The sequence below is a fragment of the Pelecanus crispus genome, chromosome 1, assembly GCF_030463565.1.
Source record: "Pelecanus crispus isolate bPelCri1 chromosome 1, bPelCri1.pri, whole genome shotgun sequence".
NCBI lineage: Eukaryota > Metazoa > Chordata > Aves > Pelecaniformes > Pelecanidae > Pelecanus > Pelecanus crispus.
In genome coordinates, this window is record NC_134643.1 from 154,038,487 (window position 1) to 154,110,575 (window position 72,089).

General features: G+C 44.7%; 2 protein-coding genes across 2 annotated transcripts in view; both read right to left on the bottom strand.

Annotated features, from left to right (window-relative positions):
• Positions 1-1,377: 1,377 nt before the first annotated feature.
• On the bottom strand, positions 1,378-32,373 carry LONRF2 (LON peptidase N-terminal domain and ring finger 2). The gene is made up of 12 exons (XM_075719916.1): positions 31,608-32,373; positions 16,970-17,088; positions 13,547-13,669; positions 12,351-12,512; positions 11,663-11,888; positions 9,550-9,646; positions 9,086-9,200; positions 8,228-8,349; positions 7,250-7,408; positions 4,031-4,193; positions 1,924-2,073; positions 1,378-1,563 (listed from the first exon to the last, which is right to left on the bottom strand). The coding sequence occupies exons 1-12, from the start codon at positions 32,371-32,373 to the stop codon at positions 1,405-1,407; spliced, it is 2,361 nt and encodes a 786-aa protein (XP_075576031.1). The 3' UTR covers positions 1,378-1,404.
• Positions 32,374-58,979: 26,606 nt separating this feature from the next.
• CHST10 (carbohydrate sulfotransferase 10) overlaps positions 58,980-72,089 on the bottom strand; it is an 18,235-nt gene continuing 5,125 nt past the window's right edge. The window contains exons 2-6 of the mRNA XM_075716843.1: positions 71,936-72,070; positions 69,049-69,146; positions 66,179-66,413; positions 63,433-63,538; positions 58,980-61,539 (exon numbers count right to left, since the gene is read on the bottom strand). Of these exons, the coding sequence (XP_075572958.1) occupies positions 61,002-61,539; positions 63,433-63,538; positions 66,179-66,413; positions 69,049-69,146; positions 71,936-72,035 (1,077 nt within the window). The 5' untranslated portion in view covers positions 72,036-72,070 and the 3' untranslated portion in view covers positions 58,980-61,001. The remainder of the gene's footprint in view (positions 61,540-63,432; positions 63,539-66,178; positions 66,414-69,048; positions 69,147-71,935; positions 72,071-72,089) is intronic.

A 72,089-nucleotide genomic window follows, 5' to 3' on the forward strand; every position in this document is an offset into this window, starting at 1 on the left:
CAGACTTCTGCACATGAACAAGTCTTTACATTGGTCTTGCTATGCTTGCAGCACATGGAGATTCAAGTCAACTTTTTTTTCCTGTTGGTAGTCCAGTTCCACTTATAGGAAACTATGCCAATTGAATTGGTAACACTGTTAGTTTTTTCACTGGCAGTTGAGCAAATGTTGATCATTTGACTGACAAGCGATCAATTTAATAGCTATCGAAGTTGGATATTAACAAAACAATACATAAAAAAAAATAACCAAAAAGACAAATGAAGGTTAACACCTGACTTAAGCTTGCATTGAGACTTGCCTTTATAGGTTCGGTTTGTGCCTCCTTTCATGGTGTATCGTGGACTGATTTCCATCACATACAGCAACTGGTACTAAACTACAATACTTTCGGTTTAAAACATGTTCAGTAGAGATCACTCCAACGTAACGGGATGTTGGCATGACACTGCAGGCAGGAGGGAGATGGAAACCTCTCCGCATTTCATCCTCACCGGTCCCACATGTAGAACAGGCATTCAGAGCAAACTGCAGCATGCCTTCCCCGTACTCGGGGTGAAATCATTATTTCACAGCAGAGTTTTTCATACTTTAGGGAGCCGGTCTGATTTGAATTTAGCGATAAAGACCAGCTAGGATTACTTTGATTTTTCTTTTCAAATAAACCAAAGTACACCTTTCCAAACATTTTGTACTTACTCAATCTGCTACAACACATAAATCACAACACAAGGGATTACCTCAGGCTACCAAATAGTGTACTTATTCAGTAGCTATTATTCTTTCAGATAAACATCCTCAGATGCCTTGACCACAAACAGCTTAATTTTTTCTTTTCCTCAGAGACTGCTATTTGCTGAAAAGAGAGAGATGTGGGTGTATGACAGACTGCCTACCAAATCACTAACAGAGCATACTGTTGGTTATAGTCTTCATGCATACTTCTGCCGGGCAGCATAACTCCTCTTCTGTTCACTACCTTCAAGAAAGTCTAGGAAACACCTCTTCAATCCACTGTCCAGTTTCCTTTTCCTACCAAGTGGAAATCCAAATCACATGCAGGCCAATGGTGCTACTCTAGTACTTAACTCTCTTGCAGGCTAGAAACATCAATTCTATCGTAGTACTTTGAAGCAATTATCCACATCTATCAGCTATGCTCTAACTGTAGCACAGCTTTGTAGAGGCTCAGATTTCACCAGGACAACAGGAGAGTGCAAGGTTTGGTGAATACCCAGGATAACAAACCGATGCAATTGATGGATGCTGGACGCAGTCAGAAAGGGCTGTTCCTTTTTGAAGGAATCTCTAAAAAAACAAAAAAACAACCCCTCCCCCTCTGCCCTCCCCCAGAACAACCTGTCGTGAGATGTTTTTGGTGCCCACTCACAACCGAAGTCCATGTTATCTGGGTCTTTTGCGAGTCACAAATATCAATACGCGTCTGATGGCAATAAGACGATCTTTAAGGGAGGTCATAGCCAATATAGCCAGCTGAGCTCTGTTTTCCAGAGGCAACACTGCCAAGAGCCACCAGTACCAGGCAGGACCACTGGGGTTGCTCTGCAAAAGGATGGAAAGACATGCAATCATGTATTCACCGGCACTGCCCCATGAAGAGCACCACCTTCCTTCCCACCTTCTACTTCTATTTGCTAAGAAAGTCACCATAAACCAAACAGTTCAAGCAGCAACTAAACAATTTCAGGTGCTCGCCCTGTCTGTATGTGCCATTAAGACTGATCTCTTCAGGTATCAGCTTACACTGATATATTGTTTTCCACGCTTCACACTAATAGACCAAAAGTGGGCAAATAAGAGCAGCTCAGAATGCACAAAAACACAGCAAAAACCTGTCAGAAAATAGTCTTGTGTAAAAATTACATACAGAATAAGGATGCGTAAGTAGGAAGATTTTATTACCTGTGGCTCTGGCTCTTTTCCCGGCATGGACCCAAAATGATTGAGAATTTGCACTTTCATATTGTCTTTAAGAGAAGTAAACCAGGCAACAGCTTGATCATAAACTGAGTCATGAAGGCGGACAAGTTCTTCATATTCCGGTCCTTCAACCTTATTGTTAAAAGAAGGGAGACGGAACAAAACAGGTTTGATACCGTGGAGTCCATACGCTTCCCCAGAAGCAAGCGAAGCAAAATAATGCAGTGACTACAGCTGTTCAAATGCCCTTATCTAAGCAAACTGTATCCAAGTCTCAGATTTCAAACCTGTGATGCTGCAGTCTTTCTACCCTCCCCTAGGTGTTCTGAAGTGACATTTCTTGGAGCAGTTACTGCCTTATTAATATCCATTCCTAAGGCACAACAGAAGAATCTGCTCTCTAATCCCCAGACATTGTATTAATCATCTCAAACCCAGAACCTCGACTCCCTGTCACAGAAGGACCTCTGACCATTGTTATATCATCTGGCAAAACAAAAGGAACACTATTGCCACCGAGCACAGAGACAGGGGCTCTACAGCATTTAGAGATCAGCAGTATTTTACAGAAGTGTTAAGGCCATAGTAGGACAGCCAAGGAGGAGGAGGGCAGACACCTGAGCAGGCAGGAAGCAGGGAAAGCAGATGCTTTCCCAATACCAGGAACAGCCATAAAAAAAGACCCTCGCTGAGGCAGAGTGCTTTAGTTGCACAGGCCTGATTATTAGCCATTAGGGAAAAGAAAAAAGCATAAGCAAAACCTACTACAAATTGGTGATTTGGTTTTTTGTTTGGTTTTTTGGCTTGGGGTTGTTGGGTTTTTTCCTCCCCTCCCTGTAATCTGTACACACCAATGGTGTGATTCACCTGTGCTACTCAGATGCACATCTGAGCTAGCTGCTCTGGATGCTCTTCATAGTCAAGGAGAAACAGCTCTAGAGGGCAATTAATCCAGTCTTAAGGTAGGTATCTAAGACAGAGCAGAGTGAGATTTCTCACCATCAGATATAACAGGAACGTAGAGTGCTGAACACAGACGTCAGCCTCTCAGGTGAGACAAGGTAAATCTCACCCTAATTATGAAGAGGTGGGTCTCTGGCACCATCTACAAACAACACCTGGACAGCTGTGTTCCACCGCCCTCACTGGGGATTTAAACACAGCAGAGCCCTCACTCTGAGCGTACTAGCTACTCCAGCCTTTCGCATGGGGAGGCACCTCCATGCGATCTGCCTTTCCTGCCCTGGTGAACAACTGCAACATCCTGCACAGGTTAGAAAAGCCCTATTAAGACTTTACAGATTTGCACTTCAACTATGAGAGCACGCTGAAGAGCTACATGACTGGACTGGACTTCATCAACTGGCATGAAATTACTACTAAACTCCATGTTAAGAAGGATCAGGGTTTTATAGACATGCTCTAAAGATGATCCAGGAAGTCATCATTAAGCATGACCAAAAATCCACCCTTTGGACAATACCCATCACAAGCACCTCACCTGACACAGATTTTGTAAGAGGACTTGTTTTTAAGAACTGCTGCCCTCTCTGCCTTTCCTGCTCTCAGCCAGCTCTGATGGATGCTTGTACAGGCATGGTTAACTACAAGTCACTAAGATCTTATTTTAAGAGCGGACTCCCACATTTGTTTGAGGACCTGTTCTGTAAACCAGGGCTTGGAGGGCATATGAAGTCTGCCAGCTGTCTGTTCACTGTAAGAAGAGAATAGTCAGTTCTTTAACAACAGGGGCACGTGTTCTTAGAAGGGTTTCAAGTCCACACCAGTTTCAAAACATTACCCTGACCTCACCTACGCATCATGACAGACCTCAGCACCTGAGTCTCAGAAGCTACTTTGAGACCCATGAAGGGAGTTGCAACACTTCAAGCAGAGATAATTATAAGGGCAGAAAGGAAGAAAGGGAAGGAAGAGACAGTTTGTTCCATGGTTTTCGAAATAGAGCTTTAGTATTTATAATGATATTGGTTTAAAAATAAGGCACAGCTAGCTTGAAATGCAACAAGGAAAGGCTGTTTAAGTGAATCCAGCAATACATGGGTATGAATAACTTTGCACCATAGATCACCTTTTTATCTTCAAGATACTCGATGTTTGCTGTGTTATATCCATCTCGCTGGCCATGGCTTAAGACCCTAAAACGACGGACACCAACTGTATCAACAACTGAGCGCCCATCAGGAAAAAACTTTACGTCCCTGATCTCTAATATACAGCCATGATCTGCAAATCTGAAATGACAGAAGGGCATAAAAGTGGAAGTCATCAACAAGTGTTTATATACATCAGGACAAATACTGGGCCTAATTCACCATTTTTTATTTGAAAGAGGATCCTGCTTTGGTGTCAATACATTTCTGCTTATTCACATAAGCCACACAACCCCCACCCTTTCTGCCTTCCCTCGGAGGTCCAGGGCAGCAGCATTTTCAGAGCGTAGATATTGGGAGGAGAAGGGGCAGGGAAGGGTTGGGAAGGGACAGGAAACTAAATGGAGCATGTTTCATGCTGGGAGTTGCCAGCTGCTGGTGGCAAATTCACCTGGTTTGCAAAGAAAACAAGACGGGTAAAGATACCATAAGGAAGTTCAGAAACTGAGGAACAAATGCAGGGCTGGGAGGGCTATCCCCCTGCTCTGAGGTGTACGCAGAGGATTACAGGCTTTAGAAGGCAAAGGCTTCTATATGGCAAGATTTTTCTTGCACTTGTATCCTTTAAGTTAAAAAAAGAAAAGAAAAAAAAAGAAAAAACCAAAAGCAAATAAACCAAAAAACCTTCACAAAAGCACATTTGTATCTGTTATATTTAAAGTAGGTACAGGGTTTAATCACATCCTGGAAACAAGCATGCAGTAAGTTTTTATTTAACATTATCAGGCTTACCTACTCTACATTTGTGCATTAGTGAGTTCACTAGGGAGGCTGATTGCACGGTGACTCTTCACCGTGATGTGTTCATCTGCCAGCATTTGTAGCTCTGTACCTCAGCCTACTGCTAACCAGGATAATGCACTTTATCTAGTCTCATCTCAAGATATCAAATCCCTGCAGGGTGTGATAAATGTTTCATCACGGAAACACTTGTTTTACCAGGGCTTGGCCATTTCTTACATCAGGGTGATGAAGAAACAGCAACACCGTGGGGAAATGAGTCTTGTTTCTACTCTACCAGAAATGATGGTTTTGGGGGGACGGGGATGGGACCCTGACCGCTGTGAACAACCGTTCTCTCCCAGCCATCGTACAAAACAGAGGAAGAGCAAGAAGAGTACAGCTGCACACAGCTAAACCCTGGTGCTCTACAACTGGGTTACAAGCAAGTTTATTATAGCAATATTAGACTAAACACTATTTAAACAGCTATATAACAATTTTTTAAATTAAGGATTTTAGTGACATTCATAGCAAGTTTAGAAATTAATGTGTAAGTGATGGGGTTGTTTTTGTCATTCTTTGAGAAGTTACTTTTGGATAGAAAGTGACTTTGATTAGAGACAAGAAAGCACCTAGAGATGGGTGTAAGATGTACTGACACATTAGAAGTTCATAAACAATTCTTCTCCTAGTTTTAATTTAAAGTGGAGAAATAAAACACAGCGAGGTGATGAACTGAACATGTCTTGTCACTGTGTTTTTCAAGGGAGGCATGAATCTCAGCCTTCCATATCCATGTCTTAGCAGATGAGGCAAAACAAGTTTCCCCACTTATTCTATTCACAGCTGATTTTGCAATTTTGAATAAACAAAAGAACTTCTTTACTTGTGTAAGAAGCTACAACAGCCTGCCAGGTGTCTACAGATGAAGGCTTCCTGCACATTGGTGTTTGATTTAAGTAGATGTTACCATGCTTAAAAAGTTTAATTATTTCAATGACTTGAAACAGACAGGACATAAAATCTAACCATACTGGTTGTATTTTTAAATACCCTTTATGACACTAATAAATCAATTCTTCTGTTTTTGGGATTGTAACTCCTTGGCCCTCTGTATTAGACCTGACTACAATAAGTTTGTAGTCTTCTCTTCCTCTCTTCCACAAGCCTTCACAAATGTAAGGGGAGTTATCAAACATGTCCTAGGGTCATTTTGTCCTCATAAATATTTGTTTCCAGAAAGTTGGTAAAAGGCCTGGAAGGGACTGGGGAGCATCAGCTGCTGTTGGCGCCTGAACTCGACTGAGTGCAGCACCAACAGCATGCCAAATGGCATAAAGCACAGCCAGCGCCAACTGGAAGCTGTAGCATCTCCTGTGTTCTTACTGCCACCTTACCATCCAGTCTGGGAGAGAAAAAACAAAACCCCGCACAAAAACAAAAACCCCCAAACCCTGAACTGGACAAGGAAAGGCTGCCAAGTCCTGGTATGAGTGCCGCCTTCTCAGCTCCCATGACGATCACCTGCAAAAATGCTGTTCCTGAGGATGCCTGTCTAATGTATTCTTAAAAATTCCTACACTGGTCATCCATTCTACATTCTGCATCACTCCAATGCATCTTCTGAAGTCAGCAACTATCTATTACATCTTGTAAGGTAGCCCTTTCTTAAGAACACCTAATTTTTTTCCACAACCGTCCTCTTACCCCTTCACCCAAAAAACTACTACCTATAAAGGACTTAAAAACCTGAAGGTTTTAATCTAATGATTAGCATTACGTCTCTGCATAGGGAGCTGGAAACACACCAATGTCAGAATTCACAAAAAGTAATTAAAGGTAAGATCATCTAGAAAGACAATGGAACCCACTCACTGCAGATAGGTTAGACATTGCAACACAGCAATAAAGACAAACATCAAAATTCAACGTTCAGCAGCAGAACAGGCTTCTCAGCCAAGGGTATACTTTGTCTCATTCAAATGATGCCATCTATGCAGGAAAACTATGCATGGTTGGTGGTTTGGTTTTGGTTTTTTTTTTAAACATTATTTGTTTTTTAAAACTGAGCAGACAGAGGAGCAACCTCATTCAGACAGACAGCTTTCTCTAGAACAAACAGGCTAGAAAGCTGTCCAACCACACAGACAATTAAGCGCTATTTTTGGAGCCTGTAGTAGCAGGATGACTTGTATTCTTGCTATCCATCCAACAGGGAAGCAATAAAAATTAGATCTTTGTGTCAAAGGGAACGTTTAATATATGAAACTAAAAGCCAGCCACTTCTGTATTGGTTCATACAGAACTGGAAGGAACTGCAGTGGTTTGGGCAGACAAGTATACTGTGCTGTAGTACTCCATTAGTGTCACAACAGCCTCTGCAACAACACGACATCCTCAGCGCATGTCCTTACCCTTTTAATTCGTCAGCTAAGCACATGCCAAACTGCTTGGTACCAGTTTCCATGCATCTTCTTATCATTAGACGATAACGAGGTTCAAAGACATGGAGTGGGCAAGGGATGGTAGGGAAGGCCATGGTACATACGAAGATGGGAACATCTTTATTCAGACTGTAAGATAATTGTTTAAAAAAAAAAAGATCAGCTTTCTTCTGGGTACTGCTATATTCAGCATAAACGCTTAATATGACACTGAGTCCAGTGGTTTCTTTAGACTCATTCTTTGTAAACATGTATCTGGTCAAAGTTTGCCATTTTTACAAGACACGTATTTCAGGACTCTTTCTGTTAGTACATTAAAGAAACAATCCCTCTAATCTACTTTCATAGAGGAAGAGTCAGGAAATAATAGCCAACTTCCCAAATGTGTGTGTATCAATACTTAAATACAAGTAGTACGATTTTGGTGATAACTTTTTATAGTAATACAGTACCTAAGAACTAACCACGTTCAAAGCAAGGTAATAGAGAATTCCCAAGCTCAGTAAAGCCTTTTAATTTTGAAGAAGCCCACTAATCCTTACATTATTTTTTCAGGCTTAATTCGATGTTTTATTTTTCTTTTTAGCTGAGTTGTAGCGTAAGATCCACAAGTCACTGACAACACTGAAGCCTTGAACTTCTCCCAACCTGAAGTATAACCCATTTATAATTGGGCTTCTACTTCCAGAAAACCCCCATTATAACTTTTAAAGCTATTATATTGTTTCAGAGGAAAAAGCAATTATCTTTATTTTAAGAACGTTGTTGTGCCTCTCTACCATCCAAGCATATTGTTTCTTGTTTATCTGCAACAAACATGTCGAAAATACAAAACATCTGGCAGGTTCATTCATTTTGTGCATTTTCATAAGCAAATGAAGCTTCTTCAAGTAATTTAGATTAAAAATACATTTTTTAACAGCTGTCAGTAGTAAAATGAGAGCCTACTTTGACAATTCCTTCATTTCTTCCTCATAAACTTTCTTCCTTTCAGATAATTCCTCTGGCAAGTAACGGACTATCAGTTCTTCTGTAAGGACGGTCTTCTTATAAGTTCTGCTTGCCAGAAACTGCAAGGAAGAGTCAACTCCTAAGTCTGATAACGAGAAGTCAGGTAACATCTCTTCCTCCCAACCCATCCCCTTTCCTAAGGCCAAACAGCATGTTAGTTCAGGATTGCACTGATTCCTCCTCCTTTCCAGCCGTCAGGTATCAAAACTTCCACTTTAGGATATGAGGTTCACTCCAGTGCCTATTTAACTATAACCCTGTGCCTTTTTTTGGCAGAAGCTGTACTACAACCAAGAAAGTGCAGTGCCTCCTCGCTTTCATGAAAAATACATATATTATTTTCACCTAGAGCTGCCAGGTTACTGCTCCCCAAGAAGTACTCCACACATGAGACACGTTATGATGATCTTAAAGGTCTTTTCCAACCTAAACAATTCTATGATCCTATGTCAGCTGAAGCAGAAGTTTTGGCCAAGGAGCAACCATTCCTCATTCACCACAGACAGAGATACAGACTGGAGAGGTGGTAGGAATGGGGCTACAGTTGGGACTCCCCAGGCACAAGCCTGATGTGACACTGGAATCCTCAATTCCTTTCAGCACCAGCAAACCTCACGTCTTCCAAGGAATGACAAAATGTATTCTGGAGCAAATGAGGTCTGTGCACAGCTTGATGCTGTGGGTACTACTGTGTTGTTCTGGTCTGTGAGCAGAGCACAGAAAATCCCCACAGATGTGCTTTCAGAAGAACACAGCTTTGTATTTTTTTGTTAATTAGGGCAAGGACATACTTACTTCTGACAGCTTTTCTTTGCAGAGTGGGCAATGCGGATTATGGTCAAGGCAACGCTCAAGGCATTTGAGGCAAAAGGTGTGTCCACAGGGAGTGGTAACAGGTTCATAGAACAACCTGAACATGAAAACACAGAACAAAAAAGCTAAGCTGCCAACATAAACAATGCAAATTTCCAAACTGTGGAAAGGAGTGACTAGATCCGGCCACCTCTTCCTTTCCTGCTTTTGTATACATCACAGGTGACAGTTTTATCTAAGGACATAAAAAAGGTTTTCATTTTTAGAAGTGGTAAACAATGGAGAAAACCACATCTGTAAAAATTCACCAGAGGCAAGGTTCAGGAAAAAGGAACAGAGTAATGATTTAGACATTCTCTGGCAGGTTTTCCTTCTGACACCATGAAAACTTTTTTCAGAAGCTAGAAAGGCTTTCCGATCTTAATCCCAGGTCAATGCAGTCATACCTCATGCAGAGGGAACACTCAAAATCTGATGCATCCACCAGAGTTGTTGGTATTTCACTTGAAGTGACAGTGGTGTTTTCAGGTAAAACATCCGCATCTAAGTAGGTAAGAAGATTATTATATTAAATATTTAAGTATCACTGCAGTTTCAGATGCTAAGTCGTTTTTCCATAAAGAACCCAATTTATCTCTTTTCTTTTTTGAGTTTTGCTCCAAACAAACGTATTTTCCATCTGAGTTTTAGACTTTCTGGCAGGAAATCTTTCAGAGAGCAGAGGATGATGTCTATGGCCAGAGAAAGCACTTTAGAGCTGAATACCCATGATTTGCTTCTCCAAAAATGGTTTGTGTTTTTTTTTTTTTTTTTTAGAAGTAGATTTTTTAAAATATTCTGCTATTGCTTTCCCACCACCACCACCACCACTCCCACATCAGCCAGGCCAGATGTTTTAAAGTACATTAAGTCCAAAATTTAATTTGTTTACACACAGTCAAACTATTTCATCAGTGTTTATTATAGATTTCTCAGCAGGGGTAATTTTTCTTACAAGTAAAAAAAAAAGCTTATGTTCTTCTAGACTAGGCTGCTGTGGAAATCCCATGTTTCAGACAGCTTAGAGTTTAAGGACTACTGGACCTGCATTAGGTAATACTGATTTCCCTAGCTCAGCACTCTGCAAACACAGAGACAAAACACTTCACTTCAAATTCTGCCCACCCTGCTTTTTTGGGGGTGGTACGTATCCCTGTAGTTAACACACTTAAAGGGTATGGGCTTCAAACTTCGCAGCAGCAGCATTTAAGCTCAAGAGCTATCAGCTCGAGCTTCTGATGACATTTATACAAGCAGATTCTGCAACTGCTATTACAATCTGCACCTTTGCTGCTCAGTGATGAGTTGCAACACAGCTATGAATGCTGCCTCCATGTCCTAAATTCTTCACCGTTAAAAAAAACCCCTCAGCTTTTTAAGTTAAAACACTAGGATGTTTTGTTAAAGGATAACTTATGCTCAGCATCTGGTTTATCTTGAGCACAGACAGAATAGGGGAGAGGGCACCGGTGTTGTGTGGCCTACAAAGAAAAACAGCGTTATCTTTAACCTACATCTCACATGTTAGCATTTAGTAATAGCCAAAACCTAACTGTTAATTCTGCAAATAGTAACATGGCATCAGGATCTAGCACAGACCCGAAATTAATGGTTATGGGTAAAATGCGATCTCTGGCCTTTGCTGTGAAGACACAGGCAGGTCAGATTTCACAATCTGTTTACTGAGTCTGCAGTTCACAGGCAAGTACAGGGTTTTTCCCTTCACAGCAACATGATCAGAGACTGGCCATACACGGATCACTTGCAGAGGTGGCAGACAGACAGCAGCACTTGATGACTTTAATATGTCAAGGCAGAAGTCAGATTTGTCAAGAAGGTGGGGCTTTTTTTTTTTTTTTCTTTTAAGGGAAAAAACGCACAGTAATATAGCAGCATTTTAAAAGCCCCTTTTAACCAATTATTTCACTACTCAGTGCAATATATTGCCTTCAGCATTTTTATCCCAGGGTAGTAAAAACACTTTGGAGGTCTTTGTTAGAAGCCTGAGAAGCATACCAATTGTAAGCACAGCTATCAAGTGACAGAAAACTGGGGGGGGGTGGGGGGGGGGGCTTATTACTCTTCAAAAGGCTTCTTTGTTTGCTTGGAAAATTTCATGTAAAGTTGCATGTGACTGTTTCTGGTGCCAGTTAAAGATTAGTTTCCAGGCTTACTGCATCTTTCCTTCATATAGAAAGACAATGAAGTTCAGCTATACCTCTGAGACCTAGGAAAATGGAAATGGCACCAGCAACACAAAGACTAAACCATTAGTGGATTACACACTAGAAATGGCCCATTTGAGAAAGAAAAAGAGTGTCCACTGAATGAATTGAAACTGCTCTGGAATAAGGCAAATATGCTGTTACAGCATAAACAGATACACCAGACAACAAAATATTATTCCAGTCCCTGTAGGGAATGTTTCACTGACACCTATAAAAAGGGAGGAGGAAAAAAGTAGTTTATCATTTTTAAGTATCTGCAAAAGAAATCCCCTTTCTAAGCCACAACACAAACCTTTTTTAGGAATCTTATTGGGGACATCCAAGCTTTGTAAATCCCTCATATCACTGGACAGCTTTCTTTTTAAGCCAACCCCAGGTAAACTGGAGAGAATAGCTCCCAAAGACTTCTTGTTGTCTTCAAAATAGAGATCCAGAACATGATGGGAAACAGGAGAATCAGTACTTCTAAATACATCAGATTCTTGGGATGGGGTTTTTGTTAACCTGAACACAGTATCCTAAAAAAATTAAGAACAGTTATATACAGCATGAGACAATTCTGTTTTGTTTTTTTCCCTATCAGTTATATACATCAGCAATAGATCAATGTCCCTACAGTAAGCTTAGCAAGGGAAAAAGGTCCATATCAAAGAAGGCCTCTCTCCAGGTGCATTAAATAGGGACACTTCCCTCCCTACAGCTCCCATCTCCAGAAATTATGTTCCTGCGTGCATAAAAAGTGTGTGGGGGGGGGGACGGACAACACACAAATACAACCAATTCCCATGTGAAGGCACCACACCATTTTCTGGAGTTTCTTTCTTACTTTTCTGAGGAAGTACATCCCAACAAGAGATCCAACAAGAATGGAGGAAACAGGCTTACCATGAAAGTAAGTGCAGACAAAGACAATGTCACATCGATCAGACAGATCCTTGTGTTACTTTGGGTATTTTTATGTTGAATGCTTTTTACTTTACCTTCGAGGACCCAGCAATAGAGCTATCTTCTGCAGCTGACTGTGTGTTTATGCTACTCAGAAATGCAGGTTTCAATCTTGTATGGGATGTTCGACTAGAGAAGGGTGCTGTTAGACTATCATGCACATTTTCAAAGGCTGGGAAAAACATCTCACACATTATCTAGTCAATTAGAGAGAAGAAAAAAAGAAAAAAATAATAGTAATTATGACACAGATATTTATGTTTGTACAAACACAGATACACAAACTTCACAGCTTCTGGATGCCAAGAAGCTTGCAACAACCTGAAGATCCTGCATTCCCCAGTGCCCAGAGGAAACCTGAACGGCAGTCCGCACCACAGCCACAGACACATCGCAAGGTGCTCTTCTGGCATCCACCTCCCTCCCCGAAGCCCTCTGCTCCTCAGGAGCGCCCAGCGCGGCAGTCAGCTGCATCCTCCTCCTGCCTCCACCCTTCTCCACTCTGACCCTCAGACCCCCAGAAGTCTTCAGACCATGCTCTCCTATCAGAACTGGTTAAAAGAGACGTGTTCCAGTTATCATCTGCATCCATCTCCTCTATCCTCAGACTCCACCTCTAGCTAAAAGCTGTGTGGAGCCTGTTGCCCTTCTCACCAGTCCCCACCAAGCGCCTTGCCAAATGCCCATTTCTGTTTATAAAAAGCTGTCTGTATGGACGGTCACAAAGAACCTGACAATGGCTGGTTAGCAGTAAGTGTGTCTCTTATGGGAAGCTATACAAACCGCTACAGAGACCGCAGGATTTTTCCAGGACAGGGCAGCACACACCTCCCCCTTCTCAGCCCTCTGCCACTTCCCTCTTAAAATTGGTTTTCTGATGGCCACTAAAATCAGTGGCCTTGAGCCTACAAAATCCAGGTGTACTCAAATCTAGACGACATACTGCAAGTGTAATCTACAAACGGCAGAGGCCAGACCTACAGAATTGCAGTGGAATCCACAAATACACAATCCCTCTGGTTTGGAGGGATTGTATATCCAATACATTTGTATAAACCAAACCCAAGAGGTGCCTCGCACAGCATAATGCTAATAAGGTTTATCGGAGAATCTACTGAATCAAATTATCCTTTGGCTGTTTACTATCACCTGAAATAACAAGAATTTTACTTAGCTGCAAGAGTAAGAGCAGTGTGATGACCAAGAAGTGGCCAGTAAATACATTTTATACCTTTTGGGCTTCTTTCTTCATTGAGCTCCATTCAGGATTTAAGGCAACACAATAGAGAAACTCCTTCAATGCTTCCTCAGTCCTTTCCAATCCAGAAAGAGCTTTTGCTTTCACATAATGGCCCTGTTCACACAAAGGAAACGTACAAGTCTAGAGATCATTTCTGAAGTGGCAGCAAGAATCCAGCAAACAAACTTGGAAGTTCACACCATTCTGCAAGTGAAGAATAAGATGCTTTTTGGGTAACAACCTCTTTGATCCACAAAACTGAAAAAAAGTCAGTCTCTTTTGCTGAAAGAAGATGCCCCAGGAACCCACTGCTGGATCACCCCCAGCCAAAGACACCACTCCTTTCCTCAGGGGGCAGGCAGGGACCTGATGCAGAATGAGGAGGGGTATTTGTCTCCCCAGGGACCGAGACTACTACATATCCCACAGGGCTTGATACCCCAGAGAATGGTTTCACGTACCAGGGAACTTAACAGCAATGAAGCTGCATGGGAAAGGCAGTGACACAGGCAGGCTGGAGGTGGCAGCTGAGGCAGTGAAAGATTTTAGGTTCAGGACACCCTCACTTCTCCTGGGTGTCTTACCAGGACAGAGATGATTTTTCACCTGCTTTATTTGGCTAGACAAGACCAACATTATGAATTTAGGGCAACTCACCAATACTTAACCTGACCCATTTTAGCCCATCCTACCTCTCCCACATCCTAGAGTAACACATCCATGGCCAACACGTAGGATAGTCAGTTTGGGGACAAGTCCTACTTTATTTGTTACTAGTAGCAAGAGAGGAAAGCCCCACCTCCGAATTTTCCCATGGTTATCCATTTCCAGCTCAAATCTGACTATGGAAATTACTTCCTTAATGATGAAAAGAAACTAAGTGTACATTTCAACATTTGCCTCTTGCTTATTAGACAGAAGTGTGCTCTGCAAGCCCACCTCTGATCCAGAGTATCTCTAGGCTGTGCTGAAAGTACAATTTCAGTAGTGTAAGAGACTGGTTCGATAAGCAGATACACTTTTCTATTCTTCACACTAATGCCGAAAGATCCAGCATCACGTAATCTTCCTGAGCGGGTACCTCCTTGACTCTTTCAATGCAGCCCTTCAAGCTGAGGCCTGTTAAGATCTTTACCTTTCTACTGTCAGGGAGAAGGGGGCTTGTACCAAAAGCAAGTAAGGGGCACTGCGTAGGACAGGTTAATTAATGTATGGCATTTGGTGACCTGAACAAGAAGCCTTGGTACACACCAATCTCGCAAGGTGAGATACATTTTTCTTTCCCTGAATGCAGTAAGAAGAGAGGTACTGTGAGGCCTGACCCTGACCTTCTTATCTTGAGACTTGCACAGCCTCTGTAAAACCTTTTTAGAGAGATCCTAACGTGCCTGACATCGCTGTCAAGATTACTCCACTTCACTGGGAAGGCCACAGGGCTGTTCAACCTCATCCTCTGGGGCCGCAAGAGCAACTTCCTTATCCAAGCTGCAAGGGAGGACGGAGCTGGGCTGTCTACGGACAAAATACCTAAAGATCCAACACCAGAAGTTAGACCCAGGAACTAGAGGCCCCTACACTTCAGAGACTACTGCTGCCACCTTCCCTTTCCTATTTTCACGGCCCTGACAAGCATCGGATTCAAGGGTAAAGTCCAGGAAGGACTTTGTGCAGCAGGCAGGAGGGCATCCATCTGCCACATAAAAGTAAAACTGGAAACTTCTCCCTGCCTCAGGGAGTCCAAGGACCTGGTTTTCATAGCAACTGAAAAGCAACCAACTTGTTTATTGCTCTAACGACTACAGTGGACCCAAGAGCTTCACCAGTAACTCAGCAAGCCATTACATTTCAGTTATCAATAAGCCAAAAGGTACTGGTAGGTGAATGCTTGCCTCCCAGGAGCTGCTCCCAAAATGAGTTTAATTTTATGGCCTTTTTTTTTTTTTAACAACACAGCACATGTTTGAGCTAATCTCTGCCACTGGATGAGATACCGCAGGATACAAAACAAAGCAGATGCTGAGAATTCCTGGAGAACATGGATTCTGGATCACCACAGCTTACGTGGAAGTTCTCACACACACATGCAAGCACAAATGAAATGCATCTGTGACACTGCTGGTTATGCCATGATGACAAATTTCATTTTCAATTAGCATTCTTCAGAGATGTGATTAACGAAATCTTTATGCAGCTACGACTGACACGCATCACATTTCCATGGATTCTAGGCAAACAGAGAAGACACTTCAAGAAAACATTTCAATGCGTGTAATTCATCTTTCTCCCTCTGCACAGAAACCCAGCCAATGCCACCTGAGATGGATTCCTGACTTGATGAGAAATGATCCTAGACAGAAAGGCAAATTGGAGGCGGGGGGAAGATTATGAGCTGCCTTCAAATAAGAAAGGTTTTAATGAGTGACAAGACAGATAGCCTTCAGAGACAAGTATCTGACTTGTCAGAAACTAGACGCTTCAGACAGCGCCTCGCTGCTCACCCCACGTTCTCCCCAGCTGGAAATGGACAGCTAGCTGCAGCCCCCACATGCCGAGGCGGGCGGCTGAGGGATTCATACAACACCTCCTTAGCCTTCGCAGGGAAGCCCAGGTCTGCCTAAAATCCTTCCCCAATTCCCGGTGCTACCCTCTCTCCAGGTAGCACCCAGGGGCTTTATCTGGTCAAATCTGTACCACAGTTTTGCTACTGATGGGTAAGGGACTGACTGGAGCTGTAACCCTAGGTGGGGCGAGCCGTCAGACACCCAGACTAGCCTCAGGCAACCAGCGGTAACACCACCACGTGCTTCCTCCATTTCTCTCTCATAACATCATTTCTGATGCTCACTTCAGGCTGCCCACGAACCAGTGCCCCTTGCAGCACCTCCTCTTGTTATGAAAAAGAATCCCAACCTCTCTATGAATCATCATGATGCAGGAAGGAATCACAGATATGAACTCTTAGTATTAAGTGGGGGGAAGGTGAGGAAAATAATCCTGAATACAGCCTGGGGTGCTACTCAGAAAGACACATTGGCCAGCAGGCCGTCAAAACCTCCCGCTGCCTGGGACGCACCATCCCAGAGGGAACCGCAGGGCGATCCCGGGCTACCGGAGCCTTACGGACCCGATTCTGCTGCCAAGCTGCAGCACTACCCCCGACAGATCGACGGGCACCAGCACAAACAAAACCGCATCACCAGCTGCCCGCCACTGAGATCCCACTGGCTGCAGACACACTAAGGACCTTCCAAGACTTGTCCTACGAAGTACTTAGCTTTTGGTAGACATTCCCAGCTCTGATAATGCCACGATATTCTTCCAACAATGCCCTCAGCAGCACTGTCCCCACCACAGAGAGAAGCCCCGAGAACAAGCAGTTTTCATTTTGGTCTTTACGACATGCAAGCACCATACCGCAGGCCAGTGGGGTTTGTTTCGGCAGAGGACATCTGCGTCGTGAAGAGCTTGCTGGTAGTTTTTCATTGACGTACAGAGTTCTGCTCGCTGTGCTATTAATGAACACTTGCAAGGAGCTGGAAAACAAAAAAGGTTACAAGGAACTTCATTAAAAGAAGCAATAGTACGTGTTAAATACAGTAACCTAATTTCTGGCCAGAGTAACCTAAAAAGCACTACTGCACAACAGCTACATTTATACTCTCCTGTAATGGAAAAAAGGCAGCTCCTTCCTTCTTTCCTTCCCAAAATATATTCCTCTCAGCCTGGAAGCAACCTCTGTGTTTTATCTAGCAGGACAGATTTCATATTCACATACAGGATGCCACCTGCTCTTAAGAAAGCAAAAAGAAAAAAAAGTCCCAAGTGTTCCTCCCTCCAGTGTGGCTTTGCTTGAAAGAAATCACCAACACAGGACTTCAGTAAAAATGTTCCTGTAAGCCACTCATTAAGAAAAATGCACACAGCCTTCACATTTCGCATCCACTTGCCACCTGTGTACCTTGCCCTCCCCAGGGCAGGCAAGCCTCTCCCAACCACACGCATTGCCTCAATACCCACACATTCATGCACCGTTCAGTTTGTGTGGATTGTGAACATCTCAAGCATTATTATTCTGTCTTAAGGTCTCTATAACACACTTGAAGATGGAAATCTAGCTCCAACACAAAATTTCAGAGTCACAGAAAAACTCTGGCTGATCCATGTTCAGCTTGTCCACCAGGACCTCCAGGTCTTTTCTGCAGTGCTGCTGTCTAGCCCAGCTTGTCCTGTTGCATGGGGTTATTCTGTCCCAGGCACACTTGCTTTTGCTGAAGTAGGCAAGACTGGTCAGCCCGTGCACCATATTGCTGGTCTGAATGCCAGCCCTGCCCTCCAGCACATCAACAACTTCTTCGTCCCCCAGTTTGGCGTCACAGACAAACTTGCTGACAGCGCGCTCATGGAGGTTGTTAACAAGGTGTTGAACTGCGTCAGCCCCATTACCAACACCTGAGCAATGCCACTGGTAGCCATCTGCCCAGCAGCCCTCAAGCCATTAACCACCCCCCTGTGCCCCTGAAGATCCAGCCAGTTCTCCACCCATCCCACCTCTACCTCCCCAGCTTGGCCAGGAGCACGCCGTGTCAGGCTGCGTCAGCAGCCTTGCAAAAAAAACCACCAAGCCCCAAACAACGCTCTTCCCTTTGTCCACCAAAGCAGTTATCTCATCTTAGGAGATGAGATTTAGGTATGATTTGCTCTTGGTCGCTCTTGTCCTTTGCATGCCAGGAAAGGCCTCCAGAGGGCTGGAAGCTGGCTGCTGGATGGTGGCAGCTAAGCACAATACCCCTTACCCAAACGTGAACTGGTTAAAACTGTCATAACTGGGATTAAACTTCAAAAAAGATTCCAAGGTGCGCCGAGAGACAGTACCGCCTCATTTCTGCAAATTTTAAGCTTCACCTCTAAACTAGTTCTCTCGAGACTTTTCCTGCAAACGTCACCTCCTGTATGCCCCTACCCAGGGCTCTTGTCTCCGTACCTCTCCTGCTCTCTCCAGCCTGCTTTGGCTTCACTGTTTGCATCTCACTGTGGCACGAGCATCCTAAACCCGTCCTCAGTAAGAGCACATTGCCCATACAAAGCCTGGGCACGCACCCAAGTGTGCATGGACACACAGAATAAGCTCATAACTGCTGCAGGTGCCACTGCTCATTAAGTTCAAGCACCTACCATGAGGGATGGCCCAAGACTACCTCCCCCTTCCACCTCCTCCCCTCCCTCGAGCTGACGTTAGCGCTCGTGCAGCAAACCAGGTTCGCGTGGTTGCACAGAGAACCGGAGCAAGGAATCAATGGACTGAAAGCTAATCCAATAAAAACAAATAAATAAAAAGGTTTAAGAGGATCAGTTTCCCCTCAACTGGTTCACTGTACAGCCATGCAAACATGAGTGCCAGGACAAGGGATGAGGAAGAAAGCAGCAGCAAGGACTACTGCCTTTTTTTGGCTGTAGTGGGGACTGATGCCTGATACACTAATTGCAGAATGACATACCAGGGTTGGATGCTGCCCCAACGGTCCCAGACAGTGACAGCAAGAGACTGCACCTAAAATAAGGAGCTCTGTAGAAGCTAGTTCACACTGTGGGGCTTTTTTGTTTGTTAGTTGTTTTTTTTATGTTGGTTAGTTGGGTTTTTTTTAAAGTATTACACATGCATCCTGCTGCAGTGACCCGCACTTGCGGTCTTTTTAAGAATTATTGCTGCAAGTTAAATGAAATTGAAAACAATTAAGCTAAGGTCTTCAGAAGCAAGCTTCCCCCCCCCCCCTTTAGTAGATGCTCCAATATAAAATTATTTAATTTAACTACCATTTAAAAGAGTCTGCATCTTCTGTTTGTATTGAATACAAATGCATACTCCATACTTCCATCATCGTATCTGCTGCAGGGCATTTGTGCATGTATGCAAGTATGCTGAGGGGGGGTAGGTGCAGCAAGCAGAGGTACATGCCTCAGCAGCCAGGCAGAGCGCTGGGTGGGGTATTTTTTGGCACCACAGGGGAAAGGGAGCAGTATGAGATTAGGGGGCAAGGCAAGCCAGCTTCCCGCTCCTGTTCACTACTGCACATTTCAGCCAGCTTCCCAGCACTCTTCAGCACACAATTCATACACGGTTCATACATTCAGCAGACTGGGAGAGAGAACAGCTTCATCGGCTATTTTTTGGGATCTTGTCTCCACTGCAAGAGTTTTAAGTGAAAAAAACCACAATGGTGTGGCAAAGGCCGCAAGTCCTCCTGAAGCAGAGTCCAAAGGCTCTCACAACATGAAGGGAAAACAAGTTACTGGAAAAAAAAAAAACAACCCACCCCAAACCAACCACCCTAAGGCAAACAGGAAAAAGCTGCATGTATTCAGGGCTTACGCCTCTCCTTCACCATGTCTCAATCAGAAAGCGTAAGGCGTGGCCCATCTTAATGAGTAACTGGCAAGGAATGTTTAGTTAACTGGGAGAGAGAAAGGGGCGCGGGTGGAAACGGGGAAACCCCTGCTTTGCTAAAGAGAGCCATGTTTAAGAGACTATAGTATGACAGGTTTTCTACAGGGAGATGAAGCGACTAGACAAGATGCCGTAGCTGGAGCGGTGCCCAGCCTCCTTCATTCAAGCTCACCCCGCTCAGAGACACGGCGGTGCAGCCCGAAAGCTCACCAGCTCCACACCCAACCCGCACGTCCCCTCGTCCTCAGCCTCCTGCTGCTGGCAAGACCGTCCCAGGAGGGTCCACGGCTGGTTCAAGGGCAAGGCTAGATGGACTGAAACATCACATTCTCTGTCAGTGGAACTGTGGCATCAACTGGCTGACTCCAACTTAGCGTATGTGTAGATAGTGGGAAGAAAAAGCAAGTATCTAGCTACAGCCTAAATAACTACAGGGTTTCTATAAGCACCGTGGTATTAAGTTCCACGCCGCCGCACATGTTATGGTGAAAAAAATTAGTCACAGAAGGTGGATGGAAAGGGCTCGAGGACATACAGAGTTTGTCAATGCTGCTAGATGCTGGTATACTATAACAACTGTTAAGTTTATTGGGGGGGGAGTGAGGGGGAAGTCACACAATAGCCAACAGTTTGTTTTAAAATAATGCACCCATTCTTTCTTCTGGAGGTTAAAGAAAAAAAGATTTCTTTTATGAAGTGACTTATTATTTCAGGCCAAATTAAAAAAGAAAAGCGTAGAAAATTTTGCTGTTTCCACAATACCAGCAGATGGCATTTCCTGAAGTAAACTCTTCTGGGAGCCTGCAGCTGCACAGCAAAATTTATGTCCTTGTCAGCATCACGGATCCACTGCTGAGGCTCCCAGGATCTGCGGCTCCAGGCAGCCGGGACAGAGAGACTTCCTCGGAGCTGCAGGTCCTGAGAGCTTTCCCATATGGCTGCCTTCCTCCCTCCCAGCCATAATCCCATGGCACCAGACAAACCCCCATCCAAACAGCACCCAGAGCCGAGGGGCTTGGTGGCTCCTCCACATCCTGGACCCTCCTTGGGACTGCCAAGTACTGCCTACCCCGAGTGTTGTTGCCAGCTTAGATTTTCAAAAATCATTAGCTTTCTGCTCACACCACCTTTGCACTCATTTGCAGATGTTTGTTAGATTGTGCCTCTACTTATGCAGAAGCTAACACCCAAAATTACTTTTCCAGATATGCCCAAGCATTCAAGTATTTAAAATAAACTCAACCTATGCTGCTTGAGGTCGGGAGGCTGACAGGAGAACAGGACTCCCCCAAACCTCCTTGTGCCAGAAAGGCAATTAGAGCAATTAGAGAATTCACCAAAACTGACCACAGATGATGGTAAAAGTAGTAAACTACCGCTGAGATTTCTTCCAGGAACTCAGCACGGAAAGAACAAGTTTAAAGTTGCTAGAACTCCCTAATCCTCCTTATCTGACATTTCTTCCTAGAAAAGCACTTTTTACTCAAATCTGTTTCAATCCTAAGCATATTTCCTAAATGCATGAGCAGAAGTAAGTGTCGTTAAAAAAACACCTTAGTCTTGCTAGCAAGAGTCAGCCTGGGGAACTTCAGGGGAAGTTTTTCCCACAGTTTAAAGACACTTCTGCCCCTGGAGAGAGGAAGAAATTTGGCTTGCTTTGTTATGTTATGCATTCAATTCTGGACAATTCAATATTAAAAGCCTTTTCGTAAGCTTGAAAAATAATACGAAACATTTATTTTTCATTTCAGTGAGAAATTAACAACATTTAGTAATTAACTGAATAGCAAACTAGTTTTTCTCCTCCAGACTTCATGCAAGCATGACAAGTCCGCACACAAAAAACAGATGCACAGGGGTCATTTGGTTGGGGGGCAGGGGAAGGAGCACGCTTGATAAAATAATTAACAGCAGCAGTAAAGACATTCAGGACATGCGAGTAAAACTTCATTCTACAGCAAAGAGGAAAACCAAGGTCAGTTTCCCAAAACTGATTAAGAGGGACAGTGAAGACGATGCATACTTGCAATCAGCAAGCCCACACTTTCTCACTTATCAGTCTACATTAATTGGACTAATAAGTGGATTTTTTTTTTAAAAAATGGTGTTTTCTGAATACCCTGGCTTTTCCTCCCTGCATTTACATCACTGGCAGTCTTCAGGAGGTGAAGTAACCGAAGACCCCAGAGGAAGCATGCAAGATGTTTTAGCACACAGAGGATGCAAAGATGGAAGCCTCTTCCTCCAGAAGCCCACTCTTGCAACCAAGCACATCAGCTGTGATTAGGAAGTGCATGCTTGCAAACAGTACTCGCAGGCAAACTAACACCTATTTCCACCAGGTCACCGACACCGACAGACATAGCAGAGTAGGAGTTTAGGCGCTCTTGAAATCAGCTGCGCTGAGGAGGAGGAGGAGGAGCACGAGGCACTCCGCTCGGAGCCTGCACCACCAGGCAGCAGCTGGTTTGCATGTGCAAAGACCTCTGTCCTCATCCACACTCACGCTGCCCACAGCCAGCCTACTAAAACACATCGCTTCCTCTGATGGGGTCTGTCTCCCATCAAGTTCTGTTTATTTTATTTTATCTTCATGCAGATATGAGGTATTTTTCTTCATGCTTTTCTTTGTTCAGAAGCTTCCATTACAAATTTCAAAAAGCCACCCCAAGCCAAAGTTTTGTCTCCCCTCACCTCCAAGGGAAGCAAATTCAGATGCCACCAGAGAGCTCCAGTATGGCTAGTTTGCTCTACACAGCTACAGAGCTGGTCCACACCTGACTCAGATGTCATCTCTACACACAACCTAAGCGCACCGAGATGAAAAAGCAGAGCAGACCTATTTAAACCAGGGTAGACAACTTACAGCCACCACTTCACCGGCAGAACTGAAGCCACAACCCCCCTCCCCTTGCCGTCCCACCCAAAAACACAGGACATCTACCCACTCACTTCGTTGCCCTGCAGCATGCTTACCTAGGTGCTCTCTGGTCTAGGGGACAGGGAGACATCAAGAAACTCCCCCGTATTATCACTTCAACTGAAGGAAAGGACACCAGCAACAGATGAGCTGGATTAGTCTTAAGAACATACAATTTAAGACTGAATTAACTTCTTTGCAGGCCTCTATTTCACTGTTCAGAAGTCCAGACTTAAGAACACATTTTTCTGTGTGCTGGACGAAATGCTTTGGATTCCAAATAGTTTTATTTCAGGCTCAGTAAGTCCTCAGCTAGGAAGCTCCATACATTATTTAAAGCTGGACTGTCACCACTAGTAAGCACAACTAATCACTGCTCCCATCATTACTCTGGAGAAACACCGTAAGGGAAGTCATATGCTACCTGGAAGAAGAGCTGCTACAAAGAAGGTGCAGCTAACTTTGCGCCCTTGCTTTCATGTTGTACCTGTAGCCTCACGAGGCAGAAGCGTGACAGACCAATTACATTAACCTACAGTTTAGCTTGCATTTCCACAACTACAAAGCCAGTGATACCTTCCTTACAAACCCATTAATTGATAAATTGCATGGTACGATGAAAGTACACAATTCAGGAATATCCCAGTGTAGAACCAGGTGTAATATGTTAGATTATTGCTCCCTCCTATCCACATCCTAATCTTTCAACACATTGCCAGATGCATGCTACTCTTTCCAGATAAAATAGCATGAATCAACACCTCTTTCCTCGATTTTTCAGTTCCCACTCTACCCTTCAGACATTGGGCACTGCTTCAGGTGACGTACCCCAAGTCCATCTGTGGCTGCTTGGCACTAGTATAACAAAACCATTAAGTACACAAATGTGACTCATTTTCAATGCTTACTAGTTCTCCCAGAATTTAGTTCAGGGTTCAGGTAAGTTTTCCTACACCAAAGCCTCAGTCAGAACTGAAGTATCCTCTCAGCAGGTACAGAACTGTCCCAAAGCAAGGTGCCTACAGATTGAAGTATGAAGACATAACAAGCAAACTTCAAAAGGAAAACAAAACACCCCAGCATGTCTCCAAAGCACCCAAGGAAAAGTCCTGACACACACCCCCACCCCGCCCCCAAAACGTGGAGCTGTGCTCGGTGCACATGAACCTGTGATTGCAAGGAGACTCCAAAGACACGTGCTTCACAGCCAGGCGTGACCAGCCAAGTAGGTCTGCCACAACCATGGTTAACAAGATCAATTTACAGCCAGATATTCTATCATAATATGACTTTACCGGTGATAACCTAATTGCCCTCTTTGTCACGATCGGTACATAAGCTACATTTCTACCAGTTACTCTTCAGGTCTCTATAACCTTCTCTTTTTCCAGTTAAAGCTTGCTTCAGCCCAGAATTTCTGACTCTGCAAGTTGCAAAAAGGACCTTCTTGTTTCTCAGTTACCACCTCACCGCTTCTGTTCTCAAATAGAGCCGATCACTTAATACATCTGTAAAAGAGAAAACAAGTGGTGCAGTATCCTACTATTTTAATATTAGGAAGCGCAAGTCAGTTCTATAAAAGTCATCTTCCAAAAGCAAAAGACATCCTGTTATACTTTACTACAGCAAAAGAAAAAGAGAATACACTGTTTGAAGAGACTTCAAAAATTCTTCAGACTTTCTGATACACAGGTATAGTTCATTCTCTAGGATTGCTGAAGTAGGTCAATTATTTATAGGAAATTACATCTGGGTTAGATACATGGGGGGGAATACTCACCCTATCTTAAGCGGTACGTAACTAAGTTACATGAGCAATGTTAACTACCAAAAAAACCACCCTACACCCAAAGACTGCCTCCTGTGCAGCATGACGCCTCCTCCCCTTTGTGCCTGCGATGGACAAGCCTCCTCTCCACCATGGCCCTAGTCCTGCAGCCCCGCAAAGCCTCTGGCTTCAGCAGACCCTCTGCAAGTGGGCAAAACTTCCAGAGATCTAACTACAGGATCTGAGCTTTCAACCACAAGCTCTTTACAAATCAGGAGTAATACGAGCTCCTGCTCCGAAGTACTTGACACATTGCCAGTGGTGTCATATATGAAATATTTACTACTATTTTTCAAGCACTACCTCAGTAAAAAAAGGCGGGGGGGGGGGGGGGGGGGGGGGGCGCTGAGGGACAGAAGTCTGCAAAATATTTTAAGTTTAAAAATAACACTCAGACTACTGCAACAGCGTCAAGGTAACCTTGACTCCTACTTTTACACATTTTTCTGCCCCTGTAAAACAGAACAAACAGGTTTTGGAGACACCCTTTAAGCAGATTCCAAGAGGCGCTTTTACAGAGGGATGGGAAAGTTCCTTTTTTAGTACAAATCCTCTAAGCAGCAAGCATGTACTATTTTTTGTCGCATGTAATTTCAGAAAGAGTACCTCTCATTCTTCACTTAGAAGTCACAGTTTCCTTTAGGAGCTACAAAATTAAATATTCTTCTGATAAATTATTAAAATGACTGAACCATTTACTGTTCCAGGAGTCATGACAGCTGTCTACCATGGCAGGTTTTTTTTAAATTTTTTTTTTTTTTTTTTAAATGACTGGTACAACAAAGACTTACTACTTTGCTACTGGAAACTGTTCCCAAAACCCTGTGAGGAAGGAAGATTTGGTCAACCTCTTTTTTACCACATCAGAAAAAGACAACTGACCTTATCTTCTAATAGAAATCTTCTAGAAATAGTGTACAAAGGAAGAGACCATTGAAGAGCTTGAGAGCCAGTATGGAAGGTCAAGAGATGCAGCAAGACACGCTTATTGTCTATGTGCAACACTGCTAGGTTTTTTTTTTTTATTTTTTATTTACCTCTTTAAGAGTTACTAATGTAAAGGCAAGATGGAAGGGAAGGAAAAGCCAACGATACACATCAACTACCCGCCTATCAGTATGCCAAGAGTAGCGTAATTGAATTTGTTTGCAAAGACGCTGACATGAACAACTGCCTATACAGACCAGAGGAGACAAGACAGGACAAGAAGGCCACAGCTGTTCGCAAATACTCTGTATTGAGGGGAAACCATCCCACTTGCTACCTCAGCAAGGCAGCAGCCACGAGCTCAGGAGCATGGAGGCAACACCAAGACCCTCTACAGGCAAACTCAATGCTTAACTCAAGAGGGTGATGGGGGTACGGTGACCCCGAGGAGGTGAACCCCCAGCACACTACCTAAAACTGCAAGGGGAGCAAGGCTGGGGAGCAGGAACCGGCACTGAACTACCATCCCAAGAGACTCTGCTTGAGAATAGGTGTATTTTGGCCTGAGACCTCGTCCTTGCATGCCTGATGCTCCCTTTACAGCTCTTTTCTCCTGCCTCCTGGCCTGCCCTGCCCCCTTAATTCAATTTTTAGGAAGAGAGAATTCAGAAGGCACCAGGTATATTTCCATTAATTGCCTGACCACAAAATAAATTAATGCTGACTGACCACATTAAGCTTTCTTTTGGATCAGGCCAATTTATGGTGAACCTCCGCTGGGATGAGAGGGGAGAAACCTCTCTCCCACAAGGTCTGGCCAAGAGAGGCAGATCCTCCTCTTTCCACCAAAGCTCAAGCAAGCTCCTACATTTTGTTTCTGGCAACACCCCAAACACCCTCCCCGTGGGCTGGGGGTCAGCGTGCAGCTCTCCACCCCAGGAGACGAGAGATGGAGCATCTCCAGCACCCAGCAGCATCTCCCTCGCTTGCTCTGCGGCGCACTACCTCTGACACGACGTCAGGTTTGATGCAAACTCGCCTCCTCTCCTTGGCCTTTCCCACACCGTTCTTTACCCACTGGAAACTGAGATCCACGCAGAGGGCTTAGGAAGGAAAGGCCCCCTTGGCACATATATCCGTCATTGACTCCACCATGTTTTAAAGCTGAGCTGTATCAGAGTTTTATCTCCTACAAACTTCTGAACCCCCTGGGGGGGCAAAAATGAAAACGCTAGGCAATTTGAGCAGCTACGTGAAACTTATTTCTGCTCAGAAAGAGCCCATCGCAACAGAAGTAAACACCACTCTGAGGGATCGCTGCAGCTTTTACTGCTCTCCGGAGACAGCGATGCTTCTCAGGCTTGGCAGACTCCGGAGGGACACTTTGCAGCAGTGTGTATTTACAGGCGGGAGCCAACGTGCCTCACACAGAAACGAGGTGTCCTGGCACGCCGGTGTCCAAACACGGTGTGTGCCACCGCACTGGAAGCCAGACACGATTGCACAGCACGCAGCAGGCAAGCGAGCACCTGCTTCATCGCACCACAGGGGCCGGGCCATGGCCACCCCTCCCCACGCGAAGAGGCTCGTTTGGGATTAGGGTCAGGCGGGCGCGGCGGGGGGGACTGCCCTTCCCAGCAGAGCCACAGCCCTGCGTGATGGCTTGACATCCCACCGGAGACCTGCACCTGCGACACGGCTCAGGAATCGGCGGCGTTACAAAAACAACAGCAGCAGCAGCAAGCGTCAGAGGACTGCACCGCCGGGCTTTTTGTCTCCGAGCAGGCGTCTTCAGGCTTATTTACAGGAAAGGTGCAGGATGCTAAGAGGCTGCCTCAGTAGGAAAAAGGGCACAGAGAAATGCCGGCTGAAGGCACGAGCCACTGTCACCCAAACCCCGCTATACTCTGCATCTGTGCCTGCTTACGAGCACGCCCTCACCCCAGGGAGAGCTCGGTCTCCTTCAGAGCCGTGTAGCATCTAACTTTAAAACCAGCAGACTAGCACGAAGTGTAGAATATGCTCCTATTTGGTCTGCACAAGGCAGAGTATTTTTTGATAAATACTGTTCCTCAAGAGTGAACTTTGTTGTCGTGCTCCCACCCCCACCATGATACAGTCCCTGGCCCTATGAAGTTACGCATGACACTTGGGAAAAGCCCTATTCGTTATCTTCCCTAAGAAGCAATAGCCACCTGCTACCTCTGTAATTGGGAATCGCTTTCTAGAACCAAAACACACTCCCAAAAGCATATCCTCAAAATACTTACATTAATTTGTCATCAAAATCTAGCTTCCTATACCTTCAGGCCACCAGCTTAAAGGGTCTGTAAACCTGGATAGGCAGAAACAACTGTACTCCTCCCGGGCACAGTCCCTCCAGAGAGCATCTCCATCAGAGAGAAGCAGGTAAGAGGAAAAAGGGTGCAGAAAGCAACTACTGCACAAAAAAAACCCCACCCAAACCAACCCTGCACACATGTACGATAATGTATTTCAGTTTAATTGACCTAAGAGTTCATATAATCAGAAGACCAGTTAGAAGAGAAGGGATGGCAGAGAGTAAGCCCACCTCTGATACCCCATCTCTCTGAACTTCATCTGTGTGGGGAACAGCCCCGAGAGCGAGATTTGGGCAATACTTGATATTATGATGGCTGAACAGCACAAAGCTTGGCACAAAGAGCAATCCAGCTGGAAACAAATGCTTCCTTTCAAGCAGCCTGACATGTGCTTGCTTTGAAGCTGTGGTAATTAGATACCTTGCAATAATGAGAGATCTATTCCAATGTCTATGGCAGCAAAAAAGCCAGTGACTTTGTTTAAAACAGCAGAGATCACCAAGCTGTGGACATCAAGAGGACCAGAAGAATCAAAGAGTAAAGCTGATTTTCTTAAAAACACAACAAAAAAACACCACACAACCATACTTGAATCCACAGCAGACTCTATCAGAGTGAACACGGGAGCAGCGCTGGCATTGTAGATCTGATACTTAAGGACAAAAGATGAACATGCTTGCTAACAGTAAGCTTTTGCAAGAATAACTAGTTCAACTGGAAGAAGGTGACAACTTGAAGACATACAGACCTCTTCTGAGACCTGAAATTAGGAGCAGATATTCCAGATTGCACTGGAAGAAGCGTACTGGCTACGAGACAGGAGCCTTTTATAGTTTAGACTTGAAGCACCTCGAGAACTAAAATGCAAATCAGACGACAGAAGGTCACAACCAGAATGAGAGAAGTGATCGGTAACTGGAATACTGGCTTTAGTATTACATCACACAAAGCCAGCTGTTGCAGATGGAGCAGGAAAGTACTCCACAAGAAACACCAGTTAAAAAAAAAACTCTGCTGAACCGTGCGTCCTGCCAAGAAGCTTGGAGTTTTACCTAACTTTATACAGCAACTGTATAATCAATGTGTTCATGTGCCTTCAGTCTCTAAATAGAAATTAAAAGGATACCCACGCCCTTGACTCTCAATAGTAATACATAAGCATCTGGAGGTGAAAAAAAAGCAGTTATTTTCTCACACTTTAAAAGTCTCAAATACCTGACAGTGGCCCCTAAGCATTCAAGTTGCCCATATGCTAACACTTAAGAGGTCCTGAACAGTTACAAAACAGCCATGTTTTGTTTTGGTTTTGGGGTTTGGTTTTTTTTTTTTTTCCTCCTCCTATTTACTGCGATACTTGGCTGGAAAGCAAGACGACAACTTCAGCAAGCCAAAAGGCAGTACCTGATGAGCATGTGGTAAGAATTTCAGAACACGAGGCTCAGACAGCAGGTTGACCTGTGAGAAATGGCATCGGCACACACAAAACAGGAAAGAAGGTGAAGGGCTGGGGGGGGTGGGCTGCCCTTCAGCAACAGGAATTTGGATCCGCTACTGGGATGTTACAACATGTCGGCCTACGGTTTTAGGATTTCAAAATCTAGCAAGATATCTACTATTACTTTTAAATAGAATTTAAAAATAAAAAGAATCTTATTAAGCAATTTTAGCGTCACTGACAGAGCGAGGAGTTTCTGAACAGATTCACAGCATGCTTGGGCAATCACAGAAGACAGAAATAAGGACACAGCAGGGGAGTTATCTCAAGACCCTGACGCACAGCAGCCACGGCTGGAGATACGTGCTCCAGGGACAGGAGGGGGAAGGACAGGCTGCGCAGGAGCACGAGCAGCACACTATGGTCTCCCCTCTCCTTTCACCCCGACGCAGACACAGCACGAAGCACATGCCACCACAAGAAACAGTTCTCTCAAAATCACATCGAGCACTTATTTCATTGACGAGATGCTGTTTTCCCCAGCAGTGGGACCCTGAACCCGAAAGTTTTAAGAGGCTACAGTACTGCAAACTCACTGTATCCACCAGTGACCTACATCTAGCCTCTCCCCTCCTTCTGCTTCACCTTCCTCCTTGAGCTCTCCGTCCTGCCCTACTTTAACAGAGATTACTTCAGCTAAACCGCGTAACAGTTTTACAGAGAGGACTCAGCTCAGACTGAAAACTTGTCACATCTAGCTGCAACAGTGGAATAAATAGCCGAACTAACGGTTTCCATGGCCAGCATCAGCTGTGAGGTGATAATATGCTATGCTAGCCCAAACTCTTACCTCAGATGCCTATCATGCAACTGTGGTAAAAAATTAAAGTGAGTCAGGGACTGGCATAATGATGCATTTCTCTCCACAGCAGCCAGCAAAATAGTAAGGTAAAAAAAAAAAAAATAAAAAAAAGAAAATCACAGCCATTTATCCCTGGATGTGAAAACTAGGAACAATGAAGGCAATTTTACTGAAAGTAGGGAAGGAAGTCTCTGAGGAGAGGCAGTTTCTCTACATTTGTCTCCCCGAGAGATTTATCCACAGGATTTCGTCTCTGTTAACAACGACCAAGGCTCCCCCCCCCCCCCCCGCCCCCCAATTAAACAGGACATCTATCATGCTTAGACTGGAGGAGAGGCAGATCCCGGCGGATTTGCCAAGATCCCGGCTCTTCCCAGCTCCATGACTCTCTCCAGGCGTTTTAATATACTCATGGTGCGGTACCACCCCCGCTGCTTGCAGAGCAAACAGGACGGGAGCACGCACACACACACACACACACACAAGCATTACTATAAGGCTACAACCGAGCGAGCAGGATCCACCTACTACTCGGCGCAGAGACTGAAAACAACCCAGTTTTGATAAACGAAGGCTGCCATCGGCTTGGCAGAGGAGGAAGGCAGACCGGTGCCGGTTTTGTTTAAAGCCATGCTCTTGGGAGAAGGCTCCGCACGCAGAAATACCGCACGCCCGTAAAGAGGGTACGCTCAAAACGCGGGCGGACGATCTCCACGAGTCAAAGCGCAGATTTAGCTTGAATATTTTGCACAGCGTAAGATAAAAGGCAGTTTTCCGAGCCTTTATTGCCTACTGGTTATTTCATTAAGCGTTTTCCAAGCGTTTTGCGGGAGATGCAGCCGCACGTAGCTGAATGAATCCCCTCCGCCCCCCCCCCGAGTTCTTCCACGAAGCCGCGGTAAGGGCTTAGCACGACCACCGCTGCGTATGCTTTACTAAAAGATGGTTTCCCCACAAATAGGAAAGCGGGTTTTCTAGAAATACTGCATAATGAGTCATCGACTGCAGGCAGCTAAACGCCAGGCACCTTCTGAGCAAGGACAAAAATAACAGCGGAACAAAAATAGCCATTCACTTGGGGGGGGGGGGGGGGGGGGGAGGAGACCCGCTGGGAGGATTCATTCTCAAAACTTCCCCCCGGTGCCCTCTCCCACCATTCACCACAAATCCCCTCCCCGCCCCGCTGCTGCTGCGGGGGGGGGGGGGGGGGGGGGCAGCGCTGCCCCCGCCTCGCCTCGCGGCCCCCCCCCCCCCTCCTCCTCCTCCGCCGCCCCCTCCCGCGCCCCCGCCGCTCACCCATCTCCAGGGCCTGGTTGTACTTCTCCAGGGCGGCCGGCAGCTCCTGGCGCTCCCTCAGCGCGTCGCCCTCGGCGCGGAGCCGCCGCGCCCGGCTCTCGGCGCCGAACCACTTGTGCAGCAGGTTGCCCAGCACCACGTTGACCCGCGGCCGGGCGGCGGCGGCGGGCGATGGCGGCGAGGCGGCCGGGGTGGTCTCGGCGGGGCGGCGCGGGCGGTGGCAGCGGCCGCAGTCGCCGGGCTCGGCGCAGCGGCGGCAGTGGGTGTGCCCGCAGTGCAGGGTCACCGGCTCGCACAGCAGCCGCCGGCACAGCGGGCAAGCGAAGAGCTCGGGCGGGCGGCAGCACGCCGGGTCGCCCAGCCCTTCGCCCTCCGCCCCGCCGCCGCTCCCCCAGGGCGGCAGGCGCAGCTCCTTGTCGCGGATGCTGAGGGCGAAGCTCTCGGCCAGCTCCCGCAGCTCCTCGGGCCGCAGCCGCGCCAGCCGCGCCGCCGCGCCGTAGGCGTCCAGCGCCTCGGCCATGCGGCCGGCCCGGGCCAGCGCGTCGGCGCGGCGGAGGCACAGGCCCCGCTCGGGCTGCGGCAGCCCCGCCAGCTCCGAGCCGTAGATCTCGGCCGCCAGCTCGAAGTTGCCGCCGCGGAAGGCCTCCTCCGCCACCTGCAGCATCTCGGCGCAGGGTCCCCCCGCCGCCGCCGCGGCCCCGGCCCCAGTCCCAGTCCCGGTCCCGGCGGCGGGGGGCAGCGCGCAGGGCCCCGGGCCCAGCTCCATGCCCGCGCCGCGCCGCCGGCCCCGGGCCGCCCTACTCCATGCCGGGCCCGCGGCGCTGCCGACTCCGGCTCCTTCCTGGGAGGGGACGGCGACGGAAGGGAGGGAGGGGGGCGGGTCACATCGCTGCAGCAGGGGGGCGGCTCCCGGGCGGGGGGACGGGGGACGGCGGCGGAGGGAGATGGGGGGCGGCTGGCACCGCCCCCGCGGGCCCGGCTCCCGGCTTATGTAAGGGGCGGCCGGTTGTGTAAGCCGCCTCCGACCGCCCTCCCCCGGGGCGGCGGGGCTGGGGGAGCACCCCGACCCTCCCCTCCCTCCGGGCCCGCCCGGCCGCCGCCGCCAGGTGCCGGTGCCGCACGTGCCCGCCCGCCGCCGCGCCGCCCCGCCCGCACGTGCGCCCGGCCCCCCGCCGGCGGCGGCGGCTCCGGCTCCCTGCGGCGGGGGCGGAGCGGGGGGGGGTGTTCCGCTGTGCGGCTCCTGCTGGGCTCTGCCTCTTCCTTCCCGTTTCCTGGTGCCCGGCCTTAAACCCGCTGCCTCGCCGGGGCTCCCCCGCCCCGCCCCTCCCGCCGGCCCCGCCTGCGGGGCTGCTGCCGCCGGGACCCCCGGGACCCCCCTCGGCGGGGGGCCGGGCTGCCGGGTGCGGCCCCTTCGCCTGGGGCGAGCAGCGACGGCACAGCGGTGGGTCAGGGTGTGTTACCGGTTATTGTTGGGTTGCATTTCCCTGGTCCCCGGGAAAGCAAGCACGTGTTCTCCCTTAAATAAATAAATAAATAAATAAAATTAAATTAAAAAAATTTCCCAAACCCCACAACTCTCAGGATAAAAAAAAAAAAAAAAAAAAAATCCTTTTTCTGTAAGTGGCAGCCTTGCCAGCTCAGCTTGGGATCTAGCGCGTCGTGCTGAGCGCTGGCTTGTGCATCGGCAGCAACAATAAAGATAATGCAGCTGGAAGTTAATCATGTGTGAGTCAGAAAGGAATCCAACTTGCTCCGCTGGAATAACAGGAGTAAAAAAAAAAAAGAAAAAAAAAAGGCAACGTTTATTTTAGACACAGCTGTAAACAAACCGTTTGGAGGAGTGGAGAGCCTGTCAGTCCAGCGAGGAGGTACCCATGTCCAGCCGCTCCTTGGATTGCAGCTGGACAGCGGAGGGTATCCTGGTTTTTGCCTCTTTTCTGCTAGGCCTTAAGCCCCCAAATGACGGCCTCTTAGCCAGTGTTAGGAAAAACTTATTCCTTAATTCTTGTACCCATTAATCTTTATAGTATGAAATTGTATCAACTTTCTTAATAGTATGAAATTGTATTAACTTTCTGAAGATACACATAGTTTACATCACATACTGCATAGCTATGCTTAAGTAAGCACCAATATTCACAGTGAAGTAAGCATGACTTATGGCAGCTCATGGCAAGGAGAAGCAGGACAGCCCCCACCCGGAAGGGAAAGACCTTTGTTTCTTGGAATCTTAAAGCCATCCACAAAGGATAAAGGATACCTCTGGACTGCCGAGGTAACTCCAGCACCCTAGCCCCTCTGACATCTCTGTGAAACCCTCCCCTTACATCACAGATAAGAAACTACCAAGACAGACTCCAGGGATGTCTAGATCGATAAAGAAGCAGGTGGATGATGGCCGTAGAACTATAGTTGCTTTGCAAAACAGCGTGCGTGCCTTCAGTTGTTGTTGTGGTTTAGCCCAGCAGGCAGCTTGACACCACACGGCTGCTCTATCACTCGCCTTCTCAACTGGACAGGGGAGAGAAAATAGAATGAAAAAGCTCATGGGTCGAGATAAGGACGGGGAGATCACTCAGCAATTACCATCATGGGCAAAATAGACTCTACTTGGGGAAAATCAGTTTAATTTATTGCCAGTCAAAACTGAGTAGGGTAATGAGAAATAAAACCAAATCTTAAAACACCTTCCCCCCACTCCTCCCTTCTTCCAAGGCTCAACTTCACTCCCAATTTTCTCTGCCTCCTCCCCCTGAGCAGCACAGGGGGATGAGGAATGGGGGTTGCAGTCAGTTCATCACACGTTGTCTCTGCCGCTCCTTCCTCCTCAGGGGAGGGCTCCTCACACTCTTCCCTGCTGCAGCGTGGGGTCCCTCCCACGGGAGATAGTCCTCCACCAACTTCTCCAGTGTGGATCTGATACCATAAAAGTCAGTTAAGAAAACCCTCTAAGACTTATTTGGAAGTTTTAGAAGGCAGGCATTCCCTTACTGCAGCGCTGGACGCACGGAGACTTGTGTCTCAGATCATGCATGCGTTTCCCCAGGGATACATGCCTTATATTACATCAATATTTGCATATTCAACACTTTCTTAGAACTAATTATCATATACACATACTCATTACGCATGTCGCCTAAGTTTGTTGAGAATCTTCCACAGAGTGCGCGTGCGATCTGAGTCCTTTCAAGAGGCTTCCATGGGATGCGCGTGCGGTTTGAAGCTTTTGAGATGTTTCCGTGGGGTCTTCAGTGGTCTTCAGTGAGTGTCCTTTTGTTGAACCTTTTAGGGGCATGCGCAATGTTAACTCTCTTACATAACTTGCCTTTTCCCTTACAGGTTTTAGTCCTTAACCGCAAAGTTTAGACATTCCGCTTCCTGTCTACTTCTACATCCTGTATGTCTCAAAATTTTAAAGCAAGCACAAGTCAAACTGTCAAAAGGCAACAACATATATAACTTCCATTTTAACTTTTAGGGTTTAATGCATCAGTATTAACTTTCTTAAGATACTTATAGTTTACATAACATACTGCATAGCCATGCTTAAGTAAGCACCAATATTCACAGTGAAGTAAGCATGACCAAAGGACCCCAGGTCATGGCAAGGAGAAGCAGGACAGCCCCCACCCAGAAGGTAAGGACCTTTGTTTCTTGGAATCTTAAAGCCATCCACAAAGGATAAAGGATACCTCTGGACTGCCGAGGTAACACACCCTGGCCCCTCCAACATCTCTGTGAAACCCTTCCCTTACCTGGCGTCATGGATAAGAAACTACCAAGACAGACTCCAGGGATGTCTAGATCGATAAAGAAGCAGGTGGATGATGGCCGTAGAACTATAGTTGCTTTGCAAAACAGCGTGCGTGCCTTCAGTTGTTGTTGTGGTTTAGCCCAGCAGGCATCTTAACACCACACGGCTGCTCTATCACTCGCCTTCTCAACTGGACAGGGGAGAGAAAATAGAACGAAAAAGCTCATGGGTCGAGATAAGGACAGGGAGATCACTCAGCAATTACCATCATGGGCAAAACAGACTCTACTTGGGGAAAATCAGTTTAATTTATTGCCAGTCAAAACTGAGTAGGGTAATGAGAAATAAAACCAAATCTTAAAACACCTTCCCCCCACTCCTCCCTTCTTCCAAGGCTCAACTTCACTCCCAATTTTCTCTGCCTCCTCCCCCTGAGCAGCACAGGGGGATGAGGAATGGGGGTTGCAGTCAGTTCATCACACGTTGTCTCTGCCGCTCCTTCCTCTTCAGGGGAGGGCTCTTCACACTCTTCCCCTGCTCCAGCGTGGGGTCCCTCCCACGGGAGACAGTCCTCCATGAACTTCTCCAACGTGGGTCCTTCCCACGGGCTGCAGTTCTTCATGAACTGCTCCAGCGTGGGTCCCTCATGGGGTGCAGTCCTTCAGGAGCAGAATGCTCCAGCGTGGGTCCCCCGTGGGGTCACAAGCCCTGCCAGCAAACCTGCTCCAGCGTGGGCTCCTCTCTGTCCATGGGTCCACAGGTCCTGCCAGGAGCCTGCTCCAGCGTGGGCTTCCCGCGGGGTCACAGCCTCCTTTGGGCACATCCACCTGTTCCGGCATGGGGTCCTCCCCAGGCTGCAGGTGGATATCTGCTCCACCATGGACCTCCCTGGGCTGCAGGGGCACAGCCTGCCTCACCATGGGCTTCACCACGGGCTGCAGATGGATATCTGCTCCAGTGCCTGGAGCACCTCCTGCCCCTCCTTCTTCACTGACCTTGGTGTCTGCAGAGTTGTTCCTCTCACATGTTCTCACTCCTCACTCCAGCTGCAGTTTGTGTCCAGGCTTGGGTTTTTTTCCCCCCCTCTTCTTAACTGTGTTATCCCAGAGGCACTACCACCATCAGTGATGGGCTCAGCCTTGGCCAGCAGCGGGTCCATCTTGGAGCCGGCTGGCATTGGCTCTGTTGGACATATGGGAAGCTTCTAGCAGCTTCTCACAGAAGCCACCCCTGTATCCCCCCTGCTACCAAAACCTTGCCACACAAACCCAATACAGTTGTTCCACAACTTACCCATTTTGCACTATTAGTGTTTCTAATAATGGTTCTTTGAGCAATGCCCAGCAGTCTGACACTTGCACCACCCTCCTTGGCCCAAGGTTTCTATCCAGAAGCTGACCTCAGCGTCCCGTCACTATTTCATCATTCTTGAAATTTTCACTTGGAATTATGATGGGATTGAATCCCATTGCCATTTTATCAAAGTCAGCTGGGGACACAATCTATCACCTAGAGGACAGAAGCGGTGCGGCTAGTTCTGCTCTGCTGTACCAAGGACAAGCCACAGGATCTTGGGCAGGCGATGAAAATGTGGACTTGCTGCTTGAGGCACCCCCCAGCTTTATTCTCTGGTTCCTGGGACCCTGATGTTTTTTCTGATTGCTCCCGTCCCACTTCCCTGGCCATTAGGCTCTTTGGCTGGGAAGTCCCCATCAGCCCTCCTTGCTTTTCTGCGGAAGAAGCAGGCGAGTCCGTCCTGCCACGCCACTTTTCCCCATGTGTCTTGGGATTGCTGTGTGACGGCCCTTCACCTCCAGTCTTCCCTTCTGTTGGGCGGCTGGGGGGGGACCGGCTTGGGTGGTGGTATCGAACACGGCCCGTCAGCCCCTCCATTTGCTGCTGCGCTTGTGTCATGCCGTGCTGACGTGCCAGGAGGGCTGTGGTCCTTTCCTCATCAACGCTTAGCAGGTGCTTCTAGAAGAACCTACCGCTAAGTGAGGCTACTACTTTATTTAGCAACGCGATCAATAGCCTCTTGGCATGCAGCCTCTATTTTTTCCAAGACATCTATGTGCGAGGAAACAAAATTACCTCGCTGCTGTTCCAACTGACAGAGCATGCCATCTTTTTCCTACCTCCCAGGTACAGAATTGCTTGCCACCGGCATCTGAGCACACCTCCGTCACTTTTCTTCTCGGTTCCTATTTTGGGGACCGTGTTCTTTTGCAGGTCTTCTTGCTCCAGAACATGGTTCATTTGTTCGTCTGGTCATGGCATTACCCTACGCTTGTATCCACTGTTTCCCTATCTAAGCAACAAAGCCACTTTGATACAGCTCCCTTTTGCAACATCGGTAAGAATTCCCTGAGCCTGAGTGTTAACACTTTGCAGGAAAGAATGATAGCCAAAGAAAAAGCAAGAAACAGAGGGAAAGAAACTAAAGTAAAATTACTAGTGATCTATACTTAAGAAGCTCATCCTTCTCACTGAAGTTATCATTAGTATGCCCAGGTTATTCATCCAAGGTCAGCGAATGTGACATAGGAGGCTCCTGCCAAGAAGTTCTGGTGGAACAGGTGCCCCATAATGTGGTCGTGTGGTTTGTGGCTTCTTGTTGGATGAACTATGAGCAACTGATTGCGACAGCCACAAAGCAGAATGGATTTTTCATAAAGGATCTGAAAGCCAACTGAAACACCAAAGTTGATTTATAATCTTTATTAGAAGAAAAGCTGTAGCTACTGTGTAGGATTGAAATGTTGTCTACCACAAGAAGGACCTCCTCTTGTACTCACCAAAACCATGGCAAAACTTCTGCTGGCTTCATCATCTTAAACTCCCCCCCCCCCATCACCCAAAATTAGTCACTATATGGCAGGTTGTTAGAGGTGCTCCCTGTTAGCAATATTATGTTCCTGTTAATAGTATGCTTCCACTTAGGAGTGGCCTCATCACACTCTCTCAGGCAACATGCAGAAGTCCACCAACTTTCCAAGGGGACAATTATGAGTGCTTACTCCACTGAGTCACTGTTACACACTTCAAAGTTGGCATGAGGTTTCCTTTAAGTTTGTAGCCTAATTTTTAACTTCTTCCTGAGGCCCAGCTTTCCCAGGGTTTTCCCCAGGGTAGAATTTTACTTGAAGTTTGAAGGGGAAAGGAGGAGATGAAGCAACTTTGAAATGGCAGCATTTACATATTTGGAGGGCATTTTTAATTCCTCGAACACTTTTCCAAGGTAGTTTGACATGTTAAACTCCAGTTTGTTTTGATGATCTTGTGGAGGAAATCTGTCTTTTATTGTTTTGGGATAAGTTAATTAGGATATAATCAGTGCACTGGCACACACAGACATACTATGCTAAAATGTTACTGAACTTGTAAAGTCAAAGGCACAAAAATTAGGATGCAGCATAATTAAGGCTGTGTATACTTATTTAATGTCTGCTTCGTGCATTAACCTGATACGATTTTAATTAATCACATCCTACTTCCTCTAGAGGATGCATGCCACAGGAAAGAAGATACTCGGTTAATGGGCATCCAAACAGTAATGTTCTCCCTGGTCACTGTGCAGTCCCCTGCACCTTTTAATTTGTATTAGTCATACCTTGCTGCAGAAGCAGAATTATAAATTTCCCCATGTGCTTTTCTATAAAATTCAGGGTACAGTACTGGAATATTTCACAAATACGCACACATTTACATTTTCAACAAGATTGTTGTCCGAAAAGCGGATTAGTTGCCTGGTGTGCAATCAGCCAATTTCTACACACACAGGTGAGATATTGCTGTATTTCATTTCTGCGCAGAGATGGGTGCTAGGTGGTAATTCCACAAAGCTAGCACACCAATGTCTGCTCTTAATCATATTTATACAACAGATTCTGCATGCCCTTCCCTTCTCATACATATATGCATTTCAATTTACATACATTACGTAATCACATAGTTATAGAACACTTAGTCTAACCGTGCATGCTCCATAGGCGTCTCTGGTGGTCTTTGGTGGTCGCTTCAGTTTGTATCCCCCTTAGGCTTGTTGCCAAAGTTCAAGTTGTGGTCCTCCAAACCTTTTCTATTGTCCTTCTTCACTCACCCGTCATTTGCCCAAGTTCCTGCGGTGTTCCATTATACTACACTCAGTTCCTTTGATTATTACATCTACAATAAATCTTCTGCCAGGTTCTGGCACGGTCAGGACTATACAGGGGCCAAAAGCAGCTTAATGTTTTACTGGTATCAAGAGCATGAGTCTAAAGCAATAATAGTAACCCCTTTAACAGCTGGGAAGTTGAGGTACAGGTGAATTAAGTCCAGAGTGGCCACAAACCTGGGGCACTTGATTTAGTGGATGAAATTTCAGCATATGATTTTTCAGATAAGCAGATTATTTCAGAAGTACAGCTTCCCTCGGTTGAGCTGCAACTGGACGGAGGTGCTGAGACTTCGGTCTTGGTTTGGGCCTCAGCTTAAGCACTCTGCAAATGAGCACTATACAATTAGTGATCCCTCTCTGAAGGCATGATGTAAGTGCCTTACACTTTGGCACAAAGAAAATCCACAGCAGAGTGCAGCATGCAGTCCTTCCAGCCAGCACTCAACTGCTTTTCTCCTTCCCTAATCACTGCCTCATTTATGACAAGCTTTCCAGCTTTCAAAAGAAAAGGTCACTGTATGATTATCACCACTAAAGTCTTTGTCAGCTCAATGAATTTGCCCCAGCTGAAAGAGCAGAAATACAATTTTAAATTTTTTTTTTAAGAAAGCCTTTTTTCAGAAGTATCATTTTTATAAGAAAGTTGCAGGCTAGTGCCAGTGATGAAAAGGGTGCTAGCTAAAATCTATTGATGTTAAACATAACGAAGATTATTTTTTTCCCCTAGAAGACATGTAATATATTAATCCAACTGCTGTGAATTGGAGAAGCTAATACTATTTCTGGAGGTTCTCATGCTTCCTTGCAACATCCCAGACAAGGGAGATGGCTCTTGTCTTTTCAGTGTGACACACGTGTTTCATGTACAAGAGATATTATTCTTAACTACATCCTCCATGGACTGCCTGGAAGATTAAACACCTTAATAATTGTCCAACAAATCATTAACACATCCTATGATGCAAAAGGAGCCAATTAAAGTGTACTACTGGATTGCCTTCCAATAGCTGCCGCACGGAGCAAGCAGCTCCTCACTCCGACATAAGCACTGTTAAGAAAATCCCCTCCCCTAACTCTTATATCAGTCAGTCTTTACAGTGTGAAGGTGTATTAACTTTGTTAATATATATATTAGTTCACATTATACACTGTAATGTAATGAGGTAGCTAAATTTTACTGGAGACTGGTATTGTTCATGCTCAAGTAAAACAAACTAGAGGACAGCCCAGCCCTGGAAATAAAGACTTTGCTTCTTGGAAGCTTAGAGCTGTCCATGAAGGATAAAGGACACCCCCGGACAACCAAGATACCGCCAGCATCCTACCCCCTCTAACATGTCTTTGAAACCCTCCCAGTGTTGTCTAGCCTCCTAAATAAGTAAGTCTAGTAAGACTGACTCCAGGGACGTCTGCATCAATAGACAAGCAGCAAGAATGCTGCAAAAATATTGTTCCTTTGCAAAGTTTTACTATGATTAGTAATCGTCAGCGTGGGTGTTAGTGATTAGTCAAATTGTGTTGTGCCTGAACGTTTGAAGGGTGTAAGAACCGTGTGTGAAACCACATCCAGGGTGCCCCAATTTGGCTGGGACACCTCATGCACATGAATAAATTTAATTTACTCCTGTAATTCTCTATGTTGTGTCTGAGCCTCTCTCCTTGGTTGGCATGGGCAAATTTTCCTGACAGCATCTATTTCGTAATCAGAGGGTTACAGGGAGGCTGACACCAGCAGTAGTGCCCGGTGGGCTGGGGAGTGGTTGCTGTCCCAGCACACGCAGCTGTGGACGTGGTTGGCTCATCCAAAGGAGGTCTCTTTCCACATCAGTTGCTTTGCTATTTCCTAGCATAGAGTCGGGGAATTTTTCAGGCTTGTTCAGTAAGCATCAGCTGGATTTTCAGAAAATCACAAATATTTTCCATCGTGCTGGTTCATATGCCTGAAGAAATAGCAAGACCTGTTTTTCCCTCTGTTGATGGTGCCATCAGGGCTTTTGGCAGGCACAGGGTTGGGCGCTGATCTCCATCCACCTCTGGATACCCAGAGTCACCTTGCCCACTGAGTGGGATCGGGGTCTGCAAGCAAATCCCCGGTGAAAATGGGTCAAGTTACATCTGTGCTGCAATCCCTCTTTGAACTGTGGCTTAGCAAAACCCCACTGGTACTCCCCTGGACTGCTGCACATCCGTAAGTGCAGCAGCACCTGGACCAGGCTGAAAGCTAACGGCCCAAGCATTTACCCCATATGCGTGGAAAGCGCTGTCACCCAGGCTCATGTCACGCCAGGGCGTCCTGAAGTTCAGTGAGATGACACACACCATGGCAAGGGACCCTTCTGGCATCTGGCATTGAGCTCGTTTTAAAAAGCAGGATAGCACACTGCAGTCAGTGGCATCTCAGATCCCTTCTGGGGCCAGCTGCCCACATGGGTGGTTATCCAGCCGGATAGTGGGCACAGCAGGTGGCATCTCTATGGGTACAGGAAACATCTGGTGGTGTCTGGGGGTCTTTCCCATTCCTGGAGTGCTGCACAAACATTTTTCAAGGAAATGGGCTGCCTTCGAAATAGGGACAGGGATCAGTGTTTCTCAAGGTACACTCTCTCCTGGTCCTGCTAGGACATCATTATCTTCTCAGATGTTTTATCTCACTCTTGACATGCTTGACTTTTGCGTACGTATCATCTTACGTAACTTCTCACATGGTGTTTTTTCACTGAGAGACACCTTGTTTTCCAACTACTAACTACTATTAGCTGAAAAAGGACCCACTGAAATGTAACACTTTGCCCTGTTTCAGAAGGGATTCCCACACACCAGCAAGTCTTCTCTGAGATTGTGCTCTGGAACAGATTTTCTAGGAGCCTGGAGAAGGACATCCTAGTGTTGTGCTCGAGCACCCTATCTGTGGTGACAACTTCCCATGGTTCGTGTGCTGAGGCCCAGGTACTACCCTCATTAATAGTGGTATGGGGGCTTTCGTTTTGGGAGTGCTGCCTGGGATTCACCAAAGGCAAAGCTGGACCTCAAGCGTGAATTTCTTTCCCTACTTTAAAATACTTGCCCAGCTGCAATCCACCATGAAAAAGACAAATAACGTCAATTAGACGCATGCATGAAATACTGTTTTGCCTGCAAGAAACTTTCTTGTCCTGTTTTGATCACTTCTTTACTGTGAGTTAGCCTATGACACATTTTCATGAAAGTCCCAGACATTATGCTTACAAAATTAAACGCGGGTCAGATGGGAAAAACATTATGAAGAGCTGACAGTGTTAAGGCAGAAAAGAGACCACATTCCTACAGGTGGAGAGCAGTACAATGTCTTGTTCCCCCTGGAAACTATTGATTGCTGTCTTCACGACCCCACTCAAGGGGTAGTCTGGGAGTCCATGCTGCAGCAATCCAATTTGAATTGTAAAGTGATTCCTGGTAAGGTGTTCAGCACAGGCCCCTCACAGAGCACCTGTCACCTTGAACTTCATTGCTATCATCAACTCAAACATTAGAAATGTCCTGATGACATCCCTGGCCCAAAAAGTCTTGCAGCATACAAAATGCATAAGCAGGTTGGAAGACAAAATTTGGAGAGAAGATAGCAAAATAATAATATGTCTGTTCTTTGCCAGTCAAGAGCAGACAGGTGTCGTGGTTTAGCTCCAGCCAGCAACTAAGCACCACGCAGCCGCTCGCTCACTCCCCCTACCCCGATGGGATGGGGGAGAGAATCGGAGGAGTGAGAGTGAAAAAAAAAACACTCCTGGGTTGAGATAAGAACAGTTTAATAATTGAAATAAAGTAAAATAGTAATGATAATAATAACAATATCATAATGATAATAATAATAACAATATACAAAGCAAGTGATGCACAATGCAATTGCTCACCACCCGCCGACCGATACCCAGGCAGTTCCCGAGCAGCGATCGCTGCTCCCTGGCCAACCCCCCCCAGTTTCTATACTGAGCATGATGTCATATGGTATGGAATGGCCCTTTGGTCAGTTTGGGTCAGCTGTCCTGGCTCTGCCCCCTCCCAGCTTCTTGTGCACCTGGCAGAGCATGGGAAGCTGAAAAGTCCTTGACTAGCATAAGCAGTACTTAGCAACAACTAATAACATCAGCGTGTTATCAACGTTATTCTCATCCTAAATTCAAAACACAGCACTATGCCTGCTACTAGGAAGAAAATTAACTCTATCCCAGCTGAAACCAGGACAACAGGACAAGGCAAGTTTCCACCTCCTAAACAATGTTTGTCCCTTTTTTTTTTTTTTTGTCTGAGGCAAGTATTGGAAGGAGAGTTTAGTGGGTTTTCATATTTTGATTAAAAGCTCATTTTGGGTTGCCATAGCAGAGCAGGCTACTTCAGCAGAAAGCTCAGCCATCCTGTTCTTTGGGGTGAGGCTGAGGGGATGAATTTCATCAGCCTGCCCAAATCAGGGCATCTCTGAGTCAGCGCCTTCAGTTTTTCCACTCAGCAGGCCATGTTGTGGAAAGGTGTATTCAGGGAAGATCACTGGATGGTCACTGGGGGACTTGGAGAGAGAGCTTGCTCCCAACATCTCAGCTGAGAAGGCAAACTGGACGTTTGCTGCCCCAGGAATGAAAATCCATGTGCCAGGACTCTCCTGCAGTGGGAGGAGGTGGCGGATGCCAAGCCAAGATGACGAGTGACGTTACGCGGCGGGGGTCAGCAGGGATGATGGTGTCACCCAGCCAGGAGGTGTGGTTGCACACATCTCCCCACGCTCCGCCACCAGGACCCAGGCAGGACCGCCTGCCTCCATCACCGGGGACTGGGGAGGCGGCAGCACCATGGCCACCTTTCCCCACCAGAGAAATGGCCTTCACCAAGGGAGCATCCTTTACCTCAGAAACCAAAAAGCCGGGCAAGCAGGACTGAGGAAAGCTATGGAGGAGACTGAGGGAGGTTTCTGCTTACACAGAAGAGGTGAGGTGGTAAGAGGACCTGAAGGAGGAATAAGAGTAATGAACAGGAAGGGCAGGAGGCTTGAACAACTGATTAGTGAATGGGCACAGTCAGAAAAGAGACCAGAGATGGAGAACAGCCATTTCAGTCATATGGGAACAGCATTACTGAGACTGGGAAAATAATATGGGAGTGTGAACAGACATGAGATCTCATCTGGAAAACACAGTGCAGGCAGGAATGGAAAAATTTAGACAAAGTCTGAACATTAGGGCCAAGCCATAGGAAACAGATTATAGGTCTGAGTTACAAGAAGTACAGCGATATGAATGGTTGTGATGAAGTGTGAAAAGACCTAGCCTTTTGGCTATGGCTAGCTACCCACCAGGGGATGTTAGGAGGATGCATCATGACTTATTTTAGCTATGGGGAGAAAGAAGATAATAGGTAAAGCTGTGTTTGGGGCTGACATTGCTCAGAGTGGCACTGGAGAGGAAAGCTCTGAGGGACAGCATCCTTCTGCCCCAGGACGGAAGAGATTAGGACCCGAAAGAAAGGGGAATCAGGAGGCAACGGTCACAAAGCTTCCATGGATGACAGGGTATAACAGCAAAACACATTGCGTAGGGGACAAAAACAGACGGGGGGGACGTACAGTAGAATTAGAGGAAAATGAAAGTCAGTGGCTCTGGGTAGCACATTGACGGCATTTGGAGGTGAAGGGGCAGGCAGGCAGGAAGGGCAGCGCTCTGTGAAGCGGGGCTGGCCCATCTTGCTGTGTGACGGCTGCAAGAAGTAACATTTTCCACGTAGGCTGGTGAGAAGCTGAGAGGAAGAATGAGGTAAAGGGTAAGAGAAGGCAGGAGGTGAGAGGCTGCAGTTGCTGGGGAAGGAGAGGTTGAAGATGACAAGCAGTTTTAAGCTTCCAAGGCAGCAGTGCCATAGGGCATGAACCACAACAGGCTTTTTCAAATGGCTGAGATGTCTTCTCAAATGTCTTTTTCCTTTGAAGAAATGAGCAAGATTCTGAGTGGAGAGGATTTTGAGAAAAAAAAAAAAAACAACCCGAACCCTGAATTCAGTTACAGGACCAGAAAGATGGAAGAATGAAAGAAGAGGAGGAAAAGGTGAAATGCTTGTTGGATGTGTTGTGTGGGGTTTTGTTTGGGTTTTTTTTAACCTACCTCCACTGGATTCATGCATTAATTACTGAAGAAAACCAAAATCACTTTAGGGAGTTGGCAGCCGAAGATAAGGTTATGTGCGTGTAGGTTGGCTCAGATGCAACAAAGACAATCCTTTATGCTGCTTTATTCAACACCTTCATCAAGATTCATTGGGTGCTATCCAGCCAAGAACTGATCAGTTTTAAGATTGATCCAGATTTTAAGGCATGCAATAGTAAGACTCTAAAGGATTCGATCAGTCCCTTTAATGAAATACCTGAAAGCAACTCTGTCTATCAAAAGGACCGTGCAAGTAAAATGTAGGTATCAGCTCTGTCATAAACAAATGGATGGATAGTTTGTGAATTACTCGGGGAACTAAAGAGCAGCACTGGAAAGTGGATGCCAGTATAATAATCACCACCTCCCCAATTAAAACTAATGATTTGGAAAGAAGCAAGACGAGAAGGGAAAAAACACTTCTGTGATTAATTCCGATTGCAGTGTGTTAGCTAGTACACAACCAAACTTTTTGGAAATTGAAAAAGTACAAAAATAGGGGGAGGGAGTTTGTAGCCATTTTGATTCAAAGTATTTTTTAATCAAAGCAGCAGTGATTAGAATGAGTAAAAACACATTAAGCACCTCTTCCATCAAGATATTTAGAATGAGATCTCTTAAAGCCATTAAAGTTTCCAGCTAAATTTACTCTGAACAGCTAGCAGGGTTGTGCAGAGCCAGATATGGCTTTCAAATGTGTGTGAAGCTCATACATAAAGCTCATCCTTCTATTCATGCAACCACACAACAAAAAAAATTGTAGTTTCTCAGTCACAGAAACACATGGTACTTACTTTTAAGAGCTACAGGGAGATGTATTTTAAATGGCCATCCCTATAAAGTCCTGATATGGAATAGCCACAGCTGACCGCTAAAGCTGACCATTAGTTTACATGTTGCCACATGAATAAGCCCTTTTCCAGCCTACTCTCAAACTACCTGTGCACAATACATAGTCTACCTTTATTCCCCCTGCATACATACACACATTTATTTTCTGCTTTTATTAAACCAGTAATCAGCAGACTCCACACCACTCTCGTCTCTTCTAGCAGTCTCTTCTCCCCAGACCGCTTGGCTCAGTACCTCTATAACCATTACTGAGTCAGTGTCTTTCAACTTGCTTATTTTTCTAGGTGGGGCAGCAAGCCCAACCCTTCAACAGAGTCAGCAGATTTCACGTACCATGAAGTCAATGCCAGCTAACCAGGTAGAGTAGCGCAGGCAGGTGTCATCATTGATGACTTACAACTACATTCAAGACTAATTAGTTCCAAGGTGTGCTATACCTCACTAGGTGGTCAACAGGCTCACTTCAGACTGAAATTCAAACTGGTGGCTAAGAAAAAGACTCACAGTGTCTGGAAACCTAATCCTTGCATCTCTGGTTTGTCAGGTCAAAGAGAACAAATGACAGTGCCGTTAAGTGTGAATAGATGCAGGTGATTTACAGAAAGATACAGATTGCTGCTACACAGCTGCAAAATTAAAGGTCTTCTGGATACCACGCCAGTGGTTTAGATTTACACCACAAGGGAATGAAAGAGATCCTAATACTGCTCTCTTTTATCAGGCTTGGTCAAGTCTGATTCTATTCTTCAAGCAAATTTCTGGAAACAGAGATCCAGAAACAAAGCACTGCACTTTTTTCTTACATATATCCCTTTCCATTTCTCTTCAGCCCACATACCATGGGGCTGACAAACAAAGTCAAAGGAGTTGAAAAGCTGACAGTGCTTTTGCAGTGCATGCCAGGAACGGAGCCTTATTCCGTGGAGGGTTACAGGAGCGGTGACATACGAGAGAATATTAGGAAAGGCAGAAACCCCAGGTTTCCTGACTACAGGCAGTCCCAGTTCTTCCCATCTCTAATGATCGTTATGGTAAGGTGCAGGATTCTCTACCAGCATCTATGCCAGAACAGACATCACATCTAACCCCCTGGATGTAGCGAACTTCATCCCAAGTTTCAACAGACAAAGGTTGAAGAAAGTGTAGATTAGAAATAAACAATAAATATTTAACTGTGATGATAATGGAAGGTAATTACCTGTGAAGGTAATTAAAACTAAGACATTTTACTAAGGGCTGTGATGACTTCTTCGTTAATGGGCGTTTGAAAATTCAGGTCAGATTCCTTCCTCCTCCCCTTTCCTACACGTGCACCTGTCGTCAAAACAGAGTCAGTTCAGGAGTATTGTTTAACGGCTGTGTGATGCAGAAAGTCAGAAGAGATGATTATGGAGTCTTTGTACAACCTATGAACCAGTCTAGGACGCAGACCCCTCACGCAACTGTTTTCTAGCCTCTCTGCACTTGTTCTGGTTGGAAAGTCTCTCCTGCGGTGTTGTGTCCATGTTTGGGTGAAATTTCACTTGGGGCTTGCACAGCAGCATTAATATTACCCTGTCTTCACCAGAAGTCCCTGAGTACATGCCTAAATAACAAATGCTAGGCACAGGAGTGGTGACAATGCTTGACTCGCTGCCAGAAGATTTGCATAAAAGCATTCACAGCAGGGCAGCTTAAGGGTATTCTGATTTAATTTAGAACTAAAACATAACTGTTCTTCATTAACAAAAAACACTCTGTTTCCAGAGTCTGACCCTGAGCCCCCTCCCAACCCATAAAATGACCAAAAAAACCCCATGATAGGCCAAATAAGCAATAGTGATGGAAGGTAACCATTACCCATTTACAAGGATTTTCTGCATACACATTTCCTTACCTTCACACAAATACCTTATGGCGTCTGCAGCTGTAAAAGGATTATTAACAGAGTGGTTTGTGTTCCCACCACACACTGAACACCCCAGTTGCTATGTGGGTGTCAAACTTCAATCAAGGCAAGGTGTAGCAGCCATCGAAAACTTACTGTATATCTCTGAAAGGCACAGCACACGCACAGTGCCACTCAGGTGTGCCAGAGGTGCTGTCCTCCAGTAAAACTGGGTCCATAGCAGTGGTGCTCCAGGTTGAAAACCTGCCAGTGAGTCAACAGCGTGAGCTGCCCAGAGGAACTTCCTGACAAGCGAAATTGCTGTTTGTGTTTTGCTCAGCATGTCACACCCTGTATATCTTACTTGGAAAACAGCGTGTGAGCCGGAGATCACATTGCCTGGGTACAAAGGTGCTGGTGGAAAACAAGGTAAGGAGGTCAAGAGTACAGCCAAGAAACCGTTGCTTGCTTTCTGTCTCAAAGAGGGGATTTTGAGTGCGAGGAATTCTACAAGGGGACTTGCTTGCATGCCCGAGAGGGTTGGAGAGAGCAATGTTAATCAGGTGGAAAGAAAAGGCTAGCAGCAGATAGGATCACATGAGTGTCCCTTTCTAGCCCACTTGCAGTGAATGGCAATTGGCCAGCTTTTCATGTTCTGCATGGGTCACTTCACGAACTACAACAGGCATTGTAGTTTCCGCTGGCCTAACCCTCAGGTTTTTCAGTGCTGCTTAACCGTCCAGCATAGCAAACCTTTCCCTGCCCAACATGCAATTTAATGTCATCTACAAAATGGCTGAAGGTGCGCTCTGGCTCATCATCCAAGATCAGCGATGAACGTATCAAACAATACTGACCTCTTGTATTGACCTTGGGATGCTCTGTTTGCTACGCTGTGCCACCTGGACATTGAGCCGTTGACTACTTACCCTCGAGTCCAGCAGTTCAGCCAACTCTCAATCCATCTTCCAGTTCTTTCACCCAACCTGTGTTTCCTCAGCTTTCAAATGAGAGTCCTGTGGAGACCACATCAAAAGTAATTTTAGAGACAAGATAAACAATATCCGCTGCTGTCCTCTTGTCTCCAGAGAGAAGGCAGCCAGGCTGCCCAGGTCCGATGTGACTGTGGTGAAGCCGTGCTGACTGATCCCAGCGGCCAGCCGGTACTTCATGAGCCTGAAAATGGATTCCCAGGGCACATGCTGTGCAATCCTTGCTGCCCAAGGGATGGAGAGGAGGCTGACTGCCCTGGTGATCCCTAGATCCTCATTCATTAGTGTTAGCCTTTTTCCTGTCACCAAGGAGGTCTCCATGATTTTCTACTGATGACTGGCAGCAGCCTTGCACTCACATCACACTCTGCATGAACACCCTCCAGCCCCAAGCATTTGTGAGAAAACTGTGTTCAGTATATGAAGACTTGTGCAGTGCATTAATACACGTACCATAGCAGAACCACACAGATAAACTCTTCCTGGAGTTAAGGTTGAGGTGAATGGACTTGTGTGATGTGGCTTTATTTTGACACATGCTCTTCACATACTTACCACCAGAGTGAAGTAGTGTGATTGACCCTTAAGAAACGCATCGAGCCCATTTGTGTACATCCTAATCCATACCAACCCCCTTCTCCCCAAAATCAACCTTGAACGTCAAGGTTGCAAAGTCACGGTCAAAAGTCCAGTAGCATTAGAGTGGTCTAAACAGGCATGAATTTACCAAGAGAGATCCTAGGGCTTTATTCATGCTGGCAAGTGATGGGGCCCAAAAGGAGCTGATCTGCAGAGCCAAGAGCACTGAGGAGGCCACATCCACACTGGAGGCGTTTCTCTTCAGACTGGCTGTAGCCTGGCCTTGCTCAGGGGAGGACACATCAGGTGCTCAGATTCAGCTCAGGAGCCCAGTTCTCGTGCCCCACCAGCAAGGCATGTGAACCACAGAATCAAAGCGGTGGGTCAGCCCTGAGCTTCATTTCAAAGGCACAGTCCTGACCCACACTATAACTTGCACTACACAGTCTGTGGTTGGATAGCCTCACAGCCAGCATTAATCCCAGCTGCCCTGGCCTCTAGGGAAATGTCCCTGCTAGTCCAGGCTCCCTAACTTGTCCCCTCACATTTATGCGTTATGCCTAGCTCTCCTCCTCCATGGCTGGGCAGCTTTTCCATGCTTTGTTTTGTCCTTCAGTTCATGCTTATATGATTCTGCCCAGAGCGTGACTGAGAAAAGCCCCCATCTTTTCTATTCCTGTAGAGTTTTCCAGCCAGTAATTATCTTCCCAAAATGCCTGTGAGGTGAAGGAACATGTATTAACCTGGCTTGTAAGTGGAGAGCTGGTGTACAGAAAGCCTAAGGAAAGGACACCCACCTATTTTGGAGTGCCAGCTGATGCATCTAAAACCTGATTTAATATTATATTCAGACTACAGCCTTGACTGACTTCAGTTGCAGCTGTGAACAAACAGGGCTTGTGCAAGTCATATCCCAAGGTTTGCGGTCAGAGAATGAAGAACCTGTTACCAGTGACCACTTGTGAGAAGTCAGGGTTAAATGACATAATTAGCATCATGCAAAACTTTTGTGGCAACTGCTGACATTGTAAGATTATCTTTTTTCTTCATGCAGTTCTACCCTCTCTCAGTACCCACCTTCTATCTTCTGCAAGAGATAACAAAACAGAACCACCGGCATCTTACTCTTTGTCGAGACCTTGCTCAAGGCAGGAGCACCCATTTCTCCAGTACAATGAATGAGACATGAATTCTGTGAAAAAATAGCATGTGACGATGTAACAAGAATAACTCCTACACTAAGAAGCGTGGGTGAGAAAGGCAGGGGGAAGCCCCTCATTTTGGCATTTCCCAGCCTTTGGTACCAGCTGTTGCAAACTTGGTACTTTCTGAATGTAAATTTCTAGACATAGGCAAAAAAAAAAAAAAAAAAAAAAAAAGGCAAAAAGCGAAGCAAGTCCCATCAGCCCCAGCATCCTTCATAGGTTCTTAGTGCAAGCTTTTTTGCTCCATCAATCCCTTGCTTCTCTTCTGTCTCCCACCTCGTTGGATCTCAGTTCTATTGCTCTTCCTTCCCAAGCATCCCTGAATTGTTCAGCATCCTTACCAATGCCTATAGCCCAGATTCCCCCCCAGGTATCCTTGCCCCCCCAGCCCCTTAGTGGCTCACTACTTGGGTCTAGCACCTGAGGCTGCAGCAGGCTGTTGCAATGAGGCGCAGTGATTGATGGAAGAGCCCTGTTCACCATTTGCAGGCTGGGACAGGTCATACCCTCTATGACGAATTTACCCACCAAGCTCTAGGGCTTTTCCCAGTTTGTGTGGCCTGAATTCTTCAATGATTTGTCATTTCCCCAGTGGTTTTATCACACAATCAGCAAAAGGCACATTTCAAACAACAGAGTGACTTCACCTTCTCACTGAGTTTTAAGTCCTTCATCCCTTGCAAGAGAGCAGTGTAGCGCATCAAGACTTTTTTCCCATCAAGGGCACAATACAACCTAATTTTCCTAAAGGATATTCCCAGAAATGGCATAACCATTCCAGCTCTTAGAAAGAATCAGCAAAATCAGAAGTACTCACAACCAGAGATTTATGGAGAAAGCATTTAGGAAACCTAATTGCAGCTGGCACTATCAGCTCTACATCCTATAAAAGAAACTGCCTCAGCCAAATGCCCTAAACTGCTTGTAAGCTCCTCCAAGTTGAAGATGAAGTGCTCTAGGATTCAGTCACACTTGCAGAACTCACCTCAAATAACACAGGTGTTAAAAAACCCAAAACTCAAGTAACCCCATGAAACCCCAGGTTCCCTGACTCTCACCCATGCCTGCCCTCGCAGGTAGAGCATACATTAAATCTTTCTATGCCTTTAGCTCAAGTAAAGTGCCTAGCCGACTGAATATGTTTTGGAATAATACATTACAAAGAAAGCCCTCAACTACATGTTAAAGCTTCAGGCAGCTAATGAAAGTATTGCTCACAGTCTGGAGCATCAGGTTGCTGTACCAAATGCAAACACATAGACCTCTGATCATTTGTGTGTCAGGGCAAAATTAAAATAACGCATCAAATTAAGGTCCTCACGGTATTCAGCATAACCCGCATTAGCCGTAAGCACTGGCAGCCTACATGGTAAGTTCACTCTGCATGATTAAACCCAGAGGTTACAATTGCCTTTTAAAGGTATCTGCTGATAGTAGAGCCATTAATGCTTTATTCCTGCTCTGTCTCCTACAGCAACTTTTCACCTTCTCTAAACATGTTACAAACATCTTCAACACTCCCAGCCTCATAAGAGAAGTTTTGTTTACAGGGTGCAGTCATCAATAAAGCCTATTTGGTATATTCTCCCCGCAGCAACTGCTTCTTCACGTCTGATGATGGCAGTTCCCCTCTGCAGAAAGCGCTTGATATTCTCCCCTTCAGGAATGGGGAAGAAGAGGTGGACTGAAGCTTCATGATTCATTTTCAGGAGGTGATACCTGTTTGAGCAGGATCAGTAGAGCCTGCAGCAGCGATGCCTTGTAAAAGTCCTCCTGAGCAATGACACCGCGCGGATGTCTGCGTGCACTGTGCCACACTGACAGTCGAGTCAGTCTGGCCAGTTAGAGATGGGGTATCTGGATTTGGAGCAGGAGTCTAGTTTCAGCGTGCTGCCCAACCTCTCCCTTGGATTAGGAAAGGAGGGGGGCCAGGAATCCCAAAATCTTTAAATGAAGAAGTTACTCCATGATAACTCTTTACCTTCTCTCGTTTCCTACCAAGTCACTTCTGCTTGTGTCAGACATCCAACTCAAACATGGACAGGGGAAAGCACCGTAAGCTAAAGAAACAAAGTTAGGGAATTAAGTCCACACTCCTGGCTCCTTACAAAATTTGATATTTCTTCCATCATCTCCAAATATGATTAACGTGTGCTAAAGAAGATAAGGAGGCAGGAGATGGCAACAGCTCCCTGGCTATAGCCCATCTCTTGGCATACAAGACTGGGCTGGATGTACCTCGCTGTGTGAGGCTGGCCCCACCTGCCCCTGCTGCTCCTTCTCCTCAGTCGGATCACCCAGCACTCACACACCAGCCCTGCTCTGCCATGCTCGCAGCCATGGCTCACTGGTCTGAGAGGAGATGGGACCTGCAGGATCAGCTGGGACATGAAGTCAAGGCCTCTGCTGCTTTAACAGACAGTGGCAGAGCAGCCTAGTATTATTTTGCTTCTTTTATATACACCAAAATGACAACAGAGCCTCAAGGTAGGAAACCTCCTCCCAGTTTCCAGGCTCAGCTGGCTCCTGGCCAACTCAGACCGGTTCGTCTTTGTGACTCCATCATCTTCTGGCTCCCCTCCTTCTCTGGATGTGTGCTTCTCCCACTCCTTCATTTCCCCCAATACAGGTTTAGACAGCAGTTATACCCCTTCTCCTTAGACTAAACAAGTTCTGCTCGCTGCCTGGGAGGTGGGCTCTTCTGTCCACTCAAATGCCAGCAGCCCGTCTCTGCATCTCTGCTAGATGCCCGCGATCGCAGCCGATGAGAACTGGAAATGGGGTCAAGGCAAGGCCTCTCCACAGCTTTAGTCACCATATTCATAGTTATTGGCCATTATTGGAAATATTTAGCTGGATGCATGCAGAATCAGGTGGTAGCTTTCTCACAGCCATGTTACACTGCCAGCTTATAGTTCTTCATGAAACCCTTTGCCTTGTCCTTCTGGCCTACCTACAGTCCAATTACATGCTTTCCAGTGCAAAGTGTTTAAACCTGAATCAGTTCCAACTAGAAGCTGCAGAAAAGAGGCCCCAAAATAACGGCAGTAGGAAAACTCTGCCAATACTACTTCAGAGCAGGAGAGGAGTGCACAAAGCAAATTTACCATGCTGTATTTTAAGACCCAAATCCATCAGTAAGCAGATTACAATAAAAAAGTATCACTATCTAATTAAGTGATTTTTCTCTGACTGGCAAGCAAGGAGACAGCCTTACACGGAGACAGCACTAATGTACATAAGTTGTTTTCCATCAGAATGGCATTTCCAATAACCTTCTAAGTCACCCCTGAACCCAATTACAATTTACTGCAGTACCCTTCTCTCACAGAGATGCATTTAAATGGTGTGCTGAGAATAAAACCTGATTAAAACACTGTTGTTATCACTGGTCAGCTTCCAGAAAAATGAAATTATGTTTATATTGCCTAGTAGTCAAGAGGAGTAAAGCAACACACTGCCACTGCTTAGAAAGCAAGGAAATAACACCTTTGCTCCGTCTTTGCCATGCAGTCCTGTAATGCTTGATGGGACAAAGGTGTAGCCTATGGGAACCTATCCGATGACATCAGAGAACAGCAAGCACATGCATGCGTGCAACCGAGACACCAAGAGGAAACTCACCCACACTACCCACTACACTTGACCTTAGGCAAAAGGTTGAGAACCTATATCCTAAGAGCAGCGAAACAAGAGTATACAAAATGGACCGAATGGTATGGAACTGTGAAAGGGGGTGTGGAAGCCCCTTCCTTGTGCTGCTTCTTTCTTTCTTGCTTGCTGCAACTCTGTCCCTAATCCCCTTCCTCTCACACATTTCTAGATCCATAATTTTAATCATAAATACATACCGCAATGGGTTTTACAGGGAAGAGCTAGGCTGAAAAGATAATGAAAGGAAAACAGATGCTGGCAGATGAAAGAAACTTGTGAAGTAGACAGAGGCACATGAATAAAGGTCATTTTGGAGTCCTGTTCTCTCTACAGTCTTTGATGAGCCTTCTTGCTCGCTGCCTTTTCACAAGTACAAGCAGCACAGCATTGCAAAGAACAGTCAGGAACCCAGGAAACTGAGAAAGTGCAAAGAGTCAACTCTTATTCTACAAAACACTTGAGGTAGAATGAGAGTAAAATAGGTGGATGCAAAGTGAAGCTTTGACGGTATGGCAGACTTCAAATTTTACTTGCTGTAAAACCTTACTGGCAGCTATTCAAAACATAAGAACAAAGATGCCAAATACAGAACAGCAATAATTTTTCCACAAGTGAACTCCTGACCAACACACAAGACATCTCAGAAGAGCTCATGCAATCTTGATGTTTCACAGTCACTACAAATCATTCATGACTGGTAACAACTCCCTGAATTTTCTCTTTGTGTTCCTCAAAATTATGGAGAACATTTTCTATTTCCTACAGCCTCTTCTGCCCTTCTGACAAGAGAGGAATCACAGGTCATACTGTGGTGTATCATCCATAAACCTCTCAGGACATGGGAAAGAAAACTAAATAAAACAGAAAGGCTGTAGACAGGAGTTAAAAACAGATCTGCAAGACTAAATGTTCCTACTTCTTAAATCACACTAGGTGCGTAACACATAGTTGTTGGAAGAGCTAGTTATTCCACAAGAGCTTTTTCTTCTCCTTGTACGCTTCCAGCATAGCTATACATTTTTCCTAGATGAGATCCATTTACTTAGGCACAACCAAGAGCCTTGGCTAGGTTCTCAGTATTAAATTGCTTTCCAGAGCACGTACAGATGCCCTATGGTCCATGTTTACCCTCCTATTTGCAGATTTGCTTTTGTCCCACAAACTGCTCAGAAATTACTTGTACACATCCAGGGTGGTCAATGTATTTCTGGCAGTTAGGGTGGGTACTGCATTTCCAGGTGTGCAACCTTCGGGATTATTTTTTCATTACTTCCTTTCCACTTCTTTTATTTTTTTTTTTTTCCCCTGTCTGTGATTTCAAACAGATACCCGCAGCAGATGCTTCATGCTTTCAGCCTGCCATGTGCATGCTGTCCCATCGGCAGCTGCTCCTCTGGCATGCACATAGACCATACAGGGGAGCACGCTTGCTCCTCTAACACCTCCCATAAAGCTTCAGCAACTTGCCTTCAGCATGGAGTCAAGCATCTCCGGGGGCTTTAAAGCAACTGCCCACGGCTTTTTTCAGCGTTGCTCTCCCAGACATTGCCTTGCCTGGGTTTACCAGTCTGGAATTTCTATCAGCGCAGTTCCTTTTTATGACTCAAAGCAAGCACACATCTTTTTTTCCCTTTCACTCCTGCCTGGATTAAAAGGGAAAAATGATGATTTTACAGTGGCTAGCCCCAAACAGCACCATTTCTGTGCTTACACCAGCCTGTTGCCACCAGCTGCATGGCTGCAGGCCTAATGCTGCTCGCTTTGTAAGGGAAACGTCTCCTACTGCATAGCAAAACTGCAGGCCTTTCAAAGCTGCTCTGGTGGCGAGGAGATGAGGCACCTCAGGCTGCTGCCACACGCAGGAAAGCAAAATGGCAGCTCAGCTGCACACAATTGCATTAAAAGCACAAAAATAGAGATTTATACAAGGCAGCACCAAAGTCAGCTGCACACATCAGCTCGAGCTGAACTCACTCCTCCTCCAGGAGGGAGGCACCCTGCGCTCGCCAGCCCAAGCACTGCAGGCTTTGCTGCTAATAGGATCATTTCCTTCTAAAACCTTCCCCACGGCAGCGGCCCAGGAACACGCACAACTAACTTAGGCTGAAAGGGAATTTTCCACCACCCACAAGCCTCCTTCTACCTTGCATAAATCTTCTCAAGCACAGGCCACAAAGAAACTGCACCAGCCTCTGCAGATGACATGTAACAAGCAAGTAACCACGATAAATCTTCAGGGCCCAACTCCCAAGTCAAGTTTCCTTTACACCCTCACATTTAAAATAAGCACACATTGAATTTACACCTCCTTCCCAGTCCCTTCACATCGCTGTAATAACAGGATGGGGGCTTAGGGTAAATCACGATGAGGCCATTAAGCAGGAACACCATTCACCACCTCTCTGTCAATTAAGGGATATCAGATACAGGGAGATACACTGATGAGACATCCTTTTTCATCTGAGAAAATAAGCTTAAGCAATCCCTATATAATCACTCTTTTCTCAGCAAACTTTCTGGAGCACAGATAAGATCAAAGGTGGCTTTCCCAGCCAACAAAGTTATTAACACCTCAAGGAAAATGTAACCTTACACAAAAGCCAGAGCTGTCTGATAGTTTCCTTGATGTGAGGACAAAGACAAGCAGCAGCAGTGGGGGGCTGTTACCCTCAGTACAAACAGGGGAGCATCTGAGCATGAATAGGAAAACAACATGCTCATCTGTGAAAAAAAGGTATTTTCAGGACATTTTTGAATTGCTACTTCTTTGAAGGAACAGTTCCCAAAATAAAAACACCTGCACGTGTATTTTTAACTACAGGAAAACATCTTCATGGCATGTGATCAGAAAGCATATGGATAATGCACTGTGTGCTGAAGTTAAAAAAAAAAAAGGGGACAGGCATCGCCCTTAAAGTTGGTTCACAAGCAAGTGAATTCTGGATCCATTTTCACCACAAGACAGACAGAAAAACCCCCAAGCCCTCAAAAAGCCACAGTCAGCTGATGTCTAGAAATGTCCTTAATTTTATAAGGAACATGAAGATAACAGACCCATGGAATACATTTCAATTCATGATTTTTGTCTTTGTTAGCCGAGATCAGAGGCCAGACTCGGAGCACTAGGGAAGGCCATTCATGAGAAACAAGGAGCTCCAAGATGGGCAGAAACAGTAAAACTCAGTTTCCTGTTACTTTCCCTAAAGCTAACATACAGCACGGACTCTCTGATGTACAAAGACCTTTTTCTCTGCTATTTTCAAGAAGATTACTGCAAGTCACTGTCCCTAAGAGCTCGACCTTCCTCTGTAAAATGTTGTTAAAATGGGTCAAAGGATTCAAAAGCTGCTGAGAACAAAAAGAGACAGAGATGTACAAAGTAAGGATGTGAGTTTGTTTTCTGACGCTGTAACAACAATAAGAAAAGAGAAGTAACAATCTGGGCCAGCAGTTCCCAAAATATGACATAAATATCACCTGCAGTTTGGAAGTGGTATGCAAATGACATCCAAACGACGTTCATGCATGCCACCGGGACTAAATTTGTAAAAGCCTTGTATAGCGTACAATTAAGCTAAAACAAAACACAAGCGTTTAATTCATCATAACTAGCATGGCAAGAGCCTTCTCCCTGGCACAGCGTGCTCTGGCCACCCTACCTGCACCGGACCGCCCTAAGGAGAACCCTACCATACCTTGCCAAGGGCTTTCATGGTACCCATGTTTCTGCAAGAGTCATGCCAAAATCGTGTCATCATTACTTCAGCCGTGTGAGGAAAAAACCCCACGCTTCCAGAAAGAAAATATAGCTCAGGAGGGTATCATTGAAAGGAGAAGCGTTGTGTTTGAATTGAAGAAATGAGAACGAGTGTTCCAGCCCCAGCCTGAAAAGCACGGGAGCACGGAGCTGGGAGAGCAGTACGCACCTCTGCCTATGTCAGTCCATAGCTCTGTTGACATTTGCTGTCAGATGCCTAAGGGAACTCAATGCACAGTAAGCTATTAGAAAAAAATATTACTTAATATTTACGTAGCATTTTTAAGCAATCAATACATTAAGTAATTTACCAAGAAAAATGAAAACATACATTGGTGTTCTGTGTGATCAGTAGCTTATGCTTCCAGAGGAAAACAATTCTATTTCATCTTTATTAGAATTAAACTTTAAGGCCTGAATTTACTATACATTATTCACTGTTACATTTTAAATCGGCAGAGAGGTAATCAACCAGGTCATTAGCTCCAAAATGCGTTTAACAGTACATCTTGCTAAGTTCCCATATTAAGAAAACCACAGAAAAACCTGGAGCTGTTAACATCTTTTTATCATTGGTTAAGAACTAACAAGTTAGGGCACTGTAATTGTTGTTTTTAAAAAAAAAAATCTGAAAATAATCCCACCTTCCAGCTTTGCCACCCTGGACTGTTCTCTTGCTAACGATGCCCAGTTAATGATTCTCTCATTTCAATTAGTCTGTTGAGATCTTTCTGAAATCATTTCCAGCTACAACAGGGCTTCCTTTTTGTGGGTAACAGCACATGTCAGCTTGGCACAGCTTTCCTTTTTCACAAGTGCAAGATGCTTCCTTGTGTTGATAGAGGAAGCTATCAAAAACATACTGTGGCTGGATTTAAGAGCAGATTCCATAGCACTGGCCATCATTTGCATTTCTAGCCAGCAACATTACGCTGATCTGAAAATCAATCTTTTAGGACTAAGATTTAAAAAAATACAGTTCATATGCTCACTGTGACAGAGCAATTCCTGTATTTCAGATACATGGTCTCTCTCTCCCATGGCCTGCGGGATGAGGTGGCAGCGCGCTGATTTTTATTGCTGGTGAACCAAATGAGAGACTGCTCTTTATGAGACACAATGCAAGCACAGGCAAGTATGATGGCTGCATCCATTCAGTTCTGTTTTTCCTTTTTTAATGCATGAAATGGGTACACAAATTTTAGTGACTTCAAACTCCTGGCAAGTTGCCAACTCACCCCACTAGTAACACAAATGTCAGGTATTTTTGAGTTGGGATACCATGGCAGTGAATCACTGGAAAAATCAGGGATTCGCCTTGTCTCCTTTAGCAGTAGGGAGATGAATTTTCAGAGAGGGGTAAATTTTCTGTTCTCTGAGGTACTGAACATTGAGCAAAGCTGGATATAAGAAAAAGGTAGATCGTTAATCCAAGTAACTCTAGCAGCTCTTTTATATGACATCCCGCTTTTGTGGCTTCTTTATTAATCTTAACCGTTAGAAGACAAAACAAGTTAAATTGTGTGATATTTAGAGAGCATCTCGTGACTTCTATGTGTGCTCCTGCAAATACAATTAATAATTTATTCCAAATTAATTTCCCTTAAAGTTTCCCTAGCAGTTTCATATTTCTTCTATGCTCCATTTGCATCTGGTGTTCTCAGATAACTTACATAGCCAGGAGTTAAATAATATTTTGAAAATCAAAAGTAGAATTATGAGGCTCAACAGACCAGTAGTAAGTACAGTAAACACTTGACAAAAATACAGAGACAACTGGGCTCTGGAACCAGTCCCTTTTTTAACACCTCTAAAGCTTCTGTCTAATTAGGTTCATTTTGTGACAAACAAAAATGGTATTAGATCAGCATTACTGTTATTATAGCAGCTACATGACAGAACCTAGATGATTTTACTTGTCAAGCATTTAATCAATTTTTAGTCCTGTACTGGCCTCTCATTTGCAAAGCTCATGGGAAACTACATGCCATTCTTATGAGCACGAATCATCAAGTTGACCCACATGTCAGAGTTAACCTATAGTGAAATTGCCATCTTTATAAATACTTCATAACTTTTAAAAATGGCATTCTGTCTGGGAGAGGGAAGGGAAGATCGTAGCCCATTCATTCTCCCTCTTTTTTCCTGGAGGGAAGAGGGGAGAAGTGGAATTCTGTATTTCAGATAACAGACACTTCACTCCTAACAGGTTGCAATGTCACGTATTGAAAACATGGTCAGTAAACAACAACTATAAGCCCCTACTTGTTCATATGACAAATATTTCACTGAAAAATGGAGCAACATCAAAAAGCTAGAAAACAAATGGTCATTCGCAGCTCTGTCAGTGTTGCAGCTGGTATTCACGCAGGTTTAGATTAATCCACGAGACGCTTCTTCAGAGCTTATCCCAGGTGTCAGTTGAGCAAGAAATCTGGCTCCCGATAACCAAAGAGTTTAAAATCACCTTCAAACCGCGCATAGAGGCGTCTTATGTCTCTCTTGCTAATTCCCGAAAAATACCGCTCTACTTTTGTTTTGTTGTACACTGTTATGCCTGGTGGAATCGTGGGGTATGATACCAGATGGTCTATGCCAGCTGCTTTCAAGATATACGGAGCATCGTCCTCCAGGGTTTCATGGTGTCCAATCACACTGTACGTGATTTCACAAGGGGCGCAAAGTTCCACATATGTTACCCAATGAATGATGTGGTCACCAAACTGAACATCCAGCCATCGGTGGTTAGGGTCACCCAGATAGCGCACAAAATCCTCAAACTGCAGCCCTTTGGTCTCGGTACGATTCTTTCTGTATTTACGAATGATGCCAGGAGCAATTTCATGCCGGTACCAAGGTTCAAACCGAGGATTGTGCACAAACTTGTCTTTAAATGCAGAAATAAGTCTTTCAAATGGATCTCTAACAATAAAAAACTTGAAGTATAAATTCAGTCTAAATAGAGGAAGAAAAAAAAATGAAATTAAATAATTAAGGAAAGTGTTTAGCGAAGCGTTTAAAATGTATTTAGCAAAGACTTACAAAATGTACATAAATTCTGATCACAGACACAGTAACATGAATCTTACACCACTTGCATAGTCTATCACTATTATAATCATTAGGACCAAAAATAAAATTTCTGTCTTTTTACTAACAGTTTTTGTATACAGTACAAAATGGAAATAGTTCATCCTAGTTTTCACATTATATTCAAACTGGAGGAGCTTAGTTTATCTCAATCCATATAAACAGGAGACAAAAGATGCTGAAAGCTCCGAGTCAAAGACATTTTTAATGCCATGTGATCAAGCTCAAGAAGCAAAATACACAAAGACATGGAAAAAGTGGCTTGGTGCAGCTAAATGTAATAAGAAGGCTGCATTTTCAGTGGCAGGTAGTGAGACAAATCACTGCTTATGTAAAAAAAAAATTCCGCTATTTTATTTGATGTTTTGTCATGCTTTCAATAATGGCCGAGAACATTATTTTCATGAGACCACAGTTTTCAACAGAATTTCACATTTTGTTGTGGTAACTACTGAACTGTAATATTCTGTAGTCAGAGATTATCTGTAGGAGAAATAAATTGAAAATAAAGTTTATTTCAGTGAATAGCTGAGAAAGGTGATTTAGAGCCCAATCCTCACTGAAATAAGTGGATGGACTCTTTCCAGCCTCATCAGGCACTTGGATCAGTCTTCGGGTTCTCCTGACTTACCCCTAATCAGGCAGTGCTAGAGGTCAGCAAACCAGATCAACAGATCCACACCATCCCTCTCTCTACACCTAAACTTTCTGCTAATTTATTTCAGAATTCCGAACCAAACCCATGTTATGCATCTCCAGCACAACTTCTGTGGCAGGCTGACTGCAACAACGCAAATAATAATGGCATTCAACTTCAAATACCCTAGCTATGGCTCATCCCCAGGGGCACAGTTCCTTTCTATGCAGGGCTGTTCACAGTGTGGGAGAATGATCCACATTCTTGTGGTGACAGTATTTTCTCTTGCACACTATCAACACAATCAAGTGACCCCATTTCCACAGGCACAGCTGTGATAAATGTACTGGTACCACAGAATGCAACAAACCTTGGACTGAGTTCTACTGATAGCTGACACCACATGTATAAGGGGCTGACTCTTCAGAATGGCTTAATACACACAAAAACCATGCAAGCACAAGCTTACAAGTGTCCACTGTCATCTCATGTCCCGTTCTCTCTGTGCTGCCACCCCTTACAGGGATTACATATGGCATAGGCTCTAGTAGAGATGAGAGCAGGCAGGGTCAAAAATCTATCCAAAGTAATTTAGAAGGCTCTACTGCAGCAAAGTATTTTTCTGCTCTGAGGAGAACCAGAAGCACCCAAACAGGATGATAAAGTGGTTCAGCTGAATGGACAATACTCTCAGGCTAAGGAGCACTAACGTTTTAAACTTATCCAGTTCAATTCCAGTAAGTAGATCTGCCTGCAATGACAATCTTACGTGTAGGCAGTAAGATGTACTATACAGGGCACCAGGGTGGACCTTCCAGCAAAACCTTTCCTTCTGAAGGTCAACTATGGAATAACGCACTGAACTACAGAAACCCTATATCCAGGAGTTGGTTGGCTCACCTAACTATATCACCAATTACACTGGTGTTCTCCTTCAAAGCCAGTAGGGAGGTAGTCACAGCAATACCTGTGAGGATAGCAGAATAGTGCCATAATGCAAGTGCTGGAGCAGAAACCCCATTGTCCTCAATTCCAGATGCAGACTTCAACTGTATTCGTGGTTGTCCATTACACCACTGACTCCAAACCCCTCCCCACACCCCTGGGAAGCCACCTCTTACCGTTTTTTAATTTCAGAGTCACTGAAGGAGGACAAGCGTGGAAGGCCATTCTTCTCATGATCATGTACAACATTTTCTGGAATCTCTTCTATGGAAGAAAATGCTCCTAGACAAATAAAAAAGAGAGAGAAAATGAATCTTTCAAGGGGAAAAAAAAGTGAGCACAAGCAAGCATGTGTGCCTTTGGCTGACAGCTTTTTGTTTTATCTTTCTCTTTTCTGTATTTTTAGCATTTATGGTTACTATGTTTAAAACTGTTAAATGGTGAGAGATTCTGGCTGCAAAGCTGAAAACTGTTAAAATTCTTTAGGGTATGTGACATCAAGTTCCAAGCCCAAATGGCCTCAAAACTCTCAGAAAAGCATTTTACGTGCATTTCATCAGCAATTATGTCTAAGCCTACAACTCCCCACTTCATAGTCCCCATTCTCTTTCTCTCTGCCCACACATACAAATGGAGGAAGCCTGAGGATTAACTCCAAAGAAGGAACCAGCTTTTTGGCTGAGTTACTGCCACCAACAAAAAATAAATGCTGTGGGCTGCTTTTGGAACTGCTTCAACACAAAAGCACTTTACTGTCAGGATCCATGAAGTTATTTTAATGACTATGCTGTGCTGAAACAAAAATTCCAATCATACAATACTACACAGATTAAAAAGCACTAAAATTAACAATAGAAAGCCTCCAGATATTCATTTTTGCAAGCACATAAGCTGACAAGAAAAATAATGTCTCCAAATTCTGATGCATTTATTTTAAGACCCTGATCCTGGAAGCTTTTATGACCTTGACAAATATCTCATGTGGACCCCTTGGACTTTAGGAGTAAGCCTTCACACAACAGCATCATTTCAGAGTACCAACCTGCAAACAAGAACAGGTTGCTACAAAACAAGCTCTTTAGGTGAAAGCCTCCATGGCCTTCTCAGTTCCAGAACTGCAGCAAATAATCCACACCACTCAGCTTCTCAGTTTTCTAATTTTTTTTTTTGGGTGGTGGTGGTTGTATTTTATTAATTCCAGTTTTCTACTTATATTTTTTTGGTATTCTAGGTGAATTACACGTGGACAACAGATGTCCACGTCATGTCCAACCATGTCAGGTTAGACAGCCTCAGAAGCTGAAACCTTGCATTCATCCAGAGCAGAGATTCAGTACAAGCAGTAGCAGAGTTAGCTCCCCCACAGGGCCACAGCTGCGTTTCTCCATCCTGAGCCTCCAAATACGACTTAGGTATTTGGACCTAAAGTATTTCCCCTCAAGTATCAGTCCTGCCTGCTGAAACTACCCAAAGAGGAGAAAGTTAGGTCAACTGCAGTGGCAGTCTTCATCAGCAGATACTAGTGCACTGGCAGCTCAAGGCAGAAGAGACCAGCATTTACATGGCAACAATTTTCTATCGTTATCCAACATGCCAGAATTACGAAGCTCAAGGTGAAAGGTTCTTTGCTGGTAAGACATGAGTTATCCTCCACTCAACACCGCCAATACATCCCTGCCTGTCCTGAGCTATTCTTTGCATGTTCTCTCTGCCAAATCTTGGTAAGAGCAGGTAGTTCTAATGCACTCATATAGTTTCATATTTAGTACTTTCTTGGAGTGTAGATTTTATGGGTATTTAAAACACATGCCCCTACCTACATGCTTGCATATTTTTCCTGGATTTTCAGCTCCCATCCATATATCAAAGTTGAAACTAGTATTAAAGTTTTTATCCTTGCTACAAAAGTTTTGCTGAGGGACACAGTTCCTTTGCCAATTTGTGACTGTTTCCTTCTGGGTGTGCCAACTATCTCACATAAGGTAAAGAAAACAAAACCACAAATGCTTCTAACAAGAAAGCTAGGTTTACTATGTTCAGGTTTTGCCCACATCCTGGTGAGCTACACCACCTACAAAACCACAGAAGGACCTCAACTGACCTGACTATATGTAGCAAATTCACAGCCCTAGTGCACAGACAGGCAAGAGGGTCTCATGTCAAACAAAGGTGTGTTATGTTAAATACAATCAAGTTCAGTTTATGTGTGCAGGTAGTGGTACAATAGAAAACCCTGAGGAAATGAGTTATTTTTATTGGCATACCAGGCTACTAGAAGAGGATGGTAAGCTACATATAGACAGGCAGTGTTCACCTTGTAGATTGTTATTTAAACACACTAGTTCCTTTACTCCTTCTTTTACAGTCTTGTATAACATATGTTTGTTGACCAAACTATTGCCTTAAGCACCTCAAAATCTTCGTAACGTCTATGGTGGCTCACTGATAGCACATAGACAAGATTTCAGCAGTACAGACCAACAGCAGCAGCCACGTTTTAACTAGCTTTCCTCATGGCTAAAAAACCCTTGTTGAAAGTCAGTGGTCTCAAGTCAGAAATTTTATATTATTGTTTCTTAGGGAATTGTGATATCATACAATTTACTTTTTTCAAATTCTATAAATTAGTGCCACCCCTTCAAAGACAACAAATCTACCTACCACACGCATATGGGTGCTCTTTAAAGACTCAAATCACTTTTGAGCCAAGTAATAACAATATTTATTTTCACAGAAAGAATAGGTGTCTTTTCTTTAAAAGAGATGTTTTGAAAGGACTAGAAGCAACTGTGAAGAATGAAAGGCTGAAATTAAGTATCAGTGTACAGAAAAGCAGAAAGAATCCGTTTTTGTCCCAGTTGGACCAATTCTGTTCCTTCCTCCTCCTCAAAGAAACCCACACACCCACAGCAAAGTAGGTACCATTTAAAACGATCAAGACTTTTTTCCACTGAGTGTTGCCCACTTTTGGCGTCTGACAAAACAGGATCTTGTGCTTGTCACACACAAATATTCGGTCCAAGACGAATTTGGAAACTGCAGTGTGAGAGAGATTTCTCAATGCAGTGTCTCTGCAGACATTCCTGAGAAGCTCAAGTCTTTCCATATGAACCAGGGGTTGGCGGATCAGATTTCCAGAAAAAGCTTTTCCAGTTGGCTTTATGAAATGCAGAGGGGAAAGAAAAAACAAAAGTGCAAGAATTTAGTTTTCAGATCAAATTCTAAAGTACAAAAATCCCCAAACTGTGCATCCTAATGACTCCCAGATTCATGATTATAACATTGCTATGTATTAACTAAAGGAGTAGCACACAGTTTCCTTCCTGTGCTGCTGCTGTACACGTTGGTTCGACTCTTAAGTCATTATGTAGTAGTAGACAGTAGCAAGAGCTTTTCCATACAACAATTTAAGTCTGTTGCAGAGCAGTGGGGTCGTATCTGTGTGGATACAATATGCCTTGACCAAATATTGGAACTCCCACAAAGCTTCAACAGCAAGTAAGAAAGCTTCTGAAGAGTTGGGATGGGAATTTCAACAAAAATTAAGCTTTAATCGCTGAGAAGGTGGGGCTTAGGGGTGCTGACCCATCTGGCTGGGAAAGCAGAATTTAGGATAAAACTTCTGTATTGTTTTCTAGCAGCTGTAGGCATTGAGTGTTTCCATTTATCCAAGCTGCAACAAAATTAAGTGGACAAAAATTCACACAACGAACATCAGCGCTTACTGTGGCAAAAAAGAGAAGTATGCAGGGTTCCTCTCCCCAGAATGGATGAACTGTTTGATATGTCTCATTTTTCTGAGACTAAGACAGGAACCACGACCACCCCTGCCTCATGATTAGTAGACAGAGAAGAAAAAGGAGCTTGTATGATTAACAGGCGATGGGAAATTTTAAATTTCTACTGACAAATCTTCTCCCTTTCACTAATTGATTTACACAGTTGGCAATCCCCAATATCAATACAGACTAGGGCATGGACTGACTGAAAGCAGCCCTGCAGAAAAGGATTTGGGGATACTGATGAATGAAAAATTAGATATGTGCCAGCAGTGTGCGCTTGCAGCCCAGAAAGCCAACCATATCCTGGGCTGCATCAAAAGCAGCGTGGCTAGCAGGTTGAGGGAGGCGATTCTGCCCCTCTGCTCTGCTCTGCTGAGACCCAACCTGGAGTACTGTGTCCAGCTCTGGGGCCCCCAACATAAGAAGGACATGGACCTGCTGGAGTGGGTCCAGAAGAAGGCCACCAAAATGATCCGAGGGCTGGAGCACCGCTCCTATGAGAACAGGCTGAGAGAGCTGGGGTTGTTCAGCCTGGAGAAGAGAAGGCTCTGGGGAGACCTTACTGCGGCCTTTCAAGGCTTACAGGAGGCTTATAAGAAAGACACAGAAAGACTTTACTAGGGCCTGCAGTGACAGGACAAGGGGTAATGGTTTTAAACGAAAAGAGGGTAGGTTTAGATTAGATATAAGGAAGAAATTCTTTACAATGAGGGTGGTAAGACACTGGAACAGCTTGCCCAGAGAAGCTGTGGATGCCCCATCCCTTGAAGCATTCAAGGTCAGGTTGGATGGGGCTCTGAGCAACGTGATCTAGTGAAAGATGTCCCTGCCCATGGCAGGGGGGTTGAGCTAGATGATCTTCAAAGATCCCTTCACATTAAAAAGGAATGATTTTACTTTTTGTCCCAATCCTCTGTAAGGAAAAAGAAAAAAAATCTCATTCTGCTTTTTCTGTTTGTTACTCTTCTCCAATATCCCCTGGTCAGAATGCAATCTGAACAGCCTGACAGATTGCCTATCTGTCAAAACAATTCCTTTTGCATGCAACCAGGATTAGTATTATTGTTCTGTGTTTCATGCTGTCAGGAAGTCAAAAGGGAATAGTTTTAGATCCAGAAACCTTATTATCCTCTTCCATGCAAGTAAAGGAAGATATTAAAACTCACTACACAAATCTGCCAGCCTTCCACTGAACAAAGTGTTTCTCCCAAGTATTTTGAGGATAACTTAAATTTCAGGTTTTTTACATATGAAAACAAAAAGTGTCATGTTTATACAGAAACCTACTTCCCATGCTGCATCACAAAAATACTCTAAACATAAGGTAGCTTATGTAACCAATGGAAAAAAAAATTGGCCTTAGCCCACTGTGCAACTAATTTCAAATTTACACTTGCATTAGGGATTTTCAGAGCTTCCCTGTAAATTAGCAGGTACCACATTTGTTCTGCTTTGTTGCTGAAAGGACAGAACTATGCATCTAAAAGATCAACTGGTATTGAATACTATTGTGTTCATGTTCTACTTTGGAAAAACACTGAGATGTGAAGCACAAAGAGCACAAAACATGAAAAAGAAATGGAGACTGATAAAAAGAATCAGAGAGACTGGGCAGAGAACTAAGAGAATAGACAAGACACAGGCTTGTCCTCAAGAACATGAACCTGATGGCTATGGCAAGACAGAATACAAGTAATCCAAAATTGGGCCATTATATTAAAAAGACTAGCAAAAATGACTGTCCTGACTCAATAAAGGAGTACTGTAACAATTTTCTCCTAGAAATTGAAACACATTAAGTTGAACCATTCAGATGAAACAAGACAGCAGGTTACCATAACAAACTAGCTTTGTGAAGCTAAAATTCATTCTGTTGGCTCTATCTAAATAAAACAGGCTGAATAAATAATTCCTGTCTAGCAATTCCTTTTAACAACAGGAAGCCCTTACTTAATCTGTTATTTTCTCCCACTCTTTAATACATGTAACCCTTATCTCAACAGTATGCACCTGGAATTCTTCAGGCCAATGCTTTTCCTCTGGTACTTGTACCTCCTCCACTTTTGTCACAGCTGTCAATATCAATGGCTCTTGCTTCGCACCGTAGCCTAAAGAAGGGAGAGAAACAAGAGCATTACAGAAGGCAGGGGGAAGGCAACTATTTTTGCTTTACAACTAACACAACTGAACATCACTTTCTGTATTAAGCTTACAAAACATTAGGATTTGTTTCCAAATGGGAAGGTACTAGACAAGACACAAGACAGACTATGAATATTTTAAAGGATGTACTCTGTGGGAATTTTGGATGCAACTTCAGCTGAGTTTTATCAAAGAAACATGTCCATTATCTTTTTTTTTTTTTTTTGTCTTTTATAAACAAACTGTGCAGAGAGACATAGAAATCATAAACCCAAATATCACAACTGGTAGACAATTGAGTATAACTATATGGACTTGACAGTAGGAGATTTTTATTTTTCTGTAAACTTCCCAAAGCATGTCCAAATAAAAAACTTAATCAGGTTTCTTCCTCCCCTCATATTATTAGATAGGTTTCTTCTGTTGTAAACTCTTAGACATTACCAGAAGAAAAGTGTCATTAAGGACCACCTTTTATTTCTTTGGTGCTCTAAGTAAACATCTCTAACCAGCAATAAATACAAGATCCCCTTTTCCTTTATTACTGGACTGATGGCCTTCCTAAAGACTCCCACAGCAAAAGAGCAAACCCAGCTGATACACTTATTCTTTTCTTAATGATTTCAGGGCAACTAATAGTTTGAGACCAAATTAAACTATGTAAGGGAAGAAGCCTTTGCATATTTTGTAATTGGTATGCTACAGGAAAACTGAAAAATAACAAGGCTGTAGCTTTACATGGTGCGGAAAGATCAAAAATAATTTGAAGCAGCTTTCCCTAACCACGAAGCAAAAAGAACATGATTTCTCCCTGAAAATTGATATCCATCCACATTGGACTACTTTTCCCTTCATATAGTTTCTTCTATGAATAATCTTTCTTCATCTGCATCCACAATGGCTCACTATTTTACAGTCGAGAAAACGTGTGTACTGCCATAGCCTTTTCTTAAGGGAGCACTCTACTCTGCCTACACTGGATTTTAACAAAGGGCACGCATGGAAAAGCAAGTTAAAACTGAAAACAATGTAAGCATCAAAGCAATCAGCTACAGTAAATATTGTTCTGTATAGGTTTACTTCACAGTATCCTTTTGCAAAATCAAAGTAGTCTGACTCAGTGCAAAAGCAGTTAAATTATCTTCTGTTATCACTGGGTAAAAGCATGCCTGCAGATGCTATTAGAGATGATGGACAGAAACTTGCTCCTTCTCATTAAAAAGTTCTTATTGCTTATGCACCCAAGACATCAGTAAAAGGCTTAAACAAAAGAACATTGATTTGTTGAGATTCTGCTGGTTTTGTTCTAGCTGTTAAGTAGACACATCCAAACAAGGAAAATTTCTGACAAGCCATATTTTATTAAGTCTAGAAAAGTTCCTCCAGGACTGGCCATCCTGTTGGGACTTTCTCCAAAATTCTGTTGGTATATTCACATTACTTCCCTTCATTAGTCCCAGTACAAACACTGGTGTCTCCAACACATACATACACTTAACCACAGCCATGCCTTTGCAGGACTAGAGCTTAAGAAATTATACAATCTTCTGCTCGGAGAATATTCAAAGGGGAAGGAAGGTTCAGCATAGACCAAAAAAAAAAAAGAGAAAAATTGGAAAGCCAAGATAATAAAAAGCAAGTAAATGCAAAGGCTATACTCTGCTAATATTTTTTTTTAAACTACATTTTAATCCTCCTGACAAATTCTGGTGGAAAGAACCAGCCAAAGAATACCTGAGCTGGGAAAGAAGAGTTGGCACAGAATGAAATACTGGAAGATTTAACTACCTAACATAAGATCAGCTTATTTGCAGATGTACTAGGGCTCAAAAACAGCTTGGACCAAGGAAAGCTAAGTTAGCCTACAGTTCTCATCTGTTAGACTTGCTGAATAAACCTCCGCGCAGAGGTATGCTATTTAAAAAGGTACATCTAATACAGTTATCCACTATCAAGTCATTGAAACAAATGGCACTAGTGATGTCAGCGCTTCAAAAGTCACACATTTTTTGCGTATCTTAAGAAGATGCAGAAATACAGATCTCTCAGTAAGTCACCTTCCACCTTAAACTCTCTGTAGGATGGCTTTGTAAGAGTAGCGCCTCAGCAGACGGAAAACTGTAACATGTCATGTGGTGTCATCAAATGGCTTGAATTCCTCATCAGCTTAATACCATCTGGGCTACTTAAGCTAAGCAAAAGCCTATAAGCTGTTTGTCAGTCAAACAGCAAAGGGTAATACTGAATGCAAGAAGCAGGGCAGAGGTGGCTAGGCTAAGTGCATTGCAAATGAAATAAACCTTTCCACAAGTTTTACATAATACTGCAGCCACTGGACAAGCAGTCACAAGAGGACAGAAACTAGTATCATGTGAAATGAACTCTTTAATTCCTTGTGAATCTCCTTTGTCTTTAAACAGGTACTTGTGCTCTGTTGTTTTGCACGACTTCTACTCCTAATAGATCAAGATACTGAAACTGAGTGTATTTGAAAAAGCAGACCTCACAAGACAGTACTGCCAAGCATGATCCCCTCTGTTCTTAACCATCAAAAAAAAAGACATGATGTTAGTTTTGCAGACTTCTATCAAGAAAAGCAGAAACTGAATATCGGCACTGTCACTTCTAGAAATTTAGTTGTTCTGTTCTCAATCCTACTGCAGAAGTGGTAATGTGACGAGAACTACTTTGTACAGAAAGAGTATTTGTGTGAAGCACTACTCAATTTTCCATTTCACATCAAAGCTGAACTTACCATCTGGGTCTTTGAAAGTCAATGTGATAAACTTGCTAGCAACCATGAACATGAATATCACCCAAAAGCATGCAGCTAGCAGCAGCCACTGGTGGTGCATGTTGTCAGACACGAGCCATATAAAGTTGTTGCTTCCTGTGAAAGAGGAAAGATT

What these genes read in the sequence shown, in the direction of transcription:
- LONRF2 (XM_075719916.1), bottom strand. Translation starts at nt 32,373, where the DNA reads ATGGAGCTGGGCCCGGGGCCCTGCGCGCTGCCCCCCGCCGCCGGGACC. An exon ending in TTAGCTGACGAATTAAAAGG is followed by an intron (nt 4,194 to 7,249) that starts GTAAGGACATGC and finishes CTGTCATTTCAG; the next exon opens with ATTTGCAGATCATGGCTGTA. An exon ending in AGTATCTTGAAGATAAAAAG is followed by an intron (nt 2,074 to 4,030) that starts GTGATCTATGGT and finishes TTTAACAATAAG; the next exon opens with GTTGAAGGACCGGAATATGA.